General features: G+C 45.9%; 1 protein-coding gene across 1 annotated transcript; it reads left to right on the forward strand.

Annotated features, from left to right (window-relative positions):
• The first annotated feature begins 7,514 nt into the window (after positions 1-7,514).
• Positions 7,515-38,993, forward strand: LOC138514487 (E3 SUMO-protein ligase ZBED1-like). Its single transcript, XM_069629970.1, has 2 exons — positions 7,515-7,706; positions 37,254-38,993. The coding sequence occupies exons 1-2, from the start codon at positions 7,515-7,517 to the stop codon at positions 38,991-38,993; spliced, it is 1,932 nt and encodes a 643-aa protein (XP_069486071.1).
• Positions 38,994-72,089: the final 33,096 nt, after the last annotated feature.

Consider the following 72,089-nt stretch of genomic DNA (forward strand, 5'->3'; position numbering starts at 1 on the left):
TGTTCTACTAGGGGCTTGTCTGGTATTTTGTTCCTGATGCAGGAACGATGCTCGGAAATGCGCATTTTAATTGCATGTGCTGTTTTCCCCACGTATAGAAGATTGCATGGACACTGTATGATGTATATAACACCATTGGTGTTACAATTGGTGAAATCATTCATAGTCCATTGCACCTTATCGTGTTCGAATGATTTCTTTTGTAGGGTCAGAGGGCAGGCGACACACTGGCCGGACTTATGGTGTCCATAGACAGGTGGTAGATCCCAGAGTGTGCGCTGTGGTTGGGAGGGTGGCTCTATGAAAGTATGGACGAGAGCATCTTTTAAACTCCTGTTTTTCTTAAATGCGAAACATGGTACATGCTGCAATGTGCCGGGATGGGTTACCAAGTGCCAATTCTTTTTAATCGTTTTCTGGATCAGTGGAGTCAAGGGTCCAAAAGTGGTGACACACACAAGTCTACCCAGGTCTTTTTTTGGTTTTGTGCTCAAACAGATCTCTCTGGGAGTGTATCTTGCTCTTTTTTTTCGCTTGGTTGATGGCTTTTTTTGGATAGCCTCTTTCAATGAGTCGTTGGGTTAATCCTTCTGCATGTAGATGAAACTTTTCCAACTCTGAACAATTTCTATGAATACGTAGGAACTGTCCATAGGGTAAGTTATACTTGAGGCCCATTGGATGGTAGCTGGTAAAGTGCAATAAAGTATTGCGGTCTGTTGGCTTGCGAAAGAGCACAGTTTTTAGTCGGTCTCCCGTTTTATAGATGTAAAGATCAAGGAAGTCTATGTGATGGTGGACCCACTGCATCGTGAAGTTGATGTGGGTATTTCTCAAATTGATCCATGTATGAAAATCTTGTAGTTCAGCAGGTGTCCCTTGCCAGATGATAATTACATCGTCAATGTACCTTTTCCATAGTACGATATGATCCTGGAAAGGATTTTCTGGTGTTAAGACATAGTTGGCTTCATACCGGGCCAAATAGAGATTGGCAATATCGGGGGCAAAAGTAGCGCCCATACTCACGCCCTTCACCTGTTTGTAGATCTGGTCTTGAAAAATAAAGAAGTTTTCTGACATTGCAAGTCTAATGCACTCGAGAATGAAATTAGTGGGTGTAGATTCTTGGTCCGCTCTTGTGTTAAAAAAATCACGTATCGTTTCAAGGCCTTCTTTTTGGGGTATGGATGTGTAAAGGGCCTCAACGTCCATTGTGACCAAAAGGGTATCGGTGGTGAGGACAATGTCATCAAGTAAATTGATTGTGCTAGTAGTGTCCTTAAGGTAGGATGGCATCTTCATTACAAATGGTTTCAGAAAAAAATCTGTGTATAAGGACAAGGGTTCCAAGAGGGATTCACAGGCTGAAACAATCGGTCTTCCAGGTGGTTGTTTGGAATTCTTATGCATCTTGGGAAGAATGTAAAAAGCCGGGATACGCGGACTGGTTTTGTTGAGGAACCTCTTTTCGTCTTCGCATATCCAGCCTTGCGTGAGAGCATGTTGTGTGAGGCTCGTGATCTCATCTTGGAGGTCCTTTGTGGGATTGTGGGCCAAAGGTAAATAAGCGTCACGGTCGCTTAGTAACCGTAGGCATTCGGTATTGTAATCAGATGTGTCCCAGATGACTATGCCGCCTCCCTTGTCTGCGGGCTTAATAGTTATTGATCTGTCAGTTTCCAGACTTTTCATGGCAATCCGTTCTTCTCTATCTAGATTGTCCTGGTAAAAATGTTCTTTTTTGAAACCAGCCATTACGGTCTTGATGACAATTTTTTCAAAAGTAATTATCTCACCTGGGGTGGAGCCCGGTGGGGGATAGAATTTAGAGTGTTCTTTCAGACCTGTAATGTTCTCTGTGTTTCGGCGTGGGTCTACTGTAGCTTCCGTATTGGATGGTATATAAATTTCTAAAAAATGTTTTAAACAAATATTCCTAAAGAATTTCCGTAATTCAAGTTCAATTTCAAAAGGTCGTGCCCTTTGGGTGGGGACAAAAGATAGACCCTTACCTAGGAGCCGCAATTCTGATGCGGTCATGGTCCGGGAGGATAAGATGAAGACTGGTATCCCTAATTCTGCCCTTGGTTCTGATACCATTGGCGCGTTCTCATGCGCTGCCCTGACTGGGCCGGGCGTCTCTTCGGTCGTCCTCTTTGTCCGCCTCTGGGAAAAAAAGGTTGTGGTGGCTGTCCTGTTAATCCAGTTAAACTAGAGGCACTGCCACTTCCACTCGATGAAGTGCCTGCGAAGTTTACTGATCTGTTTCTCCTGTTAGAATATTGACTTGCTTGAAGATCAGTGTAGTACGTAGGTCTGAGGAATGGGTATGTTTTTTCTTCTGAATAGTTAGCTAGATCTTTTTTAAACTTGTCAACTTTTCTATCAAGAGTTAAGTTCTTGAATTTAGTAATCTCCAATTCGAGCTTGTCTAATTTGTCCTTTGCATCCTGGATAGATTTATCCTCAAGGAACTTTTTCTCTAGGTCAAGCAATTCTGCACCCTGTTTGTCGCATTCCTCTTTAGCCGTATCTATGACCAGTATTAACCAGTCACGGCTACATTTATTCCCCACCCCACTGAAGTTTTTCGTGAACTTGGGGTTGTCCGTGAAAACCCTGGGGATGTTGCGTACCTGTAGGCCTTCGGGAATTATTCCGGCTCTCAGGTATTCGAGCATGAACTTGCCATGTAGTTCTGTTCGAATTATTCTTTTTTTCTTTTGATTTAGAATTTCTAATTGATCTTATGTAAGGCCTCGGGTGAGTACTCCCTCTTCGTTTTGTAATGTCGAAGTGGCCCCTAGGAGTTGTTTAAAGCAGTCATCTGTGTAGGAGACTACATTGACGTTATCCATTGATGAAATGGAAAAAAGAAAAGCAAAAATAAAATCTTTGACCCAAGTGGAGGTCAGTCTAATGCCCACAGCCACGGGCTGTTCAAATTAGAATAAAAACATTCGGGCTCCTGGTATGGAACCTATTCTACCCAGGAGGGTTAAATCAGAAACAAAATACACCAATGAATAGGTTCAAGGGTACCCATACACAAAGGGCTCCCACAATTGGTTTGAAAAAATGACTCTTCGAAATTGTTATCATAGAGAAAGATCTCTAGAGGACTTTTTATGTTGTAATTGCATGAGTCAAAAACACAATAACACAATTTACAGAGAGAGAATAGACATCATCAATGGTTTGTTGGACCATAACAGAACATAAACGTAAATGCTTTAAAACACCATTTACCACCAATGCTCGGGACAAAGTTGAAAATGGTGTGTGTGCAACAAACCCAACCTCTGTGGAGGTTTGTCAAAACAGACACAGTTCAATTGTGAAACAATTCAAAGCGGAATTCTAAATACAACGTAAAACAACTAAGAGGTAACAGATAAGATTTTTCATGTGTGAACAGCAATCAATGTGCTGTGAATTCGGGGAGTAGTATGTCTACACCAGGTGTTTCGGCCGTTTAAAATTGGGCTAAATGAGCCTCATCTTTGGGACGGCCATCATCAGGACACGGTTCTGTACACGGGACGTCTAAGCTGTGGGGAAGGGAAATCACAATCAGGCGGGTGTATGAGCCGCAGAACTAATTTAAATTGACTGAATCAAAAATGTGTAGTCACAAAATAGAAAACACACAGCTTACCTATGTAGCTATTGATAGGCACTGTATTAGAGATCCATACGCCACACTGGGCTGGTCTCTAGGTACTCCTGTTGTGTTAAACAGAAAAAAGGGGGCAGGGGGGAGTGAGTCTAAACCCCAACCGTTATGTACATAATAAATATAAATGTACACAAAGCATAAAACGTGTCTTACCTTTCACTGAATAACTACAGGTGAAAAGGTCCAATGGGTTGTAAAGCGGTCAGCCATCAAAGGTATGGCTGCAAGTAAACAGAAAGTCACATTTAAGGGTCTGAATGTAACGACTGCTCATGTGGAACTAAAAGTGCCCATGCTGGCGAATTTACCTTTGGTGGTGGGCCAGATAGGCTGTCAAAAGGCTGCGTGCACAGAGCGGGGCATCTTCGAGTGACTGAAGGAGCACACTGCACAGCGTGGGAAAAAGCTGTTGCATCAGTCACTCGAAGATGCCCCGCTCTCTGCACACAGCCTTTTGACAGCCTATCTGGCCCACCACCAAAGGTAAATTCGCCAGCATGGGCACTTTTAGTTCCACATGAGCAGTCGTTACATTCAGACACTTAAATGTGACTTTCTGTTTACTTGCAGCCATACCTTTGATGGCTTACCGCTTTACAACACGTTGGACCTTTTCACCTGTAGTTATTCGGTGAAAGGTCAGAGACGTTTTATGCTTTGTGTACATTTATATTTATTATGTACATAACGGTTGGGGTTTAGACTCACCCCCCCCCCCTTTTTTCTGTTTAACACAACAGGAGTACCTAGAGACCAGCCCAGTGTGGCGTATGGATCTCTAATACAGTGCCTATCAATTGCTACATAGGTAAGCTGTGTGTTTTCTATTTTGTGACTACACATTTTTGATTCAGTCAATTTAAATTAGTTCTGCGGCTCATACACCCACCTGATTGTGATTTCCCTTCCTCACAGCTTACACGTCCCGTGTACAGAACCTTGTCCTGATGATGGCCGTCCCAAAGATGAGGCTCATTTAGCCCAATTCTAAACGGCCGAAACACCTGGTGTAGACATACTACTCCCCGAATTCACAGCACATTGATTGCGTTCACACATGAAAAATCTTATCTGTTGCTTCTTAGTTGTTTTACGTTGTCTTTAGAATTCCGCTTTGAATTGTTTCACAATTGAACTGTGTCTGTTTTGACAAACCTCCACAGAGGTTGGGTTTGTTGCACACACACCATTTTCAACTTTGTCCCGAGCATTGGTGGTAAATGGTGTTTTAAAGCATTTACGTTTATGTACTGTTATGGTCCAACAAACCATTGATGATGTCTATTCTCTCTCTGTAAATTGTGTTATTGTGTTTTTGACTCATGCAATTACAACATAAAAAGTCCTCTAGAGATCTTTCTCTATAATAACAATTTCGAAGAGTCATTTTTTCAAACCAATTGTGGGAGCCCTTCGTGTATGAGTACCCTTGAACCTATTCATTGGTGTATTTTGTTTCTGAATAGCAGACAGACAGTCAGAAATGAGTGAGGAGGAGGAGACTGAGGGTAGCCTGAAAGACAGTTTGGTGTCATCCACGTAACACTGGAAGTTAAAGGTGAACGTGGCAAACAAATGTGCAAGGGCAGCCATATAGACGTTGAAGAACCGGATGGAGAGATTAGGACCCTGGGGAAAGCCACAGGTTGAAAGAGCTATAGTCGAGAGAAAGGCTCCGAGTTCCACTTGGGATAGGCGGTCGGAGAGAAAGGAAGTTAACCACGCCAGAGCCTGACCTGTAATTCCCAGGGTGTCACAGAGATGTGTGATCAGGATGTTGTGGTTAACCGTGTCAAAGGCAGAGGAGAGGTCAAGGAGGATTAGTGTTAGTGTCAAGATTTGAAAGCAGGTCTTCACAGCTGTTCAGAAGAGAAGTTTCCATGCCTCTGGATGCTCTAGAGCCAGACTGATGGTCATGGAAGCAACCAATAGATTCCATGTGCAGGATTAGCTGAGAGATAGCCAACTTCACTAGAAGTTTACACAGGAAAGGAGTGATAGAGATAGGGCAGTAGTTTGCCAGAATGGAGGGGTTGGTAGAGGGTTTCTTGAGCAGAGGTTGCACAAGGGAATGCTTAAGGGCAGTTGGGAAAACTCCAATGGTAAAGGAGAGATTGCAGAGATCAGCCAAGGCTGGGGCGAGGGGGTCAATATTGTCCTTAATGGTTTCAGAGGGGCAGGGATCCACCTGTTTGGATGAGGCCTTCATAGAACGGACTTGTCTGGTGACCTCATCGGGTGTGACAGTTGAGGGAGAGGAGAGGGTAAGTGGAGGGGGGGCCAAGGGAGGCTCCGGTGTTGGTATATGCTGTGGTCTAGAAGAGAGGGAGGAAAGGATGTCTTGGGTTTTTGTAATGAAGTGTGCAGCCAGAGCTGAGCAAAGGTCCTGGGTGGGTGTGACAGAAGAGGAGGCTGCGGCAGGATTGTTCAGTTCCTTGCAGAGTTTGAAGAGTTTGGCCGTGTTGTTTGATGCTGCGGAAATGCGGGCTTGAATAAAGACTCTTTTTTTGGAACGGATGCAGAGTCGATATTGCCTTTGAATGAGGCGGCAGGCCAGTTTGTCAGATGGTCCGCCCGGCGAGGTCCTTTTCCGCTCAGCTGCCCTACAATTGCATTTAAGGGCAGCGAGATTGGAGTCGTACCAAGAGTTGCACTTTTAGGAAGGCTTCAGTCGGACCTTCATGACAGGCACAAGTATGTCAAGAGTGTCGGATATAGAGAGATTGAGGTTAGTGCAAGCTGTGGGAGGCAGCCACAGGAATTGGAGGAGAGTAGGTGGAGGCAAAGGCAGCCACTGTCCCTTTTTTCATGGGTCTGGTGACTTTGAAGCAGAGTGGCCGTGCCGGGTGTGTTGCTGCAAGAGGAGAGGAGAGCTTCAGGTGTGTTGAGAGGAGAGAGTGGTCAGTCCAAGAGACAGAGGTAGTGAGAGGGATAGAGAGAGGAATGTCAGTGGAGATGTGAGCATCCAAAGTATGGCCCGCGGTATGCGTGGTGCCAGAGGGTACGATAGAGAGGGAGAGAGAGTTGAATAGGTCGCAGAAAGGTCATTGAGGAGTCAGGCGAGTCCAGGTGGATGTTGAGATCACCCATCAGGAACAGATGAGAGGAGGAGTAGAGAGGAGGCCAGGCCAGCCCATTCAGAGAGGAAGAGAGTGGATTGTCCTGGTGGTTGATAGAAGGTGGCCACAAGGAGAGAAGATTTAGGAGAGAGTGATAGCCTGCAGACTAGGCATTCGAAGGAGGAGTAGGCCTGAGTAGGGAAGAGGGATACAGGTATCCATTCTGGGAAGATCAGCGCCACTCTGCCCCTGTCTTCTTTGGCCTGGGCGCAGAGAGGATTTTGTCTAAGTGTGTCAAAGCTCATGAGAGAGCTATCCCTGAACCACGTCTCCATGATGGCAAGCACATTAAGGTCCATGAGTTAAAGGAGGCTGCAGATGTCAGACGAGTGTTTGACAGCAGAGCGTTTATTGAGCATGGCAATGTGGAGGAGCTTGCCATCTTCGAGGGTCTTCCGCGGGGGGTGCAGGAGATGATGGTCCCCCCAGGGGTGGCAAGAGGGTCAGAGGGATAGTGGAGGGTGGGGGCGGAGGAGCCAAGGCTGACAAGACAGCCAGGACAGTGTGGCAAGGTAAGAATGCCAGCGCAGAGGAGGAAGGCACATTGGCCACGGGAGCCTTTGCAGAGGACGAGAAAGGCACAATGAGCAAGGAGCCTGTGCAGAGGAGGAGGAAGGCACAATGGGCAAGGGAGCCTGTGCACAGGAGGAAGAAGGCACAGTAGGCAAGGGAACCTTTGCAGAGGAGGAGGTAAGCAGAGATCGAAGGGGAGCATGGCCATAGTGAGAGGTGAGGTTAGAGAGGCGATTGAGGAGCCTGTCAAAGAGACGAAGGTTGGGTTGAGGACCCTGAACCATGATGGTTCCATTGAAATTGACATTGATGATGACTCTGGAAATGGCGAAGAGGTCAAGGAGAACAAAATGTTGCATGGGACAATGGTCTTCCTGCAACCCTGCAACAGTGTATAATTCTGGTTGCCACCCAAAAGCACTCTGCGCTTCTCCCAAAAGTACTATCTAAATGAAAATTCAATTTAACAGCTCAATTATGTAATGTTCTCTTTAATAGTAGCGCTACTATTAAAGAGAACAATATTACATAATTAAGAGTTGTTCAATTGAATTTTTCATTTGGATATTACTTTTGGGAGAAGCACAGATGACTTTTGGGTGGTAACCAACATTATTTATATTTGTGTCTTACGGGACAAGGGCTGAATCCCTGCCACCCACAGACTGCAGCTATCCTGCTTTCATACTCACATATTGAGGATAAGGATCTCCCTCCAAATCTCTGCTTGGTGTAACGCTCACCTGATTTCCGTAGAGGCGCCGGTCTTGACTGGGCGTATACTGTATCTTCAAAGGTGATGTGTAACACACGGCTGGCTCTTTGGGCTGGACCTCTGTGCACTGTATGTCGGACTCGAAGGGTAAGATGTCTGCAGATAGAAAATATGGGATTAAGGAACTGGGTTATTGAATGTCTCTCTCTTCTTCCCTTTCTCTTCTCCTGTAGAACCCCAAAGGTTAACGCTCTCACCTTAGGTAATTGAACGCCGTGCTCTCCATCTGCCTCGAGGCAGGGTGCTGTAACCAGTTTCTTCACTGGATAAGGGGAGCAGGCCTCTTGACTTCAGAGGACTGCTGTCCGTCGTTTACTGCACGAACGGTAAGTTTCGAGTAATTCTAATGTCTTTAAAGTCTTTAGTAATGATGTCTCTTGTTTTGCAGGGTTCCGGCGATGGCGGATGACGGGCTGAAGTGAGTTGAAAATGGAGCCCGTGTGATGAATAGAAGCGCCTGGAAGCACGTAAGTAAGCGCTTGTTGCCTGCTTCACGATGCGCTCTAACTGTCTTTTTATTTTGCAGGTACAAGTTCGGAGCGGCTGCAGGGTGCCGGAATACCCACTGGGTTAGATGTGGAAAGGAGTAATGGCACGTGAGTATTAAAGTTCCCCAATGTCTTTAAACGCACCTTGTTTTGTCTTTCAGATGCGGGATGCAGCGCCGAAGGCCTCCGGAGCGTGCGAAGAGTTGGTAAGCTTTTGTCTTTCAGATGCCGGAATGCAGTGTGAAGACCTCCGGAGTGCACGAAGAGTAGGTAAGCCTTTGTCTTTCAGATGCCGGAATGCAGCGCGAGGCGTTGGTGACAGCCGATGGACCAGGTAAGTGAAGAGCTGTCACTGAAGACCGTAATGCTAACCTGTTCTTTCTTGTCTTTATAGGTGTTGCTGAAGACTGGATTCAGGATGGTAAGCCTTTTCCCTTAGGCCCAGGATCAGATGCAGAAGACACGATGAGCGTTCTGCTGCAGAGGATGCAGAATAACGCAAAGCAAGATTCATCCATCGGGTGTGGTTTAAATAGCCTCCTGTAGTGCTTAGGTGTCTCCTTCCACAGCCACGCCTAGGTAAGAAAAGAGTTCCTGCTTTCCAGAAGAGTTCCAGTGTTCTGAATCTAGGGAGTGGCTCCTGCCCCACCCAACAGGAAAAGTAGTTCCAAACAGAAGAGGATCAGAGGCTCAACTGGCAGGCAAGTAAGCAGCATGGTCTGCTGCAGGTAAGTCCACCCAAGCATTATGAGCCCGGCGCTTCCAGCGCTGGGACTGGGCATATTTATGAGCCTGGTGCCACTGGCGCCAGGACTGGGTCCAAAAGGTCCCAATTGGGACTGGTTGGCACTCGGAACCTGGGTTATGGATCTGCTTCCAAGGGAGTTGGGAAAACCCTGACCTTTTGGAAGCAGAGATCATGACAGTACCCCCCCTCAAGGCCCCTCCCAAACCGGGCTTCTCCGGGGGTTTTGGCTTGTCAGGAAATGTTCGGTGAAATCTTTTGATTAGGCGAGGAGCGTGGACATATTCAGCAGGTTCCCAGGATCTCTCTTGGGGGCCGTAGCCTTTCCAGTCAATTAGGTAAAATAGTTTAGATTTGGAGATCTTGGAGTCCAGAATGCTTTTGACTTCAAACTCGAGTTCTCCATCAACTAGGATAGGTTTTGGAGATTTAGTTAGTCGGGTTTGAGGTTGCACGGGTTTTAATAGAGAGACGTGGAAGACCGGATGTATCTTCATGTGCGGGGGCAAGTCCAGCTTGACCGCTACTGGGTTTACTATGGTAGTGATGGAATAGGGACCAAGGTATCTTGGGTTGAATGTGCGTGGCCCTTTTAGAGGTAGATACTTGGTGGATAACCAGACTTGATCCCCTACTTGATATTGAGGGGCTTCCTTCCGATGTTGATCTGCTCCTTTCTTGTATTGTTCTTTAGCCCTTTGAAGGTGAGAAACAGCTTCCTTAAAGGCTTGGGTGATTGTAGAATGCAGGTAGTCTACTGCTGGTGTTTCAAGATCTTGGAGGGGATCCAACTCCGAGGTTCGAGGGTGACTGCCGTACAAAAGAAAAAACAGGGTTTTCCCAGTTCCCGAATGGACAGAGTTATTGTAGGCATATTCGGCTATCCAAAGGATGTCTTTCCAAGTTTTTTCAGTTTGTTGCAGCATGCAGCGTAAATACTGTTCCAGAGTTTGATTGGTCCTCTCGGTTTGTCCGTCGGTCTGAGGGTGGTGACTGGTCGATAGTCTCACATCAATTTGAGCCGACCGACAGCAACTTCGCCAAAAATGAGAAATAAATTGACTACCTCGATCCGAAATTAGAACCGAAGGAAAACCGTGCAGTCGGACGATGTTTTCGAGAAATTCTCGGGCCAGAGTTGCTGCTGTTGGCAAGCCTTTGAGCGGAATGAAATGCGCCATCTTGGAGAATAAGTCCACGATTACTAGAATCGTATTGTATCCGGAGCATGGAGGTAGATCGGTGATGAAGTCCATAGAAAGCGTATGCCAAGGGCGAGGTGGGATGTCAATAGGGCGTAAGAGGCCTGCTGGTCTTTCCTTTTGACTCTTGTTTTGGGCGCATACTCCACAGGACATTATAAAGTCTCTGATATCTTTTTTCCAAGACGGCCACCAGAAGTAGCGCTTGATCTTTTCTGAGGTCTTGGCCATACCGGGATGTCCTTCCATTAAAGAATCGTGATAACAAGAGATTACTTTTTTCTGTAAATCTGTGCTGGGTAGGTATAATCGTTCTTGGAAATACAATAAGTTGTCCTTTACTGCAAAGTCCTTTCCCTGCAGATGCCAATTCTGTATGTCTGCTGGAGTTACAAGTTGTCTGGCTTTATCCTTGACTTCCTCTATGGATTCTGTGGCGATTACACCCAGAATTCTTTGTTCGGGAATGATTGGTACAGGTTTAGGGTTGATCAAGTGTTCTTCCACTCCCATCCGAGAAAGGGCATCAGCTTTACCGTTCTTTGTACCAGGTCGATAGGTAATTATGAAGTCAAACTCGGCAAAGAATAATGCCCAACGGAGTTGTCTAGAGGATTGGGCTTTTGCGGTTTTCAAATATTGCAGGTTTCGGTGATCCGTAATCACAGTAACGGTGTGTCGGGCCCCCAGCAGATAATGCCGCCAAGCCTTAAAGGCAGACTTGATAGCCAGAAGTTCCTTGTCAGTAATCGTGTAATTGATTTCAGGAGGCGAGAATTTGCGGGACCAAAATGCCACGGGATGCAACTGATTGGTTACCGGGTCCTTTTGTGATAGAACTGCCCCCATGGCAAGGCTTGAAGCATCAGTTTCCACGATGTAGGGGAGTTCGGGGCGAGGGTGTTTTAAGATTGGTGCAGAGATAAATTTAGTCTTCAAATCCTGGAAAGCTTGTTCCGCCTCGGTAGACCATTCAAAACGTTTGTTTTTCTTTAACAAGGCAGTGATGGGCTGGACTATTCGAGAGAATTCGGGGATAAACCTGTGGTAAAAGTTAGCGAAGCCTAACATGCTTTGCACACCTTTTACGGAGGATGGTGATGGCCATTTGAGAACTGCATCGACCTTCTTTGAATCCATACGCACTCCGCCAGGTGATAATATGAATCCCAAGAATTCAACTTCAGTCACGTTGAAAACACATTTTTCCAACTTAGCGAAAAGTTTGTGTTGACGCAATCTTTCGAGGACCATTTTCACGTGTTTCCGATGTTCAGATTCCGATGAAGAATAAACGAGGATGTCGTCAATGTAAACAACAACACACACATCTATGAGCTCTCTGAGGACATCGTTCATAAAATATTGAAAGGCGGCCGGGGCATTGCAAAGTCCGAAGGGCATGACCTGATATTCAAATAGCCCATACTTGATGCGGAAGGCCGTCTTCCATTCATCGCCCTCTTTTACTCGTACCAAGTGGTAAGCTCCTCTAAGATCCAGCTTTGTGTATATGCATGCTTTTCTGACTTGTTCCAGGAGTTCAGGGATCAAAAGTAACGGATATCTATTCTTAACGGTGATCTGGTTCAGGGAGCGATAATCTATACAAGTTCTAAGGTCTCCTTCCTTTTTTGGAACGAAGAACAAAGCTGAAGAAGCAGGGGACTTGGAAGGACGAATAAACCCATTTGCCAGGTATTGATCCAGGTATTGTCGAAGGTGAAGGTTCTCAGGCTCGGTGAGGGCATAAATTCTACTACAAGGAGGAGTAGATCCAGGTATCAGGTCTATCTGGCAGTCATAAGACCTATGAGGAGGTAGAGAGTTAGCCTGATCCTTCCGGAAAACATCTTGGTATTCTAGGTATTCGGGAGGTAACTGGGGAGTCTCTGAAGAAATTGCTGCCAGTGCAACACCAGGTGGAGGGTGACAAGTAGAGACACATTCTGGAAACTGGACCGTTCTTGCTCGCCAATCGATCAGAGGATTGTGTTTCTCTAACCAAGGTATTCCTAGAATAATCTGAAACTGAGGGGCCTTGATCACATCGAACACGATCTTCTCATGGTGTCCATCTTGACTTACTAGCGTCACTTCTTGAGTGGTATGCGTTACTGGCCCGGAGGCTATCTCCGTACCATCCACCGTAGTAATGACGTCCTTTACAGCCTTGGGACAAAGAGTTAGATTCATCCTCAAAACCATTTCATGATCCACATAATTGCCGATGGCACCGCTGTCGACGTAAGCTTCAATTGCATGTAATCGATCCGGATTATCAGGGCTAACGAGGACCATAGGTATCACGAAATGCGAGGTCACGGAACTGGTTTTCACGCTCGGCAAGAGGACCTCTATTCTTGTCGGGCGAGGTCGTTTCCCTGCTCAGAGTTTGTAACTTTGGTAACTGCAGCTCCTACTGCCTTCTTGGCAGGTTTCACCGGACAGTCTCGAAGAAAGTGCCCTGAGTTTCCGCAATAGAGGCATAATTGCAACTGTTTTCTCCTTTCCCGCTCCTTTTGTGTTAGAGGACCTTTCAGACCCCCTATTTGCATGGGTTCCCCGGAGCTACTCCTTTGGAAGGAGTTGGCGGTTTGGAAAATACTCGAGCATCAAACTTGGAACGATCGGCCTTCCTGTTCTGCAGTCTGTGATCTATTTGAACGACTAAGTCTATATAGTCCGAACAATCTTGTGGGGGATTCACTACTTGGGCTAACATATCTTTGAGCTCTCCACGTAGACCTCTATAAAACAGCGTAATCCTTTTGTCCTCAGGCCATTGAGTTTCCACTATCAGTCTGTTGAAAGACGCAATATAAGCCAAAAGGTCTTGATTACCTTGTCGCAACGAAAGAAGCTCATTGTCCAAGGCCTGCCCCTGTGAATGTCTTGCGAACAGTTTTTCCATACTGAGCTGAAAAGCTTGAAAATCATGGAGGACCGGATCATCTTGATTTACTAGAGGGGTCGACCAGTCTGCCGCATTGCCACTAAGGTACGAAAGCACGAAAGCTACTTTAGCTTGATCAGTTGGAAAGGCTGCTGGCCGGCATAAGAAATGCAACCGGCACTGATTGATAAATACTGCAAACCTCTTTGGGTCACCAGAAAATCGTTCGGGCGGAGCCAGAGGTACATTCCCAGGTAGGTTGATCTGCACTGGATTCATAGAGGATGTAGAAGGAAGATTTCCCCCCGATGCGGGTAACGGGGTCTGTCCGGCTTGTGACTGTAGCAATTGTCTAGCGAGATCATCTGTTCGCTCCTTGGAAATAATCAGTTCCCTTCTTAGAGCGTTCGTTTCCTGACGGGCTGCATGCACTTCTGCCCTTAGTTCCCCAAGTAACTGGGCTAGCTGGTCGGTATCCGAGGTTTCCATAGCGCCTGGACGGGAGTTTTGTGGTAGGCTTTGCGTTCTGTAACGCTCACCTGATTTCCGTAGAGGCGCCGGTCTTGACTGGGCGTATACTGTATCTTCAAAGGTGATGTGTAACACACGGCTGGCTCTTTGGGCTGGACCTCTGTGCACTGTATGTCGGACTCTAAGGGTAAGATGTCTGCAGATAGAAAATATGGGATTAAGGAACTGGGTTATTGAATGTCTCTCTCTTCTTCCCTTTCTCTTCTCCTGTAGAACCCCAAAGGTTAACGCTCTCACCTTAGGTAATTGAACGCCGTGCTCTCCATCTGCCTCGGGGCAGGGTGCTGTAACCAGTTTCTTCACTGGATAAGGGGAGCAGGCCTCTTGACTTCAGAGGACTGCTGTCCGTCGTTTACTGCACGAACGGTAAGTTTCGAGTAATTCTAATGTCTTTAAAGTCTTTAGTAATGATGTCTCTTGTTTTGCAGGGTTCCGGCGATGGCGGATGACGGGCTGAAGTGAGTTGAAAATGGAGCCCGTGTGATGAATAGAAGCGCCTGGAAGCACGTAAGTAAGCGCTTGTTGCCTGCTTCACGATGCGCTCTAACTGTCTTTTTATTTTGCAGGTACAAGTTCGGAGCGGCTGCAGGGTGCCGGAATACCCACTGGGTTAGATGTGGAAAGGAGTAATGGCACGTGAGTATTAAAGTTCCCCAATGTCTTTAAACGCACCTTGTTTTGTCTTTCAGATGTGGGATGCAGCGCCGAAGGCCTCCGGAGCGTGCGAAGAGTTGGTAAGCTTTTGTCTTTCAGATGCCGGAATGCAGTGTGAAGACCTCCGGAGCGCACGAAGAGTAGGTAAGCCTTTGTCTTTCAGATGCCGGAATGCAGCGCGAGGCGTTGGTGACAGCCGATGGACCAGGTAAGTGAAGAGCTGTCACTGAAGACCGTAATGCTAACCTGTTCTTTCTTGTCTTTATAGGTGTTGCTGAAGACTGGATTCAGGATGGTAAGCCTTTTCCCTTAGGCCCAGGATCAGATGCAGAAGACACGATGAGCGTTCTGCTGCAGAGGATGCAGAATAACGCAAAGCAAGATTCATCCATCGGGTGTGGTTTAAATAGCCTCCTGTAGTGCTTAGGTGTCTCCTTCCACAGCCACGCCTAGGTAAGAAAAGAGTTCCTGCTTTCCAGAAGAGTTCCAGTGTTCCAAACAGAAGAGGATCAGAGGCTCAACTGGCAGGCAAGTAAGCAGCATGGTCTGCTGCAGGTAAGTCCACCCAAGCATTATGAGCCCGGCGCTTCCAGCGCTGGGACTGGGCATATTTATGAGCCTGGTGCCACTGGCGCCAGGACTGGGTCCAAAAGGTCCCAATTGGGACTGGTTGGCACTCGGAACCTGGGTTATGGATCTGCTTCCAAGGGAGTTGGAAAAACCCTGACCTTTTGGAAGCAGAGATCATGACACTTGGTGAACCGGCTCACTCACAGAAGGTTGGAGGTAGATGAGCGGAGGGCTCGTGAGGGACAGTATTTAGGTAGACAGCATTGCAGGTAGGTAGGTCCCAGGCCCCAGAAGGCCTTGTGGACAATGCAGAGGGTTTTGAACTTAATCCTCGCCGCCACTGGGAGCCAGTGCAGAGATTTTAGTCCTGGAGAGATACGATCCCTGGGCTTGAGGCCAAGGACAAGTCTTGCGGTCCTGTTTTGGACGAGTTGCAGAGGGCAGAGAGTAGCGGGAGGCAGATTTAGAAATAGGCTGTTGGAGTAGTCCAGCCTGGAGAGAACCAGAGCCATGGGGACAGTGAGCTTCTGGGGAAAGGAGAGGAAAGGATGAATACCTCTGAGTAGGTGCAGTTGGTAGTGTGACTTCTTAGAAACGTCAAAGATGTGAGAAGAGAAGGAAAGTGTGGAGTCGAAGATGACCCGATGTTTTTTGCCTCACAGGTGGGAGCAGGAAAAGGGTCAAGAGAGGACGGCCAGAGAATGACAGGAAAGGAGGGAGCAGGTGTGCCGTTGAGGAGAATCTCTGTCTTACTGGTATTAAGGCAGAGATTATTGGTGACGCACCACTCCTGGATAGCGGAAAGACAGTCAGAGATGAGAGAAGGAGAAGAGGTGGCAGAGGAGAGCCTGAATATGAGTTGAGTGTCATCCGCATAGCACTGAATGTTGGGGCAGAGAGTGGCAATGTAGTGGGAAAGAAGTGCCAAGTATTGGTTGAACAGCCAGGGAGAGAGGTTAGATCCTGGGGAACACCACAGGTAGAGGTAGAGATAGAGGACCCAAGCTGGGCCTGGCAGGGTCGATCGGAGAGGAAGGAGGTCAGCCAAGCCATGGCCTAATTGGTGATACACAGGTTATCACAAAGACGGTTGAGCAGGATGGCATGGTTGACCGTGTCAAAGGCAGAAGAGAGATCAATTAAGATGAGGACACAGGGGGTGTTGGAATTGAGGTTGGAGAGCAGGTCTTCACGGATGTTCAGGAGAGCAGTTTCTGTGCTTCTGGCAGCTCTAAAACCAGACTGATGGTCAGGGAGACAACAAACAGATTCAGAGTGAAGATTAAGCTGGGAGATGGCGAGCTTTTCCGGGAGTTTGCCCAGGAAAGGAGTGATGGAGATGGACGATAGTTAGCCGGGCAGGAAGGGTCGGCAGAGGGTTTCTTAAGAAGAGGGTGCACAAGGGAGTGTTTCAGGGGGGAGAGGTAGACTCCAGTGGCAAAGGAGTGGTTGCAGAAATCAGCCAGGGTGTCAATGTGGTTCTTGATGGTTTTGGAGGAACAGGGGAGAACCTGTCCTGACGAGACTTTCATAGATCGGACTTGTCTAGAAACCTTGTCTGCGGAGAACAGGGGAAAAGCAGAGAAGGAGGGAGGAGAGGTGACCAAAGAAGGGCCAGAGGAAGAGCAGGGAGCAGAGGGAGAGGAAGAGAGGACAGGATGTCCTGAGTTTTAGAGATGAAATGAGATGCCAGGGCCATGCAGAGGGCCTGGGAGGGGACAGGAGAGGTAGAGAATGCAGCAGGATTGGCCAGCTCCTTGCAGATTTTAACGCCATTTCCTCTCAGCCACCCTGCACTTGCGTTTAAGGGTGACGAGGTCTGAGTCGTATCAAGAGTTGCAATAGGATTTGGGCTTCAAGCGGATCCTCATTACAGGGGCAAGAACATCAACCGTATCAGCTATAGCAGAGTGGAGCATGGAAAGGGCTGTGTCAGGGTGTGAGTCAGGCATGGTGGGGGGCAGGCGGGAGTGAAAATGTGGCGGCGAAAGCCTCAACTGAAACATGCTTCATGGGTCGGATAACCGAGAAGGTAGGTGGCAGTGCTGGAGTTTGCCCTTCAGAGTGAGTCGGGCCAGAGAGGAAAATAGAGAGAGAGAGTCGCAGAGGTCATGAAAGAGTCCAGTGGAAGGACAGGAAGCATCCAGGTGGATGTTGAAGTCTCCAAGAAGGAGGAGTTGAGTGGTTGAGACCAGAAGGGAAATGGAGAGGTCCGCCCAATCAGAGAGGAAGGAGGAGATCTGACCAGGTGGCCGATAGATGGTAGCCACAGTAAGGGAATGGCAGGAGAGAAAGAGAGCCTGCAGACGAGGCATTTGGTAGAGGAGTAGGCCTGTGTAGGAATGACAGATGCAGGAATCCACTCAGGGAAGATCAGGGCTACACCCCCTCTGGAACGGTTGAATCTGGGCATGGAGAGGATCTTGTAGCCATCAGGGAGGAGAGTGTCAGAGCTCATGACAGAGCTGGCTGTGAACCATGTCTCAGTGAGACAGAGGACATCGAGGTCAAGTTCCTCCAGGAGATGTCAGAGGAGTGTTTGACAGCTAAGCGAGAGTTTAGAGTGGCAATATGGAGAAGGCTGCCATCGTTGAAAGCCTTCCGGGGAGGAGTACAAATCAGAGGTACGCCCTGCGGAGGTGTAGAAGAAGCCTGAGGGGGGCAGAGGAGGAAGGAGGAGAGAGCAAGGTAGCCAGGGAGGAGACAGCATGGGGAGGCGAGGAAGCCATGGAGGGGGCATAGGGGACAGCAGGAGAAGAACCTAAGGGTATGCTTGCTAAACACGTGTTCCTTAAATCAACACGCCCAAAGCGTACATGATTTTATACAGGAGGAAAACATTGACATCATGTACCTCACCGAAACTTGGTTGCAAGACCCGATTGGTCCAACCGGCATCATTGCAGTCCCAATGGGTTACACCATACACCACACAAACAGAGACACAGAAAAAGAGGGTGGGGTAGCTATGATAACCCGGGACTCACTCCTAATGTTTCCATCGACCCTGATCTACCAAGGCTGCGAAATACTTCATCTGAAACACAGCCCGACTGATACAAACTGTTTAAATATTGTCCTTATCTATAGACCTCCATCTCTTACATCAGAGTTCAATGAGGAACTCACTGGACAAGTCAACCTACTCAAAAGCCCCAACTCATCCTCGCTGGTCCTAGGTGACTTCAATCGCTGGCGGGGTGATACTAAAGATAAAAAAGCGAAAAATTCCAAACCTACAATGGTTAACGGCCACCAGCTAGACTGGATTATTACGAACAATCTAGCAACTAAAAACTACATGACCACTCCTTGCATTTGATCCGACCATTATAAAATATTCTTTACTATGACCATGCCCACTCCACTCAAGAAAAGCCCTAACGAAACCAAGAAAATGACATGTAGGAATTTCAAAAAAATCAAAGAGCACACCTAGTGTCCTGCACCAACAACATCCTAGCAGACCTTAAAGGCAAAGATACCTGTGATAAAATCATACTCAAATATGAACAACACGCTTCATATCTTATTGACAAGATAGCCCCTATTCGCTCTAAACTAGTCAGACCTAATACCAACCACCAGAAATGGTATACTCCAGATTTAGCGGCTCAAAAAAAGAAAAAAAGACAGCTTGAAACTAGATGGTTGAAGAAACCCAATACTAGCAATAGGGACAGCTGGAAGGAACTTGAGAAGTCCTATAAAATATTCTCCCGCCTAAAATCATACTCGAAAATGCTGATATATTTGCACCATTGTTTACAAAAATGGTTAACGCCTCTTTCAGAGATCAAATGGTACCCAAGAATATAAAAAAGGTGACCATTACCCCACAGGTCAAAAAACCTAACTTAGACCAACGAGAGCCGGGGAATTTAAGACCCATAACCAACTGCAACTTCATACTAAAAATAATGGATAAAATTGCAACTGCACAACTGCAAACTTATGTAGAGAATAATGGCTTACTACATCACCAGCAATTGGGCTTCCGTGCTGCCCATAGCACCGAAACAACGATGCTGGACTTGCAGACAAAAATGCTGAGTATCATCGAAAGGGGCAATACTGGTCTGCTTATCCTGCTAGACCTTAGTGCTGTGTTTGATCTACTAGACCATCAGCTACTACAAGAAGCACTAGAGAAAATTGCCAATTGCTCTAGGGAAGCCATAGGCTGGCTACCATCATTCTTAGCAGACCGCATCTCTAGAGTACATTGGGCCGATAAATTCTCTAGTGAATCCAACATTTTCTGTGGCGTTCCCCAGGGAGCTAGTCTTTCCCCACTACTCTTTAATCTATACCTTTGCCTCCTATGTGAAGCCCTAGACAACATAAACACCTTTTCTCTAAACTATGCTGATGATACTCAGCTAGTAGTGGAACTGAGTGGGGACCACACGAAAGACAACAAAATGTTAAACAAACTTTACAATATCATTGAACAGTGGATGGACCATAACTGGGTGTGTTTGATTGGGAAAAAACTGAGCTGATGGTCTTCGAATCCAAACAAGCTAGGGCCAAACTACCATCCAGCTACGAGTCATTCACAATAAAAGAGTCCAACATCCAAGTAGTGACTAGTGTCAAAACCTTGGGCATGACACTGGAGGCCTCCCTTAGCTCAGATGCTCAAGCCTCCTATGTCAGCAAAAATTGTTCCTACTACCTGAGATTATTAAAAGCCATCAGACCTGTACTTAGTGACTCTAACTGTGCTACTATAGCCCGAGCGACCATTCTTTCTAGACTGGACTACGGCAACGCCCTACTATTGGGTGCCAGTAAACAATGCCTGACAAAATGTCAGCATATTCAAAATTATTCTGCGCGAATAATAAAGCATAAGAATAAATCTGATCACATCAGTGAAGCAAGGAAGGAACTACATTGGCTAAGGGTTGAAGACCGGATAATGTTTAAATCTATGACAGTCACACACAAGTGCCTATATGGTAAAGCTCCGGCCTGCCTTAAGTCTAGGATTGTGGGCTACATCCCTACCCGCACTCTTAGATCGGAGACCCAAGGGCTCATTACAACTAACCTCCACAGGAAAGCAAATGGTCTGGGCAGAACCTTTCCCAACCGGTCAGCTCACCACTGGAACAAATTTCCTCTGAACCTGAGAGTTGAACCCAACCTCCTCATTTTCTGAAAGCAATTAAAAACCTTTCTATTCAAATGAACTAAGCAACACTGAGTAGTACCTGCTGCTTCTACCTGTTCTTGGCATGCCAAGTGTCCTGTGCCCTGTTTCGTCAATTGCATCCATTTTATGTAAGTAAACGTCTTTGTGGTGCCCCGATGCCTGCGTGCTTTCGTGGCCTTATAAACAAATAAATTAAATAAATAAGAAAGGAAATTGATGAGGCGTGGGAAGCGTCTATCAAAGAGGAGAAGGTTGGCTTGAGGGCCTTGTACCAAGACGGTACCATTGTTAGGGAAGGTACTTCATACTGTTTTGCATTCAATTTCAGACATTTATGTACTTTGTGGACCCTCATAATTAGTACATTACAAGTACTATGCTTTAAACGAGTGTAATGTGCGATGTGCTCAGTTCATGTGTTTGTTTGCATAATCATTGGGTCTGTGGGAAAAAAAAGATGCAGGATTAAAAAAGAACCTTCTACATTCATTTGAGGTTATGTGGCACACTCTGTTTCATTGACGAGTGTAGTACTTATAGGAATGTTTAAGGTGCACATCTATGTGCTCTTGCTGTTATAAGCACTGTTGCAGTAGGAGGATATGAAATGGGGTATGCCTCTCATTTTGGAAGTGCTTGCAGTTAGATACCAGTTGGCATATTCTAACTGTTTATCTGTTTTCTCTTTTTAGCAGTATCCGTTTATGATGCTTGATTGCTGTTGGTGTTTTCTAAGTACTGCAGTTTTGCAAACTAATATTGCAGGATTGTGGGGGCAGTTAAATAACTGTTGGTAGTTTGAAAGTTGTTGAGGGTATGTTTGTAGCCCTTTGATTGCTGAAGGTTGATTTTCGCAGTTTGACCGCTGGAAATAATATTGTAGTACTGCAGGTGTAGTTATATACCAGTTGGTGTATTCTGGTTGTTTATACTTAGTAAGTGTTGAAGGTTTTCTTCAGAAGAACTTTCATTTTGGCTGGTGGATTTTAAATTGTGCAGGTATGGGAAGTAATATTGCAGTAATATGGTTGCAGGTAGATACCATTTGGCGTATCCCAACTGTTTACAGTTTAATAGTTTTGCAGGGTATGTCTTCAAGCACCTTCATTCTTGTTGGCAGATTTCCATTTTCCACTATTGTGAAGTGCCTTTGCAGTATTATGGGTGTAGTTACATGCAGTTGCGTATTTATTGCAGTGATATGGGCATTGTTAGACTGCTGTTGCCTTATTCTAGCAGTTGGTCGTTTCACAGGTCATTGAGGACAGTTTGTAGACCCACATACTCAGTACTTTTCTTTTTAAGTACTATGGGTGAAACAATATCAGTGTGTCCTTTCCACAGATGGTGTTTCTGTGACTATAATCACTGGGTCATTGGGGAAAAAACTGTATAGCAGCGCAACTGATGGGCTTATGGGACAATTGATGTATGCTAAGTTGTTCCAGGGCAGAAGAACAAGTTACTTACCAACTGTAACGTTCTTTTGACTGGATGTTCTTCCAAGTATTCCTCATCTTGTGATAATTCGTTATCGCCAGCTTCGCTGCTTCGGAAAACATTTTTCCGCAGAGGGCGCTGTGCTCGAGGTCGTGGCGTCGACTGTCCCTCGACGGGCTCTGTACCATGTCGATGTCACTGATGGTATAAGTAGCACGAGCCACGCCCGTTGGCTTCAGTTCTGTTTTTGAAGAAATACTCGTGGAACATCCAGGCATATGCTGTGACTGATAGGCCCATCGTGAGAGGAAATTGTAAGAAAAGACAAACTGTACTGCAGGGTAGGCTGGGAGGGTCGATGAGGAATACGTGGGAGGAACATCCAGTCGAAAGAACGTTACAGTTGGTAAGTAACTTGTTCTTCGAATGGATTGTCATGATGCCTACCTCTAAGGAGCCAGGCCGGGCCCAGCAACCCCAGAGGCAGACATCATTTTCCCCAGGGAAGTCTCAGCGGGCCCAAGTCGGGGCCCTTTGGACTCAGTCCTGGCGCCTTAGGCGCCAGGCTCATAGCGGACCCCAGTCCTGGCGCCTTAGGCGCCAGGCTCATAGAAAAAGATATGTGTTTAAGTGCTTGGGTGCACACTTACCTGATGCAGACCTTGCTGCTTCATCCAGGCCCTCTTGAGGCCTGAATGGGACTACTTAACCTATAGGACTACTTCACCACCCGGGTGTGGTCGGGGAAGGATACATACCTGATTGGTGGAAGGATACATACCAGGAACGTCTTCCAAGGCTATTTAAACCCCACCCGAACAGCCACACATGCTTCGCGTTGTTCTGCACCTAGCAGCTGGACGCTCACCGTGTCAGCTCCTGCATCCTGACTTCAGCCACGCCTGCCAGCACCCTGGAACACCTGCAAGGGGAGAAAGGAAGAGAATAGGAGAAGAAAAGCCCTTACCTGCTAAATCTGCATCCCGGAGTCATTTCTCCAACGGCCCTGAAAAGGAAGACATCATTTTAAAGGCATTTCGTTTCGATCGCTGCAGCGCTGCATTTTACTCACCTTTGCAAGGCGCTTCCATCTTCAGCAGCGATCTTCCGGATTCAGCTACGCCCCGGCGCCTAGAGGAAAAAAGACAAGAACAAAGGTGAGAGGGAGAAAAGGAATAAGGAAAGCTCAGTTTCCTTTTAAGTCTTACCTGTTGGATTATTCCCACTGCATTTCGGGTCCTGCCGCTTCCTGGCATCTCCGGACCCCGGCCCCTATGGGGAAAAAAGACAAAGACATTGAATGAGCGAATGCAAAGACATTACCTGAGCGCTCATCCAGAACTGTTTCACTTCGGGTCGGCGCCATATCTCCGGCACTCCGAACCCCGGCCCCTAAGGGGAAAAAGACACAAGTATTAGCGCTTGCTGCAATTAGACAACGAGCATTATTATTAAGCTTGAACTTTTGAACAGAACTTTTACAGCGCCTTACCTGAACAGTCAAGCTTACCTGAACTCCCATCGATCCTCAATCCAGTGAAGTAACTGGGTTTCAACGCGCCCCTGCATCAGAAGCAGGATGGAGAGCTCATCCTTCCAAACCCTAAGGTGAGGCTTCACGGGGAATCATGGAGGAGGTATCGTGGAGGGTTGGAAGGGAGTGGGAGGCTTGAGCATTGTTCCACAGTTGGTAATACTCCCTTTTCACGCACAGGAGGGTATCCAACGAGCCAGGGAAGCCAGAATAGAGGGGCCCTTCCTGTCCATCTTCAGAGTTCTGCGCCTTCGACGCCGCGCCTCCGTGGGAACCAGGTGAGCGTTACAGAACGCGAAGCCTTACCACAATTTCCCACCTGGGCGCTATGGAGACTTCTGAGACAGATCAGCTGGCCCATCTTTTAGGGGAATTACGGGCAGAAGTGCACTCAGCCCGCCAGGCGACTAATGCTCTCAGAAGGGAACTAATCCTATCCAAGGAAAGAACTGATGATCTGGCCAAAAGGTTATTGCAGGGCCAGGCAGAGCACACTCCTTTACCTGTTTCCGGAGATATTTCTACAACAATGGGTTCGAATAACCCGGTACAAATCAATCTACCTGGACACATGCCTTTGGCCCCGCCGGAACGTTTTGCGGGGGATCCCAAGAAATATGCCGTTTTTATGAACCAATGCCGTTTACACTTTTTATGCAGGCCCGGGGCCTTCCCCAACGACCAAACCAAAGTAGCCTTTGTACTATCTTACCTCAGTGGCTGGCTGCCGATTGGTCTATTCCATTGGTAAATCAGGATGATCCCATTCTCCGGGATTTCCAGGGCTTCCAGGCCAGCATGGAAAGATTGTTCGCTCGACACTCGCAGGGACAGGCCCTTGACAACGAACTGCTATCCTTACGACAAGGTAATCAGGATCTTTTGTCCTATATCGCTACCTTTAATAGACTAGTTGTGGAAACCGGATGGCCTGAAAATAAAAGGATCACATTGTTTCATCGAGGCCTGCGCGGAGAGCTTAAAGATGTTATAGCTCAGATAGTAGATCCACCCCAGGCCTGCGCAGACTACATAGACTTAGTGGTTCAACTTGATCACAGACTTCAAAATAGAAAAGCAGATCGGCTCAAGTATGAAACCAGAGTACCTATCAAGACCCACGTTAACTCCAAGAGTACTGACGTTTCCGAACCTATGCAAATTGGCAGTGTTAAAGGACCATTAACGCAGAAGGAACGAGAGAGAAGGCGACAAATGCAACTTTGTCTGTATTGCGGAACTTCCGGTCACTTTCTTCAAAGTTGTCCAGTTAAACCACCCAAGAAGGTGGTTGGAGCCACTGATAACGAGTTATTGACACCTGGTTCGGGAAACGACCTAGCCCGACAAGCGTAGGGGTCCGCTTGCCGAGCTTGAAAACAAACTCTTTGACCTCGCATTTTGTCATGCCAATGGTGCTTGTGAACCCAAAACAGCCTCAGCAGTTGCATGCTATAAAAGCATACATAGACAGTGGAGCTATTGGAAATTACATAGACCGTGAATTGGCTTCCAGGATTAAGCTTCCTCTCCGCCCGAAAGTAACCCAAGATGTAATTACTACAGTTGATGGAACCGAAATAGCCTCAGGGCCTGTAACGCATTCCACAGTTGAAATCACTCTGGTGGGTCAGGACGGACATCGGGAAGCAATCGTGTTTGATGTGATCAAGGCCCCACAATTTCAAGTACTTCTTGGAATCCCTTGGTTAGAAACACATAATCCGAGAACAGACTGGCGAGCAAAGAAGATAACTTTTCCTGATTGTGAACCAACCTGTTACCCAAGGAATCCAGCTATGGGTCTAGCCTCTGTAACTTCCACCCCTGTACAGCTACCACCTGAATACCAAGAATTCCAAGACGTTTTTCAGAAAGAGCAGGCTAACACCTTACCTCCCCATCGATCTTACGATTGCCAAATCGACTTGGTACCCAATGCACAACTACCTTGTAGTAGGATTTATGCTCTTACTGAACCTGAGAACCTGCATTTGCGCCAGTATTTGGATCAATACCTGGCCAATGGTTTCATTCGCCCATCAAAGTCACCAGTCTCTTCCGCTTTGTTCTTCGTACCTAAAAAGGAAGGAGACCTTAGGGCCTGTATTGACTACCGCGCCCTAAATCAGATAACGATTAAGAATCGTTACCCTTTGCCCCTGATACCTGAGCTTATCGACCAAGTAAAAGATGCTTGTGTGTACACCAAGCTAGATCTCCGAGGAGCTTACCACCTGGTACGTATAAAAGAGGGCGACGAGTGGAAGACTGCATTCCGCACCAAATTTGGGCTCTTCGAATATCAAGTAATGCCCTTCGGTTTGTGCAACGCACCTGCCGCCTTTCAGTACTTCATGAATGATGTTCTTCGGGAACTTATCGATGTTTGTGTCATCGTTTATATTGACGACATCCTGGTGTATTCCTCCTCAGAATCTGATCACAGAAACCATGTTAGGGCAGTTCTTGAGAAATTGCGCCAGCACAAATTATTTGCCAAGCTCGAAAAATGCGTTTTTCATACCACAGAAGTGGAGTTTCTCGGATTCATCCTGACACCTCAAGGAATCCGAATGGACTCGCGGAAAGTGGACGCCATTCTCAAATGGCCATCTCCTAGCTCTGTGAAGGGAGTGCAAAGCATGCTTGGCTTTGCCAATTTCTATCGAAGGTTCATCCCGGAATTTTCTCGAACTGTTCAACCCATCACAGCTCTCCTAAAGAAAAATAAACGCTTTGAATGGACTCTTGAGGCTGAACAAGCCTTTCAGGACCTGAAAACCAAATTCACCTCTGCACCTGTATTGAAGCACCCGCGCCCAGATCTCCCTTACATCGTGGAAACCGATGCATCCAGTTCGGCCATGGGAGCTGTCCTGTCGCAAAGAGACCCAGAAACTAACCAACTACACCCTGTAGCCTTTTGGTCCAGAAAATTCTCTCCACCTGAACTCAATTACGCAATTACCGACAAAGAACTACTGGCTATTAAATCAGCTTTCAAGGCTTGGCGTCACTATCTTCTCGGTGCAAGACACACCATCACCGTAATTACGGACCACAGAAATTTGCAGTATTTAAAGACGGCCAAAGCTCAATCTTCGCGACAACTCCGATGGGCTTTATTCTTTGCGGAATTTGATTTTGTAATTACCTATCGCCCTGGCTGCAAGAATGGTAAGGCAGATGCCTTATCCCGGATAGGCATGGAAGAACCCAATTCGAGTTTAGAACCTGTGCCAATCATACCGGAACAAAGAATTCTGGGCTTGACTTCATTGTAAACCATTGAGGACATCCAAGCTCAAGTAAAACAGCTTTTTGACTCTTCTGCCTTACTGGAATGGAGTCAAAAGGGTCCTCACTACACCGTTAAGGATGATTTACCCTACTTCCAAGAGCGGTTATTTCTGCCAAGTAAAGAATTGCAGGAACTTGTCATTACCCGTCATCATGAATCATTAATGGAAGGACACCCCGGTATCGCGAAAACAGAAGAAAAGATCAAACGCCACTTCTGGTGGCCTTCTTGGAGAAAAGACATAAAGTCATTTGTGTTGTCTTGCGGAATCTGTGCCCAAAATAAGAGTCAAAAGAAAAGGCCAGCCGGCCTACTTCAACCTTTGGACATTCCACCAGCACCTTGGCACACCTTGTCAATGGACTTTATAACTGACCTGCCTCCTTGTGGTGGTTACAACACGATTCTCATAATAGTGGATCTATTCTCCAAAATGGCCCATTTTATCCCTTTAAAAGGATTGCCGTCAGCTTCCACCTTGGCCAAGGAATTTATGGAAAATATAGTGCGGTTACATGGTTTCCCTTCCATATTAGTCTCAGACCGTGGAAGTCAATTTATCTCCCACTTTTGGAAGAAATGTTGCCAACTAGCACAAATAGACGTGCGGTTATCCACAGCCACCACCCCCAGACCGACGGACAAACCGAGAGAACCAATCAGACTCTCGAGCAATATCTGCGGTGCATGTTACACCAATCCGAGTTGAATTGGAAGGACATCCTTTGGATTGCAGAATATGCATACAACAATTCAGTGCATTCTGGAACCGGACAGACTCCTTTTTATACCCTGTATGGTCACCATCCTCGGACCTCTGACCTAGATCCACCTCTGACCCTGGAGATGCCTGCAGTAAATCACCTACATTCCACAATAACCCAAGCCTTCAAAGAAGCTACAACCCACTTACAGCAAGCCAAGAAAAAGTATAAAGAAAACGCTGATTTGCACCGAAGTAAAACTCCTCCTTACCAAGTAGGAGATCAGGTATGGCTAGCAACTAAACATCTACCCCTCAAGGGTCAGCGAACTTTTAATCCCAGATTCATTGGGCCTTACCCCATCAAAACATCAACCCAGTGGCCTTTAAACTCGATTTACCATGCAACATGCGGATTCATCCCGTTTTTCACGCATCTCTTCTAAAACCAGTACAACCTGGAACCAGACTGTCTGAGCCCCCAGGCCCTGTCCAAATTGATGGAGAATTAGAATTCGAAGTGAAAGACATTTTAGATTCCAAGATAGTTAAGTCGAAACTCTTCTATCTTGTTGATTGGAAAGGATATGGACCTCAGGAAAGATCTTGGGAACCCAGTAACTATGTTCACGCACCACGATTAATTCAAAGATTCCATCGAAGATTCCCGCACAAACCAAAACCCCCGGAGGAAAAGACCTTGGGAGGGGCCTTGAGGGGGGGGTACTGTCATGATGCCTACCTCTAAGGAGCCAGGCCGGGCCCAGCAACCCCAGAGGCAGACATCATTTTCCCCAGGGAAGTCTCAGCGGGCCCAAGTCGGGGCCCTTTGGACTCAGTCCTGGCGCCTTAGGCGCCAGGCTCATAGCGGACCCCAGTCCTGGCGCCTTAGGCGCCAGGCTCATAGAAGAAGATATGTGTTTAAGTGCTTGGGTGCACACTTACCTGATGCAGACCTTGCTGCTTCATCCAGGCCCTCTTGAGGCCTGAATGGGACTACTTAACCTGTAGGACTACTTCACCACCCGGGTGTGGTCGGGGAAGGATACATACCTGATTGGTAGAAGGATACATACCAGGAACTTCTTCCAAGGCTATTTAAACCCCACCCGAACAGCCACACATGCTTCGCGTTGTTCTGCACCTAGCAGCTGGACGCTCACCGTGTCAGCTCCTGCATCCTGACTTCAGCCACGCCTGCCAGCACCCTGGAACACCTGCAAGGGGAGAAAGGAAGAGAATAGGAGAAGAAAAGCCCTTACCTGCTAAATCTGCATCCCGGAGTCATTTCTCCAACGGCCCTGAAAAGGAAGACATCATTTTAAAGGCATTTCGTTTCGATCGCTGCAGCGCTGCATTTTACTCACCTTTGCAAGGCGCTTCCATCTTCAGCAGCGATCTTCCGGATTCAGCTACGCCCCGGCGCCTAGAGGAAAAAAGACAAGAACAAAGGTGAGAGGGAGAAAAGGAATAAGGAAAGCTCAGTTTCCTTTTAAGTCTTACCTGTTGGATTATTCCCACTGCATTTCGGGTCCTGCCGCTTCCTGGCATCTCCGGACCCCGGCCCCTATGGGGAAAAAAGACAAAGACATTGAATGAGCGAATGCAAAGACATTACCTGAGCGCTCATCCAGAACTGTTTCACTTCGGGTCGGCGCCATATCTCCGGCACTCCGAACCCCGGCCCCTAAGGGGAAAAAGACACAAGTATTAGCGCTTGCTGCAATTAGACAACGAACATTATTATTAAGCTTGAACTTTTGAACAGAACTTTTACAGCGCCTTACCTGAACAGTCAAGCTTACCTGAACTCCCATCAATCCTCAATCCAGTGAAGTAACTGGGTTTCAACGCGCCCCTGCATCAGAAGCAGGATGGAGAGCTCATCCTTCCAAACCCTAAGGTGAGGCTTCACGGGGAATCGTGGAGGAGGTATCGTGGAGGGTTGGAAGGGAGTGGGAGGCTTGAGCATTGTTCCACAGTTGGTAATACTCCCTTTTCACGCACAGGAGGGTATCCAACGAGCCAGGGAAGCCAGAATAGAGGGGCCCTTCCTGTCCATCTTCAGAGTTCTGCGCCTTCGACGCCGCGCCTCCGTGGGAACCAGGTGAGCGTTACATGGATTGTGTCCTCCCACTGATTCCTTATCTTGTGATAAGACTCCCATAGCAGTGATCAATTTGGAGGTGGGAGTGCTAGTTTTTGTTTTCATGGACAGAGTGAAGTGCCGCTCTGGCAAATAGTCCCACATTGGAGGAGGAGGCATCTAAGAAGTAATGCTTGATAAAAGTATGCATTGATGCCCATGTTGCAGCCGAGCAAATATCCTTTGCAGGGACTCCCCTCTTCAAAGCCGCAGAAGTAGCCATTCCCCTAGTGCAGTGAGCACGTAGCCCATCCGGGGGGTCTTTTCCTGCTAATCTGTAGCATTCCAATATAGCTAAAATGATCCAGCGGGATATAGTTTGTTTTGTCACCGCTAACCCCAATTTATGATCTGTGTAACCCACAAAGAGTTGGTCGTCTTGACGTAATTTTGTCATTCTTGAAATGTAAAGGCTGAGGGCCCTCTTGGGTCCAGTCTATGTAATCTCTCCTCTTCTTTTCCCAAATGAGGAGGAGGATAGAATGTTGGTAAAACAATTTTCTGCGACAAATGGAAGTCGGAAACTACTTTCGGTAAGAAAAATGGTTTAACTTTCAGAACTACCTTGTCCTTGTAAAATGTGGTGTATGGAGGTTTACATGAGAGAGCCTGTAGTTCACTAACCCTGCGAGCTGATGTTAATGCCACAAGAAGAACAGTCTTTAGTGTTAAAAGCCTCAATGGACAGTAGGGTTGTAACGGTAAACCGGTATACCGGTATAAACACCGTTGTCAATTTCATTTTGCTTCAATAACCGTTACTGTGTTTGTAACGGTAAACCGAGTGAATACACTTCAATTAATGCATTGCAAATAGGGCTGGGGTGGCTGTGTGTTGTTCACTGACCCTGGGGGACTGGAGGAGGTGGAGTATGCCCGGGCCCAGGCTGGGCTGGCTTCAGCAAGCCTGTTTTTGTTTTCCACGTGTACTGCAGTGCACTTCAATTAATGTATTGCAAATGGGACTGGGCTGGCTGTGTTGTTCACTGAACATGGGGGACTGGAGGAGGTGGAGTTTGCCTGGGCCCAGGCTGGGCTGGCTTCAGCAAGCCTGTTTTTGTTTTTCAAGTGTACTGCAGTGCACTTCAATTAATGCATTGCAAATAGGGCTGGGCTGGCTGTGTTGTTCACTGAACCTGGGGGACTGGAGGTGGTGCAGTTTGCCTGGGCCCAGGCTGGCTTCAGCAAGCCTGTTTTTGTTTTCCACGTGTACTGCAGTGCACTTCAATTAATGCATTGCAAATAGGGCTGGGCTGGCTGTGTTGTTCACTGAACCTGGGGGACTGGAGGAGGTGGAGTTTGCCCGGGCCCAGGCTGGGCTGGCTTCAGGGAGCCTGGACTCCCTGGAGGAGGTGGAGTTTGCCCGGGCCCAAGCTGGGCTTGGCTGGCTTTAGCAAGCATGGGAGTGGGAGGAGGTGGAGTTTGCCCAGGCCCAGGCTGGCCTTAGCAGCCTGGGAGTGAAGGAGGTGGAGTTTGCCCAGGCTCAGGTTGGGCTGGGCTTAGCAGCCTGGGAGTGAAGGAGGTGGAGTTTGCCCGGGCCCAGGCCCAGGCTGGAACATTCCTGAATCGTGCACGTGTCACTGTTTGGGCTGCATACCCTGCTGTCACACTTCCAAACTCTATGTGCTGTGACTGCCTGTGCCACAGATTTCCAAGGTTCCAGGAAGGTAAGCAGCCCCCAAACCAGGACCGCTATCCTCTTTTTCTTCCCTCCCTTCTCATGGCCTTCTTTCCCTCTGTCCTGCTTCTCCCCCTTTGTTCAAATCTAGTGCTGTATGATTAATGCCCCCTTAATACGTGTGATTGCTACTTAAATGTGTTGTTATTATCTATCTACTATTATTTGAAATTCTATATTTTTAAACAATTGAACCGATTTGGGTGCATCACGCAAGGAAATTTGGCTGTCACACTAAGTTGTCAGCACCAGCTCGTAACAAACTGTCCCCTGAGCTGCACGCTCCATAGACTGATAATGAAGGACATGTTGTTTAATGAGCAGGTCGTAAATAGAGGAGGGTTCTACTAGTGCTGCGGGAGAAAAAAGAATGGCATTGCAGTTGGAAGCACGAGAAGGGGTGTGTGTGATAGTGTCCCAAACTGAGCTAAAGGAGATGTGCCTATTGAGTTGCAATTAAGTGGTACGAGGGTGGACTTCCTACTTTAGGGTTCATACATTCACCAATTTTCCCAATAGTTGGGGTGACTGACAGTCTGTCAGGTTCTGAGACCTGTTGTCTGTACCACATGCAATGGTCGAAGTGTGCAGGAGCAGTGCTCCCATGCTTTTCTTTTTTGAATTTCACTGTTCCTATACTTTTACTTTATAAAGAAACCGCTCCGGAATGGTTTCTTTTTTAAATAAAAGTATAGGAACTATTAGAAAGTCTGCGTCTGCTGTCTGACCCGGGTAAGGGTCGTGATGTCTCAGCTGTGCCTGTGCTTTTCTACATTAAATGCATGCGACCACTAGTGCGCACTGCACAGGTCGTGTTGGAGTAAAGCACTCACTTTATGTGCCTGAGTTTCCCTGAAGTCTGCAGAGTGACACAGAACCTCTTAAGATTCTGCTGCTAGTGTGCGATTTCAGCACACCCCAAGGCACCTCACACTTAAAGGTAAGCCAGCCTTATAATTAACCAGTCGTTTCATCCCTGGGCCTGGCCAAGTTCTATGGCAATCTGTCAGCAAACGCACGAATGTTCATTTTTATTTTTGCATTTCATTACCGTTGGGTCCCACATGGCATATGAACAGAGATCTTTGCATTGCCAATGCCAATACTACGGTCATGAAATGCAAAAGTTAAAAGCTCAGTTGACATGTGTTTTTTTTCTCCATTACTTGAAAACCCATGTTTTAATTCAGTTGTGTGGCTGTGGTGGGCGGGAGCGGTGCTCGTATACTTTATTTTAAACATTTCACTGTTCCTATACTTTTATTTTGTAAAGAAACCGCTCCGGAATGGTTTCTTTTTTAAATAAAAGTATAGGAACTATTAGAAAGTCTGCGTCTGCTGTCTGACCCAGGTAAGGGTCGTGATGTCTCAGCTGTGCCTGTGCTTTTCTACATTAAATGCATACGGCCACTAAGTGCGCAGGTCGTGTTGGAATAAAGCACTCACTTTATGTGCCTGAGCTTCAGTGAAGTCTGCAGAGTGACACAGAACCTCTTAAGATTCTGCTGCTAGTGTGCGATTTCAGCACACCCCAGGGCACCTCACACTTAAAGGTAAGCCTGCCTTATAATTAACCAGTCGTTTCATCCCTGGGCCTGGCCAAGTTCTATGGCAATCTGTCAGCAAACACACAAATGTTAATTTTTATTTTTGTATTTCATTACCGTTGGGTCCCACATGGCATATGAACAGAGATCTTTGCGTTGCCAATGCTAATACTACGGTCATGAAATACAAAAGTTAAAAGCTCAGTTTATATGCGTTTTTTTTTTTTTCATTCCTTGAAAACCCGTGTTTCAATTCAGTTGTGTTGCTGTGGTGGGCGGGAGCGGTGCTCCTATACTTTATTTTAAACGTTTTACTTTTCCCATGCTTTTATTTTAAAAAGAAACCAATCCGGAATGGTTTCATCTTAAAATAAATGTGTAGGTAGAAGTTGAAATTTGCACCTCAATGCATGAATGCACTCCACTCCCTGTATTCCCTTAAACAGCAGGTGTCTTGTTTGGGGTTTTGAATTGCGTGTGGGAGGGAGTGGGACGATGGGGTTTGGGGGAGCGTGGTTCAAGTCAGCAGGAAGCATAGCTCCACTACTTCTTTTCGCACACTTCGACCACTGATCCATCCTCCCTTACCTGTCTCTTGGGAATGATTTTCGTTTAGAGACCTGTATTTATATAAGTGATTTGTTTTTGAATGAGCATCATGGTCACTTTTGGTGGTTAAGTGATTGCCGTGTGTGGCCTTGCAAGGCAGTAACAAGCCTGTGCAATAAATAGTACGTTCTAATTTCAATTATGTTGTATGACAAAAAGTGTTGTCGTCCAGTGTGTGGCCAGGCACTGCTCCTCTGTCTCTAATGGCAGAATGCAGTTGCTGGTGCTAGGCAGTACTTTGCACCCTCGGGTACTAGTGCCATGTAGGATTCCCTGTTGTGTTTGCTGGTGCCTGGGACTTAGTCCCTGGTGCCTTCCCCTGATGACAGGGAAAACTCGAAAACGTGATTCTCTTATCAGGTAAAGGTCCCTCTCTTTGCCCATACTATGTAATTTGTTAGTCCCTTTTGCAGCTTGTGGGGGGCTGTACCACTATACTCGGGCAGACACGATATTGCTCTGGTCTTTACATGGTAGGATTCTTTGCTAATTATTCTCCTGTTTGATTACCAAATTCCTTGCAGAACTGTTGGTGTCCACGCTTTTTAGGACCATCTATTTCAAGCAGTACTTTTAGATAACAATAGCGTTTAATAAAACTTGTTTTTCTGTTTGCAGCCTCAGATCAACAGGTATTATTACTCAACTCAGTGTCACCTTTACAAAACTCAATGGTTCTTGGTTAAGTGGAAATGTATTTATTTATTTTAGGAGTTAATTGTAATGCATAATGCACCACATATGATGTTGTAAGAAAAGGTCATCATTTGCAGGTGGTTAGAATCTTACTTGATGCTGGACTGGTCCGCTATCCCCTATCCTTCAGTTGCTATCCTGGGTGTGGGAAGCTTTAGTCGAAAGCTAGTTTTTAGAGGTTTTCGGCTAGATAGTTTGGATCGTTGAGGCTGTTTCATACACTTGGCCCTTGAAGCAGCAACCTTGTTTGAGTAGCTTGAGGCATCGGATTTCTCAGGCGTGTGTTTGCTGATCGGTTTCTGGCTGTTTTTTTAGAGGGGGTGAAAGGGATACATTCTGTAGGGGGTGAAGGGGATAGATTCTCTTGGTAATGTTGTCCTTTTCTCCTGTGGGCCTTGTCTACGGTTCAGTATGTCTTGAATTTGATTCTTCACTGACTGCACTGGGAGCCAGTTGAGGGCTAGTTTCAATTGGTCCCGTTTTCCCGATACTCTGGCACATTTCGGCAGCCTGATTTTTCAACTTACTGACGAGTTTCTTTGTGAGTCCTGTGGAGAATGTTCAAGTAGTCTGTTTGTGCCATCACCAAAGCTCTCATCAATTAGTGGTTTGAAGGGTTTTCCTGAGTAGGCACAGTTGGTAGCTGGTCAGTCTGAGAAAAGTGTTAAAAATGAGTCCTAGGTTTATCTCTGGTTTATATGGGTCTGTGGCGTGCGCATTCGTTGTTCACACGTTTGTGTGATGCATGCTTGCATCCGAGGGTGCACACATATGCGTGTGACTGTATAGTTATGGGCCCAGCAGGATTTAAAAAAGGGTCCTCCACATGTCAAGATTGTAGTGAGGGAAGGGAACAAGTTTGGGAGGGGGAACGTTATAAGGACCAGGACACACTCACTCATTGGGCAAGGTCTAAAATGTACTCTGCCTAATTATTCTTTTCTAGCCTTGGTGAAAACATTTTATTTTCCTCTTGTAGTTGTAGTACATCAGAGGGGATAGTGCAATTTGACTGAGAGCCTGGAGGAAAGCAGAGCGCCTTCCGCATCTAATATTACAATTGAGGTAAGATGTGGGCTGAGAGGAAGAGATGAGCTGACTACTACTAGTGGGAGGAGGGCCTTGTGGGTCTATTGATTGTATTGCCACTATCCATTTATGCAAGACAAGTTTGCAACGACAACAAAAAACGAAATGTAGCCAACGCGCTTCTAGCGCTTGCAGACTCACTCCCACTCCAACCCCCAGCTCCTTCCCAGTACCTTCAATCAGGGGTGGACTGACCTATTAGAGAGCTCTGGAGGTTTTCCGGTAGGCCTCTGCACCCTGGGCCTCTTTTGTGTGATAACCTATTTTATTTCCACATTTTCTCATGGGAAAAGGGTTGGGTTTGTTCAAAATGTGTATATGGGGCCACTTTGAAAATTATTTCCAGGGCCTTTTTTGGTCCAGTCCACCCATGCCTTCAATCCGCCCGCCTCCTTCCTCCTCAACCACACTCCGTGATTGGGCCTGTTGGCCTGTGTTCCCTTCTGCGAGGGTCCAAGACCCTTGCAGTCTTACCAACCGGTATGATTTAACATCGTGGCTGGAAAGTAAGTTTGGTGCAGCACTACTATCCATCCAAATGACCTGAGTCTGTCCTACAAAAGTTCTTTGTGAGCGAGTTACGTCACGGGTCATATGTTAATAATTAAAAACCTAACCTCGTATGATCTTATACTTGCACCAGATAGTGGAGGTTTGTTGCAAAAAATCTGCATATCTATGTTTGTTTATATTACATGTCTTAAAATCACTGAAAGTATAGTGGGCTTAAATAGATTTTTCAGGTCGACATTATTTTGCATTCTGGGACTTATAGCTGTGTTTGCAGACTTTGCTGGGTCCCTGCGGCTGTCACTTTCCTCCAGTGTTGTCACCTCAGTCATTGCCTTAACAATCATCTGTTCCATCCACTTCTTAGCTATGGCATTTCGCAGGCCATGGGCAATCGGGCATGTAGTGTTTCACATCCATGATGGGTGGCCAGCTCTTGTGACGGTCTTGATTCAAGACACAAGATGTACAACATCCAGCAGGGCTCTGAAACACTGAATGCACATTTGCCTACCCCATGCCCATATAAATCCTTCTTTGTCACTAGACTCACTACGGCAGTCAGAGGCACGCACCTGTGGGGTTGAGTATACATTATAATGGAGACAAAAGAAATACAGCCGGTGGGTGGGTGGGGTTGTTATATTATAGCCACAGATTATTCAAGAGCCTTTAATCGGTGGCTGTGGGCCCACCCACCACCTGTATGCATTTCTTTGTCTCCTCTTATGTATTCCATTTCCTGTCTGTGACGTGTAAACTAAAATGTCACATCATCAGACATCACATGAGGTGTGTGTGTGTCAGTCTAAAAGCACTGTCACGGTTCTACTTAAAAGGAGAGGGGAATGACCTCAGTTACACAGACTAATAACTTGCATCTATCAGAGTTATAGTTACTTGTTGATGTTGAATAATACTGACTGTACTATCACTGCCACAGTCAAAAGTCAATAAGGCTATTTTATTTCCAATTTCGGGGTCAAATAGTGAGGCAAATTTATACAAGTGCAGCTAGAGCAACTGTTAGGTGAAGTAGTGAAAACAACCAAATCCAACAATGATGGAAGAGGTAGATGACCACCATGACACTACCGACACCGCCGGCCCATCATGTGAGGAAATGCAGCTGTACCCTCCCATGAAACGCCAAACTTCAGCAGTGTGGAACTACTTTGGCTACACTAAAAATAGGAGGAGAAATAAAAGAGGATGGCTTTCCCATTTGCCGTGCCTGTACCAAAGAAATTTCAGCTAAGGGCGGAAACACATCTAATATGTTTACGCATCTTCGAGAGCATCATCCGGCCCTTTTTCTAGAAACGCAGCCGTCCATCAAAAGGAAGCGACTTGCTCCTCCTGCCCCTTTCACTACTACAGCAGATTCCACAGAAGCATCATCAAGTATAAAGGTATTTTTAGTTTTAAACTTAACATTCCTCATCCCCAATTAAAATCATCATGGTTAGGAGTCTAACATGCGCACTGCGCACTAATGCAGTGCACTGCATCACACACAGCAGCACACAGGCCCAGCTTTGACTGGCAAGGTGCTGCTGCCTTGGCACTGGTGTGTGGGGCTGTCCACTTGTAGATGATTTTAACTTACCTACCTTAGTTTACTTTTAAGTAAATTTGTTTTGTGTTTGCATTTGCAGTGGTGCCGCCAATCCCCAGAAAACCTCACTCAATATACAATGGAAAAATGTTTTGAGAAGCAAAAGAAATTTGACCGTACCTCTAAATCTGCACAACAAATGAATGCTGCTGTTGCTTTCTTCATTGCAAAAGATATGGGTCCCTATTACATAGTAGAAAGACCAGGTTTCAAGCATTTAGTAAACCAGCTGAATCCTAAATATGAACTTCCATCGCGAACATTTTTTTCTGGAAAAGAAATCCCAAAATTGTATTCAGCTTTGAGAAATGAAGTGCAGGAAGCTGTTGGCAGAGCCAGGTGGTTTGCAGCAACTACTGATCTGTGGACAAGCAATGGTGGCAAAGGGGAGCCATACATTAGCCTGACACTCCACCACATCTCACCAGAGTGGGTCATGCAGTCTCACTGCTTGGAGACACTGTATGTGCCCGAAGACCATACTGCAGAACACATAGCTGAAATATTTGAAGGCATGCTACAACAATGGCAGCTAGACATTAATAGACTTACTTGTATTGGCACAGATAACGCCTCGAACATGAAGAAAGCATTTCAACAGGTACTTAAAGTACCACGCTTAAGCTGCTTTGGCCACAACTTAAATTTAGGGATTCAAAAGTGTTTAAAAATTCAGCGCGTTGACACAGCAGTGAAAAGTTGCAGACGGCTGGTTGAGTCATTCAGCCGCAGCTGGAAGAAAAGACGAGAGCTAACCTTAAAACAAACTGAACTCAACATTCCTAAACATTCCCTGATTCATGATGTAGTCACAAGGTGGGGCTCAACATACGACATGATGGAGCGCTTCATTGAGCAGCAGCAATCGGTGTGTGCAGTTCTTGCGGCAGATATAAATCTCTGGCATTTGATGCCAAAACAAAATGACATGACAAACCTTGAGGACATTTCATTAGTACTTGGGTCAGTCCACATGTTCACAGATTCCCTTGCTAGTGGCACACGTGTCACCGCATCAGCAATCAGACCAATATTAAATCATCTATTGAATAACGTTCTGGTTTGTGCTCCCAATGATCGTCCACTAGCGAGAGAAATGAAAGAAACTATTGCAGCAGGCCTGAGCAGTAGATATGAGGCACCTGAAACACAATTGTTGCTGGACATCTGTTCATTCCTGGATCCAAGGTTCAAAGAACACTTCCTCAGTAATGTCACTGATACGGCAGAAGCAATAAAAGAAAATGCTTTACAAGAAAAACACAGCCTGGAAGAAGGTGAGGATCAAGAATCAGATGTTACCACTGCCACCCTGACAAGAAATAGGACCCCCCAAGGTAGTGAAGAACAACAAAGTGAGCAGCAGCTGCTAAGCCTTGGAGTTCGATCACCAACTCCAGTACTAGCAAGCAAAAAAACAGTTGATGTTACTCCCAGCAAAGGCCTACACGATTTACTCTTGGAAATCACCGAAAGTGTCAAACAGTCCACTTCTGTGGCAGCAGACTCTGAACCAGAAGCAGCAATCATTGCTCAAGTCGATCACTACAAAGCTCTGCCAATCCTTCCGGGAAATGAGGATCCGCTCATTTGGTGGAAACAACATCAAAAGGATTTACCCATTCTGTCATATCTAGCCCAAAAATACCTGTGCATCCCAGTAACTAGTGTTCCTTCTGAACGTGTTTTTAGTAGCAGTGGCTACATATTATCACCTTTTAGGAGCAGGCTATCTACAGAACATGTAAACATGCTGGTATTTCTGCATCATAATTTGTGATTTTTTTTATTTTTCTAAAAAAAAGTTTGTTTGCTGCTTACTCAGACTTGCGTTCTAATACTTAAAATCTTTTCAGACTTTGAATGTAAGCAGATATATGATCCTTTTGACAGTTTTACCTTGGTAGTGTTGCTAAAACATAATTCAGCAAACCAAAAGGTTTGGCATAACTATGCCTGCAGTTGATTGATTTTAAAACCTTCCAGCTATCATACTTGAGACCCTACGGTCATATACGTCTTGGCCTCCTACTTCTTTAGTTAAACTTCTAAAAAGGTTGTATTGGTTTACAAAGTAAAATTGGACCTCCTGCTCCGTTGAGTTAAAACTAAAATAAATTTTTGTAAGAAGAACTAAGACAACTTCTTGGTGATGTTTTCTTGTTTGTGTATTGTGTCTTGTTGAAAAAGTGACTTTTCCAGTCAAAATAATATTTAAGACCATGCTTATAAACACACGTGCGCACTATACTGCAATAACCGCGGTATACCGTCATTTCAAATGAAGGTTATCATACCGTCAAAAAATCAATATCGGGACAGGAGCGCAGAGGCTCAAATGGCATACATGTTAGGAATTTAATAACTAAATTTAAATCCCAAGTTGGAACATGAAATGGTATTGGTGGATATACATTTGAAAGTCCTTTCAGGAACTGTATTATTGATGGTATTTTAAATTAAGAAACCTCTTCAGAGGAGCACTTAAAAATGGACAGCGCAGAAAGATAGCCTTTGATTGTTCCGATCTGGAGCCCCAGATTGGCTAGATGTAATAGAAAAGAAAGCACCATTGGTGTGCTACATTGAAAAGGGTCCACATCCCTATCTTTGCACCAGTTACTGAACTTATTACAACAACACCGGTACAAGGATTTTGTTGCTGGCCTCCTGGCCGAAAGCAAAATCTCCATTACGTCATCCAGAAGATCCCAATCCTTATATCTCAACCTCTCAGAAACCATGCATGAAGGTTGAGTGTGTTGACCTCTGGATGGAGAACTCGACCTTCCTCTTGGGAGAGAAGATCCTCTGTTTGTGGAAGACGTACTGGAGGGCAGATGGACATGTCCAGAAGGTCTGGGTACCACGGCCTCCTGGCCCAGTCCTGGGCAATAAGGATCATGGTTTTCCTGAACTTTCTCAACCTCGTGATTACTTGAGGAATCACGGGGACTGGAGGAAATGCGTACACCAGGGGAAAATCCCAATCCACTACAAACGCGTCTCCTAGAGCTCCTATCGGGGGAAATTCCCTTGAGCAATACTGATCACACTTCCGGTTTACCGTGGTTGCGAACAGATCCACTTGAGGGGTTCCCCAATGGGCTGAAGATCTCATGAAGGACTTCCTGAGATAACTCCCACTCGTAGGGGACTGTGCTCTGCCTGCCCAGAGTGTCTGCAGCTGTGTTCTGCTCTCCGGCTAGGTGAATTGCCGATAGAGAAATTCCTTCTTTTATTGCCCAGAACCAGAGCTGCATTGCCTCTCTGCACAGAGAAAGTGATCCTACGCCTCCTTTTTTGTTGAGGTAGTACATGGCCACTTTGTTGTCCGTCATTATCAGTACATTCTTTCTCTGTACAGAGGGCAGGAAGGCCTTCAGCGCTAGTCTGATTGCCCTCAGCTCCAATAGGTTGATGTGTAGTTTGGACTCCGATGGAGACCAACGTCCGCTGATTGTCAGATCATTGGTGTGAGCTCCCCACCCCGTGAGTGAGGCGCCCGTCACTACTGTTATCTCCGGCCATGGTTGCCAAAAAGATTCTCCCTTGAGGATGTTGTCGTTGCAAGCCCACCATGATAGATCCTGAGCAACTGCGCTCGGGACTTGCAGAAGATCTGACATATTCCCTGAGAAATGGGACCACTGAGTTCTGAGGGCCCACTGCAGGGATCTCATTCTCAGTCTGGCCTCTGGCACCAGAAAAATGCAGGATGCCATGAGGCTGAGAAACCTCAGGAAATCGAAGGCCGGCAGATTGCGGGGCTTTATGGAATTTTGTTACCATCTGCTAGATGTGGAGAGCTCTCACCTCGGGTGGCGAGGCTTTGCCCGAGGAAGTGTCCAAGACTGCTCCGATAAACTGGAGTTGTTGGGATGGTATCATGTGGGACTTCTTGAAATTGAGGGAGAAGCCCAGGTTGTGGAGGAAGTGGCAGGTGATCGACAAGAGTTCTTGAGCTTGTTCTGGAGAACGTGCTGTGATTAGCCAGTCTTCCAGGTAGGGGTAGATGTGAATCCCCCCTCTCCTGAGACTCGCTGCCACTACCGCCATCAGTTTGGTGAAAACCCTTGGAGCGGAGGTCAGCCCGAATGGCAGAACTCGAAACTGATAGTGAGAACCACCAACTGCGAACCTCAGGTATTTTCTGTGCTTGGGATGAATTGGCACATGAAAATAAGCAACCTGAAGGTCCAATGATACCAACCAGTCTTGAAGTTGGAGAGCCTGAAGGATCTGAGAAAGGGTTACCATCTTGAACGTGTCCTTTTTGAGGAATTTGTTTAAGTTTCTCAAGTCCAAGATGGGTCTCAATCCTCCATCCTTTTTGGGGATGAGAAATAGGGGGAGTACCAGCCCTTGTTCCTCTCCGCTACAGGTACATGTTCTATTGTACCTTTCTCTAGCAGGGTTATAATTTCCTGCCAAAGGAGCGGATCTGGAATTTTGGTAGCGCTGGCTCCTGGTGGATGATCATGAGGTCTTTTTAGGAAGGGAAGGCAGTAACCTTGGGCTACTGTTTCCAGTGCCCAAGCATCTGAAGTAATGCCCCGCCATTCTTTCAGATGCTGAGAGATTCTGCCTCCCACTGGTGTTTTGTATGATAAGACCTCAGGGATTTAGCTGCCACTTTCGAGGTCTGTAGTTTTTCTAGGCTCTCATCAGCCTTACTACCAAATAGCCTCGAGCCATCAAAGGGCATGTTGAGAAGTCTGGTCTGCACATCTGGTGCAAACCCCGACTTTCTCAACCACGCAAATCTGCGATCACTGTGCTTGATGCCATGGACCTGCTAATACTATCAGCAGTAGCCAGTCCAGACTGGAGACATTCCCCGATTGTCTCCTTCCCATCATTGACTATATTCAGGAAGCCTTCCCTTTCCTCGCCTTCCGGAATATGGTCAGCCGCCGCCGAAATGCATTCCCACAGGTTATGTGTGAACCTGGCCAGGGTACAGGTGACATTGGTCGATTTCAAGGCCATGCTACCCGAAGTAAACACTTTACGAGCTCAGGCATCAACCTTTTTTCCCTCCCTGTCTGGAGGTATGGTTGGGTATGCTGTCTGCCTGTAAAGTAGTAGCGGCCTGAATAACCAGACTTTCTGTCGTAGGGTGTCTATTCCGGCATTCTGGATCAGAAGTAGAAGTTCTGTACTTCTTTGGAAGATTGCTGTCTACTGCAGCAAGCTATCAGGTTTTCCCAGTTCCTTTCAACTGTCCTTTGGAGTGCCCTATGGAAAGGTACAACTGGGTCTTTCCGGGGTCCTCGGACTATAATGTCAGTCATATCATCTTGCTCAAACGTAGGGGAGGCTCTTCTCCAACCCATATATTCAATCACCCTACTCATCAAATTCCTATACCCCGAGTCTGCAAGTTCTGCAGGATCAGGTGCAGCAAACTCCAATTCAGGTGATGTGTCCTCACCACTAGCAGAATGCAGAGTTTCACATAGGTCTCTCATTTTTGTTACAGGATTTATACTTGTCTAGTGCCATATTTTACTCCAAAAGGAGTGACATCTTCATCCTCTGAGCCAGATTCTTCAAAAATTGAAGACATGGACCTAAAAAAGTCAGATTTTGGTAAAGGTGTAAACCTTCTCTCTTCCTCCTGATTTTTCGTCGAAGGAATAGGTGTTTTCTTCGAAGGGGTCGAAGAAACCTTCGACACACTCGACGAAGCCTTCGATAAAGGCATTGAGGATAATATCGGCTTCGTTGTCGAAGCTGTCGGCACCAATGGCGTCAACGAAGTTGCACTCGACTTCGACAATTTCTGCCTTTAATGAGGGATCGGAGAAACACTATCCTCGAGGATCTCTCAACGATTTGTCGACTCAGGTTTTATGGGTACTACTGGGCTTTACCGCCGTAGTTCCCGACTTCCCTGCGTCGTCCTGTGGAGCAACCGGGGTCTGGCTTTTCTGAGGTTTCTTTGAGGGGGTCAAGGGCGCGTTCTCAAAGACCTGCATCATTTTTCTTCTAAAGCTCTCCCATTTTGAAGGGGAATCCGATCTTGTTGGACATCGAACCAATTCCATCGATGTATCGGATGATGACGATGGAGATCTATGTGTCCTTTTGAGCTTTTTAGAAGAAGATGAAGATCGTCTCGACCTGCTACGAGATCGGGATCTCTTTGAATGTTTCTTATGACGTTCCGATTCTTTTGAATCGGACGATTTCTTTTTTTTTTTTACAAGGCTTTCAAAGAGACTTCGATGCCTCCCGCCCCACCGCTAACTTACTTTTCCTCTCACGGAGGGACTTCTCCGTCATTGACTGACAGGAGCCACAGTTGCCGGTTCGATGGTCTGAGCCCAGACACCAAACACAGATACGGTGAGGATCGGTGATAGACATCTTCGACCCGCAGTCGATACACTTATTAAACCCAGTTTTGGGAGTCGAAGCGGTCGATGAAGAAGACATTTTCCTGACAGAATATCTCGAAGCGTGCCATTAACTAGAGCGAAGCAATCGGAAAAACGGAACTGAAGCCACCGGGCGCGGCTCGAGCTACTTATACCATCACTGACGTCGACACGGTACGGAGCCAAGTCGAGGGACAGTCGACGCCACAACCTCGAGCACAGCGGCCTCTGCCGGAAAAAAAATACGAAGCAGCGAAGCTGGCGATAACTAATTATCACAAGATGAGGAATACATGGGAGGACACAATCCATTCGAAAGTTATTTTTCGTTTGCGGTTACATATCTGTTGGTGGGTATTGGGTAGTAGGCTATGCTACTTTTGTAGATCAGTGAGTATGTTTTGGTTTCAAGAATATTAAGTAGGCCTTTGCAAGATTTGCTTGTAATCTTTGCTTCACAGTAATATTAGTATCATTGCATTCAAACCACCCATATATCTTTTTAATGTATACAGTATAGTGACCTGCAGTGGTTGTGGCGCCTTTGTGGTAGATTATGCCTACTGCTGTAAAGGTTTTCTTGCCAAGTGATAGTTGTCTGTGTGTGAAGCACTAAGCTTGCAGTTGTTTTTGGTACCATCTGCACTGTATCGTAAAAACATTACTATTACTTATTGGCTATGTGACTGTATCTGTAAGGTGAAACAATTGTCTGAATTGCAAGTAGTACATTGTATGCCATGACTTGTATTTTGCACTAGTTACTGAAATGGAATGGATTCACAGTTATATTACATGGCCTGCATTAGCGGCCATGTAGTAATGGTTAGTTGCTTAACCCATAGGAAGGGCTCTTTTTGGGCGGCTTATAACTTCGCTCCCCCTGGACGAATCTTCACCAAACTTTGCAAACAATGTATATGGCCCACTCTGATTCTTTCTGCAAAGTGTGGTGAGCTTTGGTCCAGGGGGGGTAAAGTTATGGGTGGGGGTCCCAAAATTTCCGAAAGCGTGCTTTTGTAAATTTGGTGAAAATCCGTCCAGTAGTTTTTTTTAAAACGGCCAAAAAGTAGGTCTCAAAGGATTAGTGATATCTAGGTCCACTCCACGGACACACTTCTGGATAATCGGCTTGCGTCATGTGCTTGGACACGCAACGTGTTCTGATTGGCTAGGAAGAGGTGTGAGGTGCGTCAAATTGTTTCGATGCGCCCGCCATATTGGATGTGCAGACATGCGGTGGAAGTGAGCATAAATCCAATTTTGGGGAGTGTTTTGGTTCGTATGAGTGCTTGGAGAGGGTGGGGGAGTAAGAGATGGGTGAAATGGTGTATTTGTTTAGGTGGAAGAAGGCCGTGACGTGTTCGCGGTGTTTGTGGTCATCGCGATTGTACACGGACATGGTAAGCACTGGGCGCACTACTGGCTATTTTAGTTTAGTATGATGTTGGTTTTGGGTCGTTAGAAGAGCATTGGGTGAAGAGGGTATGTATTGAAGAGTTTGTACGTTGGTTGTAATAATTTTGTAGCATGTTAACTGAAGTGCATAATTTTGAGGTGGATGTATTATGTTTTTGGGTTGTGGTCATTTGAGAGGTGTTTGTTTCTATGGGTGTGTCATGCTGCGATGGTTGTGGCCAGGGCCCAGAGTCTTGGGTGCATGGCCAAAGGCTGTAGGCCGTAGGCCATGCACCCAAGACTCTAGGCCCTGGCCACAACCACCGCAGCATGACACACCCATATAAACAAACATTTTGATTGTGGTATGTGGGCTCCTTAGGGGATATGTTTTAAAAAATGTGAGTACTGATTGGTAGTAGTGTAATAGTGTTTATAGAATAGTGAGATGATGTGTGTTTGTTTGTTGGATTGTGTTCAGTTTGTTGGTATTGAAGACTCGAGGCATTTTGGGTTGTATTTATTGGTGAGGTGTTCGTTTGCATGGCTGTGTTATGTTGCAGTGTTTGTGAGTTTAATTATTATATACTTACTGTTTCCTTTGTTGAGGCTGTATGAAGAGTTGTGGCCAGCCCATGCAGTCAAGATTGTAGTGTTTGGCAACACGCGGTGCAGCATAAGATACTCATGGAAGCCAACATTTTGGAATGTGGTTTATGGTTAGGTGTTTGCTTGAAAGAGTGTGTTATGCTGTGGTGTTTGTGAGTCCAATCGTTATATACTTACTGTTTGACTTTTTGTGGTTGTATGCAGTTTTTTCATGACATGGGTAGTTGAAGCAGACATTCTTTTTCAATCACTGTGATAAAAGAAAAAAATCACATGTTAGTATAGGTAGTTTATAATGAGTATTGCATTTCATAGTAGACATTTCTGTATTTTGTCGACCCTCATAGTTAGTACCTTAGAAGTACTATAGTTCAAACCAGTGTACTGTGCAATTTGCTCAGTTCCTGTGTTTGTTCATTAAATCATTGGGTCTGTGGGAGAAAAATCCATGCTGGATTAAAAATAAACTTTCTACGTTGTGGTACAATATATTTCTTTCATTGATTTCAATAGGAGGAATTGAATAGGTGTATGGTTTTTGATTTGGAAGTGGTGGTAGTACTGTTGCAATAGATAACAGTTGGTGTATTCCATTTGTTTATTTCTTTTTCCAGCTTAGTGGTATTATTCTATCCTTTGGCTTGTTACAGATTTTTGGGGCGGGCAGTTAGATACCTGGTGGCATATTCTAACTGTTTATTTCTTGTTTCATTTTAGTGGTATTCATTTATCTGTTTGTTTGTTGCAGAATCTTGGGGCAGTTAGATACCTGTTGGCGTATTCTAACTGGTCATAGTTTTGAAGTTCAAGTTTTGTTTATGTTCATGCACAGATTAGTTATTACATTTTGCTTTTAAGAATATTAAGTTAACGTTTACAAGATTTGTTGGTAATCTCTGTTTTAGAGTAATGGTAGTATCATTACATTCGAACCATCCACAATTCTTTTTTATATATGCAGTGTAATGACCTGCATTGGTTGTGGCTCCTGGTTGGTAGATTATACCTATTGTTGTGAAGGTTTTCTTACCAAGTGATACTTGACCATGTGTGAATCCAGTCAGCTTGCAGTTGTTTTTGGTACAATCTGCATTATAACGTAAAGGCATTGCTATTATGTATTTACTATGCGTCTGTATTTGTAAGGTGGAACGATTATATTATCGGAATTACAGGTAGTACATAATCTGCCATGGTTTGCATTTTGTACAAGTTGCTGAAATGGAATGGATTCACAGTTAGGTATAGATACATACACAAATCGTTCGTTAGGAATTTCTTGTACTACATGCCTGCAAAGAGTGCATGTATGTTTCCACATGTATGAAATCTGAAAGATTTCATTTATAGGTATGTTTTTGTTTGCTAGTACTTGTAGCAAGTACATCAGAAATTATTGTGGATCTTCTTGTGAGTGTATAGTGAATTTGACCATTCCAGCACAGTAGTCCAATTCCTGCCTTATTCCAGAAACACTAACTGTTGTCAGGATTGTTGGTTGCATTTCTATGAAGGACTAACATTTGCAAACACAATTGGTCTGTACTGTGTAAGTAAATGTTGTCAATAATTGGTGGCAATTGGAATAGAATATGTCTTGCTACATTTGCGTAGCAATTTACACCAGTTATATTTGAAAATTTGAATGGACCTGACAGTTCTGTGTCCAAATCATTTGTTGGGAGTGTGCGTTGCTTCTTTGAAGAGGTAGTTGAGTTAATTTGAGCAGTAGATTCTTCTTTGGTTGTCTTCCTTGATGAAGTATTAGCTTCTTTTACTTTCTTAGTAGGAATGGCTGTGAGATCCTGCATAGATTGAGTCTGAAGTAGTTTTCTTTTACACTGTTTTGGTTTTTGCAGAACAGGATAGGTTTTTAGATGGGGGTGTAGAGTGAACGCAGTCTATTGTATTCTAGAATGCAAGAAATATCAGCATTTACTTTACTTGCATCAAAGTTGATTAGAAATAGTCTGTCAAGTGTACGTAAGCGTGAAAGTTTTACATAGCTCATGCCTTCTTTAAAGACTGTGCTACCAATATCTATCCATGCTTTATCTAGGGTAAGACCTTGTGATTTGTGAATGGTGACTGCCTATGCTAGAGTTAGAGAAAATTGTTCTCTGCGTACATACATGTATTTGAAAAGAAGGAAGCGGGCTGTTGAGCATCCTATCCTTTTAATTTCGGATAGTTTGTCAAAGAGAATATTGACAAACTGAATGTTGTCACGTGGGTAGGTTTGAAAGCCAACAACTGTACCAAGTGCTCCATTAACTGGTGCTTGCTCCACGTCAAGGTTTCGTTTGAGCATTACTCTACAGTTTAAAGATAATTTTAATATTTTCTCCAAACCAGCTGTGTTAGAGTTTTCCAAGGTGTTTAGCCTTGTTGTGGCTTGTTGACACATGGGTAGTGTCATACCATGTACGTCCAGTTTGTCTGTGGAGGCACTTTGAACTATTGGTTGCATTTCTTTTTTTAACATGGTTTCATTACATTTTGAACAGCTTGCAAGAGTTGGCATCAAGGACATACAATTGACATTTGTGTGTGCTAATTGTTCCATGACATCAGTAGCACATGACTTATGGCCATAGAGTGCATGGATGTGCCTGGTTTTTAATATAGATTGTGCTTCTTGAGATAGTACACCAACTCTAATACTTTTTAAAATGTTGGCGTATGTCAGGTCTGCAGACTGATGCATATTTTCAGTTAATTCTCTGTATTGGAAATGTTGCCAAAGGTTGACATTTCCTATGCTGCCAAGAGTTTTACGGCACAGTTTGTGCCCTAAGGTTTTAAAAATAGGTTCAGCTTTCACTGGTGTTAATTGAAGAAGATCTATGAAAACAATAATGTGTTTTCCTCCAAAGAGCTCTTCGTAGTCTCTTTTGAGGACCTCTTATAGTCTGAGGTGAATTAAAGCCAACATTAGGTTGGAGACCATGCTCACCTCATCTATTAGCAGCATTTTCATTTGTTTGAAAACTCTGCGTAGTTCCATTGCAGCTTCTGTAGAAAGTTTATAGTAGTCTCATTTATTTTGGTGTTCTACTGGAAGGAGTAGTAATCGGTGTAAAGTGACACCGCCTATGTTGTAGGCAGCTAAACCTTTGGGGGCAGTTACAACAGCTGACAGTTTATTGTTTGTCAATTCTTGGAGGAACTTGCTGATGATTTTGATTAAGAATGTTTTGCCTGAACCAGCTTGACCACTCATGTACAGCAGTATAGGTTTGTAATCTTGGCAGGTAGTTTTTATTTTCATGTTGCACACCATGTTCAATTTGTTTTGTTACTTCTTGGAAAATGCTACACTGCTCATTGTTTATTTGTGATTTCAGTACAGCAAAGTCTTCTGTTGATTGCTCATACTGACACATGGGGCCTCATTACGACCCAGGCGGTAGCCCGGCTGTCACCGGTAATGATTTTTTACCAGGTCCTAGAAAAGGGCAATAACCGGGTCATTCCGACCTTGGCGGACCAGGTAATTGCCCTTTTCTGGGACCTGGTAAAAATCAATCCCCATTCCCATCTGAGCCCCATAGGACTCAATGGGAATGGGGATGATGCTAACAACGGGCCCGTTAATGACGGGCCCATTGCTAGCATCCTGGCCTGCTAGTGGGTCCCGCTTTTCACATCTGGTCTGACCAGGCGTAAAAAGCGGAAACCCGCTAGCAGGCCTCGTAATAGGGCAGCCCGTAATAAACGGTGCTGGTCCCGCACCGGCACTGTTCACTACAGGACCACCAGGGTCCTAATGAGGCCCATGGTGTTTTCTACTTCTGTCATGGCTAATTCTGCCTCATTTGCTATTAGTGGCTGTCCAAGTGGTTCTTGCCTCCCTGTTACAGAAGGTTGACTACTGTCAGGAGTGTCCACATCTAGTTGGGCCTGGAGTTATTTTTCATGGTGCTGTTCATTGTGCAACATTGTTTGGTACTGTGTAAAGTTTATGTCTGTTATAGTGCTTTCATTTGCTTTGAAAGCGTCTTCATAGAAGTCATACGTATCCAGTAACTCTTCTTTTCTCCATGGTTTAAAAAGTTGTAGCAGGGACATGTAATACAGTTCTTTATGTTGAGGAGTTTTTAATGACAATTTGATATGATTAATTAAGCCACATTTGGTAAGTTTCACTAGGCTGCCTTCACAATTTGCTACTCTGTATTTACCTTTCTTTTCATCTGGTTTAATATTATTTTTGTATGTGAAGTTTTGAGCTACGTGGTAGAGACACATGGTTTCCAAACTCCGGTTTGGGTAGTGTCTAGTAAATTGTTTTTCAAAATGTCTTGGCTGTTGGGATCATTTTTGGCTATTGTTTCTATGTCCTCATATGATTTGAGAACTCTTTCTAGATTTAGCAGGACCAAAACTTAGCCAAACTATATTGTCAGATTTTCCATATAAGGCAGTACCGATTAAACGGTCTGCAGCTTCATAGCAGCCACATTCTCTATGAGAGAGCATTTTTATGGCCCAGCTGTACAATTTGTGATAGTGTTTTGTCAGATGATGTCATCCCAGAGGTCCTGAAGCTCTGTTTTCTCTGCTTTGGTTAAGTAGGCTGTGACATATTGTGCAACTGCAGTGGAATTGTCTGCAATGTACTGCACATCTATGTTTGCATTCCATAGGAGGGCAATGATTGCATTGTAATCATTGATGTATTTTGATTCTTCTGTTCTTTTTATGTAATATGTGTTCTTAGGTGATTTACCTTTGACACTATGTCTTACTGAAGACATGAAGCTGTTTACTTGACCTGTTGTTGAAACTGGTCTAGGGAAACCAAAGCAGCATTTGGTGTAGTATTTCCCTTTGTTTTTATATTAGCGACGACAATATTTCCCACATTTGTGTCTTTGGGGGGAGCGGGGGAATCAAGACTTTAAACCCCGGGCTCTTAGAAACATCCATATCAGATAAAGACAGCAGAAGATATGGCAGAGGGGTTGCCTCATGGAACTGTTCTGGTTACAACCATGGTTTTGATTGGTTTGATCAATAAAAGGAAGGGGGGGTGGGTGGGGGGAAGAGGGAGGGAGGGGTGGGGAAAAGTATGAAGACAATACTAGACTCTACAAGAAAGTACAAGGGTGTGGAATAAGAGGTTCTTGTTGATAACAATGTTCTTAACACATGTTGTAACGAAAGCTCAACTATTGTCTTAAGTAAAAATGAAAATAAAGTTGGTAAAAAAAAAGAAATTGTAAAATTTGTGCATGAAGGTCACTATGTGTTGTTTGTGAAGGGATTTCACAAGTGACATATTTTTGGATGAACTGCAAAAGTGGCATCACTTTCCTTACCAAATTTAGGAATATCTTTAATCGACAAATGCATGTGGATGTGTGGTGCTCCTCTGGCTTGGTATTCTTTTCTCCAAAAGAAGTGTTGCGAGGGGAGGAACAGTTTTATTACAAATGAAGTGTAGCATAGCAATGAAACGATGATGGAAATATCTTGATACATTCACAGGATCTAGAGAGCAGAGTTCTCCTGGTGTTTTTATATCTGTTTGTTTTGTTTTTGTTTGCTATGCATAGGAAATCGTGTAAATCTTCCCATGCATATTCTGCACAACTTAATGTCACAAATCAAGTGGGTGGCCAAGGTTTCTTATCATACAGCGTACATCTCTGTGACGTCAGAACCAGTATTCCTTTGTACCACACATGTATGCTAAAAGATATGTAATGCTTGACTGTAAAATCTCATCTTTTTCTTGCACTTTTTGTAGTAATTCTATAGCTGACATTTTGAAAATGAGTACCTGATTTCAATGTGTGTGCAACTCCGTAGCATAGAGTTCCTAGTTCACTTTCAAAGAGAAGGTGGAATATGTATTCCACGTTTTGTCAGAATCTGGGGTCTTCAGAATACATTCGTAAAGAGCGGTATTCTGATGCTGTTATTTGTGTGGGTCTATCATCGTACTTTCCACCTCTTCCAGTAGGAAAGAGTAGAGGGAAGGCACGTGCTTCTATACTTTTTTGCCATATGCTGATTGGAGATCCTTTGGCTTGTCGCATTTGGTACGTTTCCAGTGCATCATCTATGGTGTCTTTAGAGTGTAATGGGTGAATTGTATAATGGTCTAAAATATTGGATTTTGTAGCAGGATCTAGAAGTTGAAATGGACCAGTTTCTGATGACTCTTCAATTATTTCCGTGGTTTCCCTCAGGTTTTCTTCAATATTAATTTCTCTGTAGTATTCATTGTTGTCTTTTAGTTGTTGCCAAATTATCTTGTCTTTTGTAGGTACACCATTTACTAAGATAATTAAAGATTGATCTATTGGACGTGTCACTTCCAGAGTGTGTACATTTTCTTTGAGATCTAATGGCAAATAAACTACTTTGCCACAAATGCCTTTCACTAATTCAGAGGGAGGTAGTTTTGCTGTTTTTGGTTGAAGGCGTATTATTGCTTGAAATGGGTGCACTGTTTGAACTATGATGCTCTCATATAAGTTGAGTTGTTGCAGGGGTTTTGGTAATAGGATGAATTCCAAGTTATTTGTGACAGCACGTGAAGGTTTTTGGTTGTTGTCAAGTTTTGCAGTGCAAAGTGTTAAGGGGTCAGTAATTTCGTATTTGTTTTCTGCTATAAGATTGAGAGCTAATTGGAACCATTTGGAATCTTCATGGTCTTCTATTTTGTATGTTATGTCTATAGTTTTTGTGCTATTATTATACAAAATTCTGCGGCAACATACAAACAAATGGTTGGGTACTTCAGCAGATGTACTTTTAAACTTTAATATTTCTTTTCTGTATGTGTGTAATACAAGGTTGCCATCTGTACAGTTGTTGGTAGTCTGTTGTAAATCTATTGCATTTTGTAAGTTGCTTTCAATTCCAAAATATTTTCTCTGGATATTGTCTATTTCTTCAAGTAGTTGTTTGGCTGTACCATGTAGAAGATTATTTAAGTTGGCTAGTGCTAAAGCAGGACTTTTGGCATAGTACAGTTTATGGACCAGATTTCTTATAGTTGTATGGTGTGTTTATATCATTTTGATATGATGGAAGGTGCTTTTGGAAATAGGTCCAGAAATGCAGGCTAATGAATGTCCTTGTAGTCCTGTGTATTTGCGCACTGGACAGGGGTCCATATTTTGTAGTAGTTTAATTTTGAATTTGTCTGTGCCTTTCACATACTGATTGAGGAACTGGCGTAAAGATACTTAGTTTTGTTAGTGGTTTCATTCTGTTTAAAACTAAAATAAATAATTTCCTTTTGAGAAGGATTGCACTGTCTATGAGAGCTTCTAGGATTCATTTTCTACGGTAGATTTTAAGGGTTGTTCGTGATTTCTCTCCTGTTTTTAGAAGGTTCTGAAGGACTCTGTGGCGGAAATGTTTTTGTAAAAGAATTCTTTTGGTATGCTTACTTGCCGCTACATCAAGATATATAGGTGCAGTGTTAGCACTACTGGTAGCTGCAGTCTTGTTAATCACTTTCTGTTTCGTTTTACATTTTGAAAGAGGAGGCAAAGTTTCTATATTGGAAGTTTGTTTTGTTTCGCTTAATGACTTTATTAGCTGTTTTGTTTTAACTTTTTGTACACATTCAGCTAGAGATGGATGCTTATTTTCGAGAGTTTTAGTTTGATTTCGTGACATTTTTCGTTGCTTTCTATGGAGTTGCTTTTTGGTAGGCATTCTTTGGAGCAAATTGGGAGAAAAAAGAAAGTGTGGGTTGGGATCTTGAGCAGTGTATGTGTGCTTTGTGCATGAGTGTCTGAGTATGATGGTAAGGATGTATGTAGAGGTGTGTGATTGTGCAATAGGCTATTTTTGTATTTGTGTGTTACTATACTGGTGTTCCGATTGCAATAGAAAGTATGCAGCTGTTGAGGTGAAGCACAAATACTGAATCTAATTTTGCAGTGTGAATACAATTGTTTGCTCTAGAATAGTAGAATTCTACAGTGTTTGAGTAACAGTTCGAACATTATGGCAGTATTGCACTTACTTTTTTGGATGAAAGAGTAGGTTTCTGTCATGGCCACGGGCCACAGAACACAAAAACCACACCATCTAGTGACAGGGGCAATGGGTTACTTGATTCACTTATGTCCCTTTGGGACTCAAACACAGGGGTCCTGGCTGGGCTCAGTCCTAGTGCCTTTGGCGCCAGGCTCATATAGAGATGTGAGCAGGAACACTTCATTTCAGTGCAGGAGTGCTTATTTTACTTCAGTGCACACTATTTCAGTGCAGGAGTGCTTTTATTTTACTTCAGTGCTGGAGTGCTTTTATTTTACAAGAACTTTCCAGGTGCTGAAAGCCTTTATTCCAGAGAACATACCCATGTGCTGACTCATCGGGTATGGCTCCCTAGGCCTGGTCTTCAGGTGCTGACTCATCGGGTGTGACAGGGCATGGCAGCAGGCAGGACAGAGCTGCTGGGCGTGGCCAGGAACAAGACTATATAAACCCACCGATCCCTCAAGCAAACGCTTCGTGTTACTTTGCACCTCTGTGCAATGTGACGCTCACCGCCACCTGGACCAGCTACTTACCTTGTGATCCTGCAACAACAGCATCCTTACCTGGACCCTGGTTCGCATCTCATGGCAACGCTCCATCTTCTTGGCAGATCCTAAATCGATGCTGCAGCAACTGCGCTCTCTGTCCCACGAAGCCGATGTCCTGAAACGAGAAAAGAAGAGAAGACAAGGTTAGAACTCCCAAAAACACCCAACCCAGGGTCATCCCACATTTAAAACCCAACGCGCACCCTAAGGCACCATTAAAGGCTACTTACCAGCTGTCAGGCCATCTCAGCCCCGCTCCTCTGTACCGCCGGCTCCGTTTCTTCTACCGCCGGCACCGCTACACCACCTGCAAGGGGAGAGAGCAGAGAAAAAAGACATTACATACAAAGGACAGAGAACAAACTTTACAAATGCAATTACAACAGTAGGAAGACAAGCAGGCAAGTGGAAACAAGGGAAACACTTACCTACAAGAGAAGTGGACTAGTCGCAGCTGGCCTGGACTTCCACAACAAGGGACCAGTGAAGGAACTCGTTTTCTTCAACAAGCGCCCCTACCAGCAGCAGCAGGAGGGAGAGTTCATCATCATCATTCAGCAGGTGAGCCTCAAGAGTAGTGCAACCCCAGGGCAGCCACATCCATGGACAACAGGTCTGGAGAAGGGGTCAGGGACCACAGGCTGCATACTCATACAACCCCCCCTTATATTCACGGAGGAACCGCACTGCTCATCACCGCAGTTTCCCACACAGATGCAGAGGGAGGAACAGACACGAGGAGTTTCATCTCTGGGATGGTTGCAACCGTGCCCCAACGCCTCCGCAGAGACCAGGTGAGTGTAACAGTTTCTTCTGAGTTCTTGTTCGTACTTCAGACGCTGCTGCTTTTCAGGAGAGTGGTCTTCACTGCCATTCTGAAAGAAAGAAGTTAGTAAATATGTGTGTTAATAGCACTGTTAATGTACACATGGATTTCTTTGTTTTTGCAGTAGTAGTGCTTTCTGATAACTGTGCATAGCATGAACATGCACTTTTCTTTGCCTATGTACATTCTGTATATTTTATTTAGAATCTGTTAGTTGAATGTGCTTTAGAAAGGAGTACAATAGTAAGCGCACAGAGCACACTTGGTGTTATTGGATGTTAGGAGATAGAAGAAATAATCGTATGCTTTATTTGCTATTTTTACAGGGTAAATGGCAGGAACTGTATGGAAAAGTATGTAATGTATGCATTTGTGAAGGTGTGGGAAATAAATCAGAAGAATTTGATGGGGTCAGCAGCTTATTACTCAGTAGGTGATTACTAAAGTACTGGGTGATTCTGTGGTGCTTGGAGATGGGAGAGTCTCAAATAAAGTAACGGTTGCCAGGAAGGACCTGGTGCTTGTGTTGCAGACTGAAGGGACGGGGGGAGATATTGTATGTTTTGGTTTACAACACTGTACATAGTTGTGGATGATGTGATAGATATGACTGCACCTCAACCAGCTGGAATGAGAGAGCTGTGTAGATTGGAAGAACAGTTGTAGAGGCAGTGGTGTTGTTTCAGCTGGGAGCCTTTCAAATGATATTGGATATCTGTGTGCATAAATAAAGATGCATGTACTCATCCTGGTTGCGTGTAATCTTATAACACACTAGAAAGCCTTTTCCATAATTATACTGAAATTACACTTTGTTGGATAGCTGTGTGTGTTGTGTCTGATTACTAATATAGTCATTTGTAAAGGAAGGTGAAACGATAGAATGTATGTGAAATATGCAGAATGTATTGAAAGGAAATGTTATGTACATCTTATGCACTATAATGCATTAAATGCTATCATGGTTGAAATGTGGTTAAATACGTGGCAGTGGTTACAGAAATAATAGAATGAATGAAGAAAATAACAGTTTGCACATTGCAGTTAATAATATGGGTAAATAAAAATGTGGAGAGCAGACAACTTTGCAAGTGGCACTTGATTATAGTAGATGGGAGAAATGACAGTAAGCTTGTTTTACAGGTTACACAGGGTAAGTGGCAGTTATTCTGTTAACATGTATTTATACAAGAAATGTACATGTACCATACATGCCAATCCTCCTGATTTCGGTGGAAGACTCCTGATTTTTCTGTGAAAAATACTATTTTTCACGTCCTCCCGCCGAAAATACATCTTTGCCCAATGCATTCTTATGACACGAATGTTGTCTCCCGATTTTTCAGAAGAAATGTACCTCCCAGGTGGGTCGGAATGTTGGCATGTATGATGTACTGTGCAAAAAATATTCATATCTGTACTTTGTGTTCATGCATGTGGATGTGCACAAATCTGTAAGTGGAAATGTTGGAAAGTTCACTAGTAGTTGCTATAGGTGCTTTGCAGTCACAGCACAATTGTACTCAGAGTGATCAACAGTACATCTAAAGTGCTGAATTGTGATGATGGAGTTAAATGTAGAGGTCTTGCATGTGATTGGTGGATGGTTGTGTGACTGCTTAACAGTAGCCAAGGAGGGAATGGTGCAGAGAGTGAAGTGGAAAGGGTAGAAGGGCTGCCCCAGTGTTACTTACGTGCTCTGCGAACACCGCGGCTGTTCGCAGACAGGACATGCCACATCCGGGGCTTCCGAGCATGAAATGGGAGTGTATTTTTAGGATTAGCCAATCAGGTGTTGAGGTTCTGCACTTCTGCTTCGTTTTGAGAGAGGCTATGTGTAGTGAAGATGGCAGAGGTGGATAAAGTCAGGGTGGTGGTGCTTGTAGATATGTTTGTGAATGGTTTGGAGCAGTATGCTAAATCTAGGAATGTGGCTAACCCTTCTGACACAAAAGGAGTGGAGGTGGTGTGGTGCATTGTGCCTGGTTTTAATTTGCAAACAATGCTAGAAGTTTGTCAGGATATGGCTAGGTATAATAGTCCACATGTGGTTGTTCTGCACTGTGGTGTTTTGCATTTGGGCTATGTCAGTGCCCCTACTTTGTTGCAAGATCTGCAAAACTTGGTTCAGGCGGTAATGAAAGAACTTCCAAATGCCAAGATAATTTTTTCTGGTTTGATACCAAGGCCAATATGGGACTATAGTTTTGTTGTTTGTCCTCAGCAAAATGTTGGTAGGTGCTTAATCAACCGAGGCATGTTTGCTTGTATGACTAGAGCTGGAATGTTCTTTTGCAACAATGAGAACATTGACTCTGGTAATGTTGATTACTTTAAAGATGATGGCATATCTTTATCTTTTATGGGAAATGCCATGCTGTTTTGGAACATAAGGGTTGCTTTGGAGAAGGTATTGTGAAGATTTTTGGAGGAAAATAAGGAAAAAAAAACAAATACAAAATAATAGGTGTTTCTGGAACATCTGCAAAAAAAAACAAAGGCTCTTTTCAGAGCCAACCTTAAAGGGGAAATGGGGCACACTATTTACATTTTCATTGCCCACGCTCAGATTTTTCGATTTTTCTGCGGACAGCACGTATTACATACAGGATTTTTGAGGTTGAGAGGCATGCAAATGAGACGAAGAACAGCAAGGGATTGGTCAATAGGGTTTACTGGGTGTGATGTGTGAGCAGAGAGTTTGTCAGAAAGTCTTTTTCCTGAGGGGAGAGGAGATAGCTATGGCTGTATGTTTCAGAAAGCAGATTGTCTAGATTTTGGGAGATTTGTGGATAAATTGGTTGGAGGTGCATGCAGATCGCTGCGGAGTGACTGTACATCTTGGATTTCCCTCATGTGGAAGTGCACTGGCATGGAGTGCGTGGAATGAAGTGGCTGGATTTGGTACCTCTTTGCGCTACTTTGGTGACACAGCGTCATCCAGACATTATTATTATTCATTGTGGAGGGAACAGTTTAGGACATGTGTCAGGAATTTCTTTGCAATTTGCAATGAAAGAAGGACTTGGGAAAGTCATGGACATGTATCCAAACTCCAGAGTAATTTTTTTCCCGTATTGCGCAGAGACGAATGTGGATGCGTTCTTCTTCATTTGGTCCACAAATGGACTAAGCAAGGCGCAATGTTAGCAAGGCTGTCTGTGCCTTTTTGAGAGATGTTGGTATGTTCTCTTTTCACAATGAAAAGAACAAGTTACTCTCTTACCTGGTAACGTTCTTTCGGGATGGTCCGACGACGTATTCCATATCTATGACAGTAATCACCACAGCTGTGCTGCTTCGGAAAATCTTTCGGCGTCTGCGTCCTGCGTCGATGACGTCGATACACCGCCCTCGAGGACCTCCTCCGACGACCGACGTCACTGGATGTTACAAGTAGGACGCACGACGCCCGTAGCCTCAGTTGTAGTTTTTTCCCAGAACGTGTGGCACCAGTCTTCTGCCAGTCTGATCACACAAAGCCTTGCGGAAACGTAAGCTGCAATCGCTTAAGAAATTCTGTAGCGGGGAAGGCAGGGAGGGAGCGATATGGAATACCTCGTCGGACCGTCCCATCGAAAGAAGGTTACCAGGTAAGAGAGTAACTTGTTCTTCGAGGGGATTGGGTCCTCCGACGTATTCCATATCTATGACAGACTCCCAAAGTAGTACCAATGCAAGGAGGTGGGAAAAGAATTTAGAAAACTGAAATTTAGAATGCCCAATCAAATTGCGGAGTGAAGGACCGCCTTGCCAAAGGCCAAATCCTTCCCCCGCATGGACTCGAGGGAGCAGTGACGTACAAAAGTATGTATCGAAGCTCAGGTGGCTGCATCACAGATGTTACGAATAGGACCACCCCTCTGTAGGGCAGTAGAGGCAGCCATACCCCTGGTAGAATGGGCCCGTAAGCCGACCGGTGGGTCCTTACCCGCAAAGCCGTAACACTCAGATAGCCAAAATAATCCAACGAGACAAAGTCTGTTTCGTCACAGCTTGTCCCAAACGCTTTCCAGCGTAACCAATGAAGAGTTGATCGTCCACTCTGACACGGGACATGCGTGAAATATAAAAGCTTAACGCTCTCCTAGGATCAAGCCTATGGAGCCTCTCCTCTTCCTTACCAGGATGTGGAGGAGGATATAACGCTGGAAGAACAACCTTCTGGCCTAAATGAAATTCCGACACCACCGTCGGAAGAAAGGAAGGATGAACTCTAAGGACAACCCTGTCCTTATGAAACACAGTGAAGGGTGGCTTAACTGAAAGTGCCTGCAACTCACTCACTCTGCGAGCGGAAGTGACCGCAACCAAAAACACAGTTTTAAGAGTTAACAGTCTCAAAGGGCATGAATGCAAAGGCTCAAACGGAGCACCCATCAGAAACTAGAGAAAAGGGTTCAAATCACAACCGGGCACCTGGAAAGGTGACGGAGGGAACACATTAGTGAGCCCTTTCAGAAACTGAGAAATTAAAGGAATTTTAAAATAGGAACACTCTTCAGACGAGCGCTTAAATATGGACAGCGCCGCCAGGTAATCTTTAATGGTACCCACTTGAAGGCCCCTGTGGGCCAAAGAAAGCAAAAAAGATGTCTTTGGGAATGTCATATGCAAAAGGATCCACATTCTTAACCCTGCACCAGTCGCAGAACTTACGCCAACGGCAACGGTACAGGGACTTTGTTGCTGGCCGTCTGGCCGAGAGCAACACCTCCATCACGTCTTCAGGGAGGTCCCAATCCTTATACCTCAACCTTTCAGAAACCAAGCGTGAAGGTTGAGGGATCTGACCTCTGGATGGGAGAACCTGACCCCCCTCCCGTGAGAGCAGATCGTCTCGGTAGGGAAAACGACGTGGGGGGCAGACAGACAAGTCGAGAAGGTCCGGGTACCATGTCCTCCGGGCCCACGCCGGAGCAATGAGGATCATCTGGGAACCGAACCTCGTAACCTGACGGGGAAAGGAAGAAACGCGTACAGTAGTGGGAATGACCACTCCACCACGAACGCGTCTCCTAAGGCTCCTTTTGGAGGAAATTCCCGCAAGCAGAACCTCTCGCACTTCCGGTTGGCACTGGAGGCAAAGAGATCCACTTGAGGGGTCCCCCAAAGGGTGAAGATCTCCAGGAGAATCTCCTGAGCCAACTCCCACTCGTGAGAGATCGTGCTCTGCCTGCTCAGAGCGTCCGCCGTCTCGTTCTCGTCTCCGGCCAGATGAACTGCTGAGATCGAAACTTCCTGCTGGATTGCCCAGAACCAGAGCTGCATCGCCTCCCTGCACAGAGGAAGTGACCCCGCCTCCTCCTTTTTGTTGAGGTAGTGCATGGCCACCGTGTTGTCCATCAGGATCAGGACATTTTTTCCTCGCGCAGTCGGCAGAAAAGCCTTCAGGGCTAGCCTGACGGCCCTCAGCTCCAACAGATTGATATGGAGTCTATACTCCGACGGACACCAACGACCGTTGACTGTCAACTCGTTGGCATTAGCTCCCCATCCCGTGAGGGATGCGTCCGTCAGGATTGTCACCTCCGGCCAGGGTAGCCAAAATGGAGCCCCCCTCATCAGATTGCCTTTGTCGGCCCACCACAGAAGGTCCTGGGCGACGAGGACGGCACCTGAACAGGGTCAGACATCCTGCCGGAGGACTGAGACCACTGGAGCTTGAGTGCCCAATGCAAAGATCTCATCCGCAACCTGGCCTCCGGCACCAGAAGAATGCAGGATGCCATGAGGCCGAGCCATCTCAAGAACTCGAACGCTGGGAGACTCTGGGCAAGCTGAAACTTGTACACCATCTGCTGAATGTGATGAGCCCTCACCTGGGGAGGAAAACACTGCCCCAGGGACGTTTCGAGCACTGCTCCGATGTACTGGAGCCTCTGAGTCGGTGTCAAATGGGACTTCAAGTTGAGGGAGAAGCCCAGCTTGTCGAGGAAGTGGCAGGTGACTGACAGATGATCCAGGACTTGCTCGGGAGAGCACACCCTGATCAACCAATCGTCCAGGTAGGGGTAGACGTGAATCCCCCCTTTCCTGATGTGCGCTGCCACCACTACCATGAGCTTGGTGAAGACCCTCGGGGCGGAGGTCAATCCGAACGGCAGGACCCGAAACTGAAAGTGCGAGTCGCCAACCGCGAACCTCAGGTACTTCTTGTGCTTTGGATGTATCGGCACATGAAAATAAGCGTCCTTGAGGTCGAGAGACACCAACCAGTCCTGAAGTTGAAGGGCCTGGAGGACTTGAGAGAGAGTAACCATCGTGAACTTGTCCTTCCTGAGGAGTTTGTTCAAACCGCGCAAGTCCATGATGGGTCTCAATCCCCTGTCTTTCTTGGAAATCAAAAAATAAGGGGAATACTATCCCTTGTTCCTCTCCGCTACAGGCACCAGTTCTATAGCGCCTTTCTCCAGCAGGGATTGAATTTCCTGCGCAAGGAGCGGGTCCGGACTCTTCAAAGAGAGATTCCCTGGTGGATTGTCTTGAGGCCTCTGCCAGAAAGGAATACAGTAGCCGCGGGTTATGATCTCCAGAACCCACACATCTGAAGTAATGGCGCGCCACTCTGCAAGATGCTGCGCCAGCCTTCCCCCAACCAGTGAACCATGGGACATGGCCTCATGACTGAGCTGAAGCGGCTGCAGCGTTGCCTGAGGGCAAAGAGGCAACAGCCCGAGCGGCCTTAGCATCTCGAGTAACTTGTTTTCCACCTCTGGCACTCCTACGGTGGCCCCTTTGACTGGCAGCTCCTCTCGCTTTACCAAAGGATGAGTAATAACGAAAGTAACCTCCCCTCCATTGCTGTCCCCTAGGACGAAAAGGCAGAGGTTGTCGAACTGCAGCGCCCAACGACTTTGCTGCAGCTTTTGAGGTCTGCAACCTCTCAAGGCTGTCGTCAGCCTTGCTGCCAAAAAGATATTCCCCGTCAAAGGGCATGTTGAGGAGCCGGGCCAGCACATCGGGAGCAAACCCCGACTTCCGCAACCACGCAAACCTGCGTATCACGGTGCTCGCCACCATGGACTGGCTGACGCAATCTGCCATGTCCAAACCCGACTGAACGGCCTCACACATGGCATCCTTGCCATCCTGAACCATGGCAAGGAAACCATCCCGTTCGTCCCCTTCAGGAATATGTTCAGCCGCTAAGGAAACACAGTTCCACAGAGTGTGCGTGAAACGTGACAGAGCACATACGGAGTTGGCCGTCTGAAGCGCCATACCCCCTGAAGAAAACACTTTCTTCGCACAGCCATCAAAACGCTTGTTGTCCCTATCAGGAGGGATGGTAGGATACAACGCCTGCTTTGCCGGGGCCGTAGCCGCCTGCACCACCAAACGCTCCGGAAGGGGGGGGGCTTGGACAGTAGCAGGGGTCGCTACTGGCTGGGCGGGATTTTCGCGGCAAAGACTTGCCCACTGCCAGGAGACTCTCCGGAGCAGTCCAAGCCGCCGCCACCCTCCTCTGTAGAGCCATATGAAACAGCAGTACCAGATCAGTTGGTGGACCAATGTCGAGGATATCCATAATGTCATCCTGAACAAACTCCCCTGGGGGAGCAGACCATCCCAAGTACTCGGTGACCCTCGCCATAAGGCGCCGGTACGAGGAGTCGGCATGAGTGCCAGGATCAGGCCTACAAAACTCCACCTCCGGAGAGGTGTCCAGCCTACTAACATCGTGCAGGGACTGCCTCAGGTCCTCAAACTGGCTATGGCCCGAGAGAATCTTGTCAGGCACTGTATTAGGAACCATGCCATCATCAGAGCCCTCATCCACCTCTGAAATAAACTCAAGATGGCGGTAAGAAGGCACAGAATGTGAACCAAAGCCATGCTTGACCTTGGGAGAGCCTTTCTAGGGGGTTCCACCGAGCCTTGGGTACCCCCATCGACACAGCCTCGAAAGGCGTCGAGGGCATCGAGTGAATCGGCGTCGACGCCAAACGCGGCGTCAACAGCATCGATGCCATCGACACAGGCCTCGAGGCCGGAGCCCCGAGCGTGTCCTTCGACAGCCTGGGCGCTGATGCGCCGATGACTTCTTCGGAGGCGGGGCCTCGAAAGGGTCCATCGACGACCTCGGCGCCACCGACGTCGACATCTTCCTCAAAGACATCACAGGTTCACACGGTCTCGAGCGTGTCGAGGACCGGGACCTGGACCGGGCATGACGAGAACGATTCCCCTTGTCCGAGCGGGACCTCTCCCGCCAATCATGCTGACCATCCGAGCCCCAAGGCGTGCGAGCGGTGTCTTCGACCGATCACGACCGACCCCACTCGTAGGCGCGGACAGACTGGTGCCCTGCGATTCGAGAAGCTCATTCCTCCGGCATCGCCTGCTTGGAAGGGTAAGCGACCCGCCGACGGGCAGAGTCCTCGGAAGAGGACGGGGAAGGTGACCGATGACGGTGCTTCCGGGAGTGCCATGAAGAGGCAGAGGAGTGGCGGGACCGACTCCGGGGCCGAGACCCACTGGACTTCCGACGACGACGCGGAGAGTTGCCTCTCGAATCGTCCGTCGAAAGCCCTGCAGACCTCGACTTCCATGGCTTAGACACCTTACCTACCGATAACTTCTTCTTGCGCTCCCGTGAGCGACTGGCAGTTGACACAGTCATCCGTGTCATGGGCCTCCCCGAGGCACCAAAAGCAGGCGTTGTGCGAGTCTGTGCCCGACATCTTGGACCCACAGTCCCTGCACTTCTTAAAGCCAGGACGCGGTGTGGAAGACGAGGTAGACATCTTCACGAAGAAAAGACTTCACAAACCGAAACAGGTTTGAAGAACCAAGAAAGAATTCCAAATAGTTGAGGCGCGCCGAGATCTCCGAAGCGAACACATTTGCGGAAAAAACGGAACTGAGGCTACAGGCATCGTGCGTCCTACTTATAACATCCAGTGACGTCGCCCGTCAGAGGAGGTCCTCGAGGGCGGCGTATCAACGTCATCGACGCAGGACGCAGACGCCGAAAGATTTTACGAAGCAGCACAGCTGTGGTGATTACTGTCATAGATATGGAATACGTTGGAGGACCCAATCCCCTTGAACATTATGTTTTGTAGTACACATATTTTTCGCAGAGATGGAGTACATCTTACTTATGCCGACAATCAGATTTTTCTGCGAAATATACTAAATGCATTGCAACCTTTTTTGGAATTACAGCAATCCATTTTGCAGTAGGTGTTGACCATTTGAAGTTTTCGAAACCCAAAAAAAAACACCACAAAAAGGCTCTTTTCAGAGCCACCACTTCCTCCCAGAGAAAAGTGCAATGGCTGTGACAGGGCAGCACTGCACAGATTTTAGATGTCCGCGGACAGTCTGCGGACTTCTAAAAATGCACAGGGCCCTGCACATTTCATTGACACTTCTCTTTTTGAACTGTGAAAGGCGGCTCTGAAAAGAGCCTTTTTTTGTTTTTTGTTGTTTTATATTTTTTGGTTTTTTTTAAAACACGACACACAAGGAAAGGAAGGGAAAGGAGGGTAAGGAAGGGACACCAACCACAGGGATAAGAAAGGGCAGGTGGAGAGAGGAAGATGTAGGGTGAGCCTTATTTAGGTAGGTAGCAATTCTTCTCATGCTCCTTGACCACAGTCTCGAAAGCACTTTGAAGGTTCTCCCCAATGCATACTACTGCGTCGCAGTACATGCATAATACTGTGACCCTCGAAAGGTAAGGATCAACAGCATCATGTATAGCCTGTGAGGCAGCTGGAGGGATGCGCTGCCCCAGAGGAGTGTCTCTTGTGGTGGCAGGAGTGGAAACGGGGGATGCTGCAGAGGAACTCAACCTACTACGTTTATCGCAAGGTACAACCTTAATGAATAGCCTCACTGTGGAACGATTTTAGATGTCGCTTCAATGAGGTAGTACCATAGCTGTACAAACCCGGTTTCCCACGACTCAGCACCATATTGCACTGATTGCAGGTCACCTTGTGTGCACATGCTTTTGGTACTCCAACAGTGGTAAATAACCTCCACACCCAAGATTCAAGGTGAGAACTAGTGGTAGGGACTTCCACTACCTTATCCTCTTCATCACTCTCCTCTGTATCCTCACGCCTGTTCCCCTCTGCAGGCTCTCGGGGAGGTGTTGTTGGTGGAGGGGTTGGGAGTGTTGCTGAGACAGCAGTAGCACCAGCAGCAGCCATGGATGCCCTCAGGACAGCTGTTTCAAAGAGCAAGCCAATGCAACAAGGAGCAGTCTCTGTCCTGGAAGCCCAAAAACAGAATAAGGAGCCGCTCTGGGGTGTGGCCTTTTATAGGGGTGCTGGGGTGCGCTTCGCGGACACTCGCGCTGTCCCAGGACACTTCGAACACTAAAAAAAGAGCTCAAGAAATTCCAATTCCTGTGTTTGTTACGCTTAGCGCGGGTGCGGTCACATGATGATGTTGAGGACATATTGGCGAATGGGACGGCTGTTTGTAGGACACCAAATGTACGGGTTCAGGTCTACGCATGCGTGCAGGTGTTCTACGGACAGTGTTCCAGTCCCCGAACTAATTAAAAGTGCGACACCGGTGCGGCGGGCAGATGCGCACAGCCACAATGTTCGTAGGGGCAAGGGTGTGCTACGCATGCGCACGGGTGTTCTACGGACAGTGTTCAGATCCCCGAACAAAATAAATGTGTCACAACTTTGCGGACAGGCTATGTGTTCCACGGACATATTCATTCTGGTTACTGACAATGCGAACAGGAGGAATGTTCTTAGGACACTTTATTTTGCATATTTTGACTACGGCCAGTTCGAACAGGTATAGTGTCCTTAGGACACCACCATTTTGGTTAATTACGGACAGGTGGACATCTTGTGTGTCCTAAGGACACTTCCATCTTGATTGAGGACAGTGCGAACAGGTATAGTGTCCTTAGGACACCCCCATTTTGGTTAATTGCGGACAGGCGGACATCTTATGTGTCCAAAGGACACCTCCATTTTGATTGCCAACATTGCAAACAGGTATAGTGTCCCTAGGACACCCCCATTTTGGTTAATTGAGGACATCCCGGACAACCGCGCTGTCCGCGGACACCCTAACTGCCTTTTTTTAAAAATCAGACACAGGAATATACTAACACCGCACTTAATATTTTATTATTGTATAAAAGTATAAGAATTATGAAAGAGGGGGAATCAGAAACTGATACAAATACAGGGCAATTAGGGGTTTGGACATGGTGGATGGTAGGGGAGGAAGGGATTGAAGTCTCATCATAATGTTTTTCTTGCTGGGGAGTTTTTGGGGATAGTTGGCTGGGACATGGAGAGGGGGTACAGGTACATGTGGAACAGTGATATTTATTTTTTCTTTTATATGGTCCTCCGGGTGCCGGTATGCTCGCCAGGTCAGACCTGGTGGGGCGGGAAGGCACCCGCGAACAGAACTCGTAGTTTGTCGGTTCGGTAACAATGGTACTGGCAAGCTTACTGGTATTACTTTGTTACAGGAACGTTATGGTTAAGTTGCGCTACTAAAAACCTATGAAATTCAGTGAAGAAAACTTTGCCAAAGGGACTTTATGATTCCAAGTAAAACCGAAAACCCCCAGAAATTCGCCAGTTATGGTAAGCTAAGCAACCATAACTCGAGCCACCACTATGCACTGCTAAGACTAACACCCATGGCATCAAAGATGGCATCACAAATGTCATTGATGACATCACTGATGACATCACATATCTGACTCCCTCTTTTGTTGTTCACTGAGATATCTAGGTCTGGTGCTTTTCTTCACTGACAGTCAGCAACTGAAAAGTCAAAAGGTACTATATTTGCAGACATTACCCTTCTCATATATTCTTACACTACTTTCCTTAGGGTTCCGTCGCATCATATGATGCATATAGAGGAAAAAGCAGGGCTGAAACACAGCAATAATTTCTGTGCATGAAAATAATCAGTTAGGTTATGAACACTTTCTGGTAATGCTGCTGCTTTTTTGTTTACTGTACTTTCCCTGTATATGCTATTATTTGTATGCGTTGTGGTCTCTTTATGTTTTGTGTGTACTAGTACAATTATGTAGGAAGTGAGGCATTATTAGTGGCTTATTACATGTTTCACAGTACACAAAACTGTGATGCAAAAGCGTTATTTTATTATCCATCATGGCAAGATTATGAATATTGCACTTCTATGGTGCATGCTGAAGACAATGCCTATGTTTCTACATGAGTAGGTTCCTATACTGGAAATATGATATGGCAATCCCTTGTAGAGGCTTTCCGTGAAAAGTAAATGCACATGTGATGTCATTAGTGAAGTCATCAGTGACATTTGTGATGTCATCTTTGATGTCATGGGTGTTAGTCTTAGCAGTACAAAGTGGTGGTGCGAGTTATGGTTACTTAGCTTACCATAATTGCGAATTTCTGAGGGTTTTCGATTTTACTTTTAACCATAATATGGATAGGTTTTTATTAGTGCAAAGTAACTATAACGTCCCTTTAACAAAGGTTTTGCACTGAATTTGATAGGTTTTTATTAGCGCAACTGAACCATAACGTCCCTTTAACAACGTTTTTTAACTGAATTACATGGCCTGCGGTAGCTGCCATGTAGTTATGGTTAAGTTGCTAAACCCATAAGAAAAGCACCTTTTGGGCGGCTTATAACTTCGGTACCACTGGACGATTCCTCACCAAACTTTGCAAAAAAATTATATGGCCCACTCTTTTTTGCAAAGTTTGGTGAGGTTTGGTCCATGGGGGGCAAAGTTATAGGGGGGGTCCCAAAATGTATTTTTTCCCCATATACTGAATGGAGAAAAAATTTGCTCATGCCTACTGCAGCACAAACCACTGGATGGATTTTCACCAAATTTGTGGCAGGAGCGGTGGCTTGGTTCCGAAAGCGTGCTTTTGTAAATTTGGTGGAAATCCGTCCAGTAGTTTTTTAAAAAATGACCACTAAGTAGGTCAAAAGAAATTAGTGATATCTATGTCCACTCTGCGGACACATTTTCCTGTTCGCTCCGTGGACAGGACACTGGTTGGTCAATCGGCTTGCGTCGTGTCCGCCGACATGCAACGTGTTCGCCGATTGGTTGGAGTGAAGTGTGTGGTGCGTCACATTCTGTTGATGCGCCCGCCATGTTGGATACACAGATATCCATGGACAGCGCAGCGTGGAACAGAGCATACACCCATTTTGGGGAGTGTGTTGGTGTGTAAGAGTGGCTGGAGAGGGTGGGGGAGTGAGGGATGGGTCAAATGCTGTATTTGTTTAGGTGAGAGAAGGTCGTGATGTGATCGCAGTGTCTGCGGTTATCGGCGGACATACTAAACACTGGGCGGACTACTGGCTATTTTACTATACTATGATGTTATGATATGATATGGCATTTATAACGTGTATGCACAAGTGCTTCAAGGCACAACAAGGCAAGGGAGGGGAACAGAGGGAGGACAGACAGCGATCCTACTAGGCCAGGTGTCATTCAGTTTACGCAAGTGCGTGGGAAGGGGGCAGGGACAGTGCAGTACAAGATGATAACAATAAGTAACGCCCAGCATGTGGCAAGTGCAGTACAAGATGATAACAATAAGTAGTGGCCAGCATGTGGCAAGTGCATGGGTAAGTGCGGACAACAGGTGTCAGGGGCTGGTAGGGGACTGTAGGGATACAGAACAGTCCCCAAGTGCAGGGATTGCCAGGTGGGCAGTGCGGGTGTTAGGCAAAGGCAGGGGAGGGACCTGGGCCCAAGATCAGAGGGTGTCCAGGTAGCCAGAATGGTTCAGGTTTCAGCCAGGAGGTCAGCAGAGGTGAGGAGGAGAGAAAGCAGAAGCAAAGAGAAAGAGTTTGAGGTGTTTCTGGAACCGGAGATGGTTCTCCTCAGGTTTAAGGGAGGCAGGGAGGCTGTTCCAGAGGGAGGCACCAGCCAAAGAAAGAGATCTACCACCAACTTGTTGCTTGGAGAAGCGCCTGACCCTGAGGGAGTTTGAGGCGGATGAGCGGAGAGCTTGAGAAGGAAGGTATTTAGGAAGGGAGAGTTGAAGATATTGAGGACCCAGGCCCCAAAAGGCTGTTTGGTTGGTTTTGAGTAGTTAGTAGAGCATTGGGTGAAGAGGGTATGTATTGAAGAGTTTGTGCATTGGTTGTAATTATTGTTTTAGAATGTTAATTGAAGTTCTTAGGTTTGAGGTGGTTGTGTTATGTTTTTGGGTTGTGGTCATTTGGCAGGTGTTTGCTTCCATGGGTGTGTTATGCTGCGGTGGTTGTGGCCAGGGCCTAGAGTCTTGGGTGCATGGCCAAAGACACCCAAGACTCTAGGCCCTGGCCACAACCACCGCAGCATAACACACCTTGTTAGCGAACATTTTGACTGTGGTATGTTGGCTGCTTAGGGAATATGTTTTCAAAGGTTTGTGTACTGATTGGTAGTAGTGTAATAGTGTTTATAGGATAGTGAGATGATGTGTGTTAGTTGGTTTGTTGGATTGTGTTCAGAATATTGGTATTGAAGACTCTAGGCATTTTGGATTGTATTTATTGGTCAGGTGTTCGTTTGCATGGGTGTGTTATGTTGCAGCATAAGACACCTTGCTAGCGAACATTTTGGCTGTGGTATGTTGGCTGCTTAGGGGATATGTTTTCAAAGGTTTGTGTACTGATTGGTAGTAGTGTAATAGTGTTTATAGCATAGTGAGACGATGTGTGTTAGTTGGTTTGTTGGATTGTGTTTAGAATGTTGGTATTGAAGGCTCCAGGCATTTTGGATTGTATTTATTGGTCAGGTGTTAGTTTGCATGGCTGTGTTATGTTGCAGTGTTTGTGAGTCCAATCATTATATACTTACTGTTTACTTTGTTGAGGCTGTATGTAGAGTTTTGGCCAGGCCATGCAGTCAAGACTGTAGGGTTTGGCCACAAGCACTGCAGCATAAGATACCCATGGAAGGAAATATTTTGTATTGTGGTCTATGGTCAGGTGTTTGCTTGAATGGGTGTGTTATGCTGCGATGTTTGTGAGTCTAATCATTATATACTTACTGTTTGACTTTTGTGGTTGTATGCATTTTTTTCATGACATGGGTAATGTTAAGTAGTTGGCGGGAGACTGTGATATTGGTTCACTTAATTTCATTATTATAACATTCACTCTTGGCACATCATAAAACAACATAAAGAAGTTATCTTTCTTGGAGTTTCTCCGCCTGACTTAATTGTTCACACAGTGCACTGTTCCGTCTGCAGATTCTTCACCTGCACCGCGTATCCCTAAAAAATGTCCAAAATAAAGGTTGAGGCGGTTGCGGGCTTTCGCTCGTTAAAGCCAGCTGCCTGCCGTGATAAACTCTCACACCAACGGAAAAGAAACACTCTGGTGCCAGTCCTCGCACTTAGGATTGCCTTCCCTCAGTCCGCCGTCCTTCCTCGCCAGGATGGGGTCTGGGTGCTCTCATGGGATAGGGAGTTGTCCGGTGTCTGTTCCGCTTCTGGCTAATAAGCCCACCGATATGCCTCACTGGTCTCACTCCATTCGGGCGCTGCCTCATTAACCATGCTCCGTACCTGCAAGAAGAGACAGCTTCAAAGGATTTTTGCCTGGCTTTTAACTCCTTCTCCGCTCCTCCCCTCCAATTAACCCCAGCCCTTCCCAGCAACAGTTCTCCCACACCTGCAGTTGTTTTTCCCTCCCCTTCTCGTGCATTCTGTCCCGCGCTACAACATGCCCCTGTTTTTTCCCCTGTGTGGGCTTGATAGCATATGGACCCACGGCTTCCAGCCTATGCTGTTTTCGTTTATTTCTGATCTTTTTCCCCCCTCCCTGATGCTGTGTCTCGTGTGGGGTTCTGGGACATGTAGTCCGCCTATGGTTTGGTTCTGTCTTTAATACTGGCTCTGGGTGGCTGGCTATCGGCGGTTTATGCTCCTTTCCCTTTTCAAATGTCAGCAGCTGTGTCTCTGGCTGGTCCTCCGGGTTAACCCCCTCCTGCCTGGCCACTTCCTCGTTCCTCATGGGATTTCTAGTGGCCGTCCCAGTTTCACTCTCACATACTCCCCCCCCCCCCCAAAGGGTCCATGCCGTTCGGGCAGGTCTATTGCCCGGGATAAGTAATCTGCCACCAGCTGATATTTCCCTGGTTTATGTACGGTTACAAACTGGTATGGCTGCAGTGTCAAAAACAATTGCAGGACTCTATGATTGGAGTCTTTCTGGGTAGCCAACCATCTCAGTAGGGCATGATCCGTAAAAATAGTAAATCACCTTCCCAGTAAGTAATACTGTAGAGATTCCACAGCCCATTTTATGGCCAGGCACTCTTTCTCTAAAGTTGAGTACGAGTACGGTATCTCATGCGGAAGTAGTTTCCTACTGATGAAGGCTATTGGGCAAAGGTCTGATTCCGTTCCTTGTGATAGCACCGCTCCTAGACCACTTCCAGACGTGTCTGCCTGCAAATAGTAGTCTTTTGAGAAGTCCGGACAATGGAGCACTGGTTGAGTCGAAATCATCTGGATCAAAGTATGCAACGCTTGTACCGCCTCCGTAGTGATTTGAAGGGGACGGTTCGTTTTCAGAACGTCTGTGAGTGGTGCTGCTATGGTTGAGAAGTGGGGTAAGAATCTCCTGTAATACCCCACAAACCCTAGGGAGGCTCGAATTTCTTTCCAGGTTTGTGGAAGTAGCAATTTTTACAGGGCTTGGATTTTGTCCAGTAGTGGGGTTATTCCCCCCCCACTTCATATTCCAGGTATTTGGTGGTTTTGGCCGCCAATTTAGTTTTTTGGGGATTAATGTGGAGACCAGCCTCTGTTAATGCCTGTATTACTTGTGTCAGATGTGAAAGGTGTTCCTCAATGTCATCTAAATAAGCTGCTGCGTATAGTTCGTGAGGCCTCAGGATTTTGTCCATTAATGCTTGAAACGTGGCCGGGGCCCCATGCAAGCCAAATGGTAATACAGTGAACTGAAACAAGCCCTGTGGTGTTGAAAAAGCTGTTTTCTCTTGGTCTGCTGGATTCAGTGGTATTTGTCAATATCCTTTGGTTAAATCCAAGGTACTCAAGCAGGAGGCTGAACCCAGTTTTTCTATTAGTTCATCAATTCTGGGCATGGGGTATGCTTCA

This window comes from Ambystoma mexicanum, chromosome 12 (assembly GCF_040938575.1).
Source record: "Ambystoma mexicanum isolate Mex_15411 chromosome 12, UKY_AmexF1_1, whole genome shotgun sequence".
In the NCBI taxonomy this organism is placed as follows: domain Eukaryota; kingdom Metazoa; phylum Chordata; class Amphibia; order Caudata; family Ambystomatidae; genus Ambystoma; species Ambystoma mexicanum.

Excerpts from the sequence above, each read along its gene's own strand:
- LOC138514487 (XM_069629970.1), top strand. The coding sequence starts at position 7,515 with ATGGCCATAGTGAGAGGTGAGGTTAGAGAGGCGATTGAGGAGCCTGTC. Across the intron at positions 7,707-37,253 it reads TCCTGCAACCCTGCAACAGT|TGGTGCCGCCAATCCCCAGA; the intron begins GTATAATTCTGG and ends TTGCATTTGCAG.